General features: G+C 46.1%; 5 protein-coding genes and 1 pseudogene across 13 annotated transcripts in view; 2 read left to right on the top strand and 4 right to left on the bottom strand.

The window, feature by feature from the left end:
• Positions 1-671: 671 nt before the first annotated feature.
• Positions 672-33,390, bottom strand: SBNO1 (strawberry notch homolog 1). 7 transcript variants are annotated; one of them, XM_066609706.1, is made up of 33 exons: positions 32,610-33,390; positions 26,537-26,664; positions 24,934-25,038; positions 24,086-24,392; positions 22,746-22,790; positions 22,324-22,424; positions 20,268-20,364; positions 19,540-19,700; positions 19,280-19,413; positions 19,087-19,177; positions 18,458-18,619; positions 17,541-17,676; positions 17,222-17,327; positions 15,586-15,739; positions 14,305-14,487; positions 14,047-14,144; positions 13,430-13,581; positions 12,236-12,433; positions 11,605-11,772; positions 11,346-11,515; positions 10,418-10,549; positions 9,051-9,186; positions 8,681-8,793; positions 8,507-8,578; positions 8,194-8,293; positions 7,511-7,585; positions 6,113-6,259; positions 5,539-5,633; positions 5,359-5,451; positions 4,895-5,032; positions 4,401-4,477; positions 2,821-3,014; positions 672-2,181 (listed from the first exon to the last, which is right to left on the bottom strand). In XM_066609706.1, the coding sequence occupies exons 2-33, from the start codon at positions 26,660-26,662 to the stop codon at positions 2,039-2,041; spliced, it is 4,209 nt and encodes a 1,402-aa protein (XP_066465803.1). In that variant the 5' UTR covers positions 26,663-26,664; positions 32,610-33,390; the 3' UTR covers positions 672-2,038. The 7 variants fall into 7 exon arrangements, with proteins under 7 accessions (XP_066465803.1, XP_066465802.1, XP_066465807.1 ...); XM_066609705.1 differs by having other exon boundaries at positions 24,086-24,395; XM_066609710.1 differs by lacking the exon at positions 24,934-25,038.
• On the bottom strand, positions 3,384-3,506 carry LOC136634637 (5S ribosomal RNA; annotated as a pseudogene).
• A 3,245-nt stretch (positions 33,391-36,635) lies between the features above and the next one.
• Positions 36,636-51,075, top strand: KMT5A (lysine methyltransferase 5A). Of its 2 annotated transcripts, XM_066609726.1 has the most exons (8): positions 36,636-36,699; positions 39,131-39,213; positions 42,745-42,901; positions 43,745-43,958; positions 44,699-44,786; positions 46,119-46,178; positions 46,350-46,540; positions 48,639-51,075. In XM_066609726.1, exons 1-8 carry the CDS (start codon positions 36,690-36,692, stop codon positions 48,847-48,849), a joined length of 1,014 nt encoding a protein of 337 aa, XP_066465823.1. In that variant the 5' UTR covers positions 36,636-36,689; the 3' UTR covers positions 48,850-51,075. The 2 variants fall into 2 exon arrangements, with proteins under 2 accessions (XP_066465823.1, XP_066465822.1); XM_066609725.1 differs by lacking the exon at positions 36,636-36,699 and having other exon boundaries at positions 39,073-39,213; positions 43,749-43,958.
• A 1,488-nt stretch (positions 51,076-52,563) lies between these two features.
• RILPL2 (Rab interacting lysosomal protein like 2) lies at positions 52,564-56,930 on the bottom strand. Its single transcript, XM_066610000.1, has 4 exons — positions 56,414-56,930; positions 54,137-54,288; positions 53,204-53,317; positions 52,564-52,845 (listed from the first exon to the last, which is right to left on the bottom strand). Exons 1-4 carry the CDS (start codon positions 56,756-56,758, stop codon positions 52,821-52,823), a joined length of 636 nt encoding a protein of 211 aa, XP_066466097.1. The 5' UTR covers positions 56,759-56,930; the 3' UTR covers positions 52,564-52,820.
• Positions 56,931-59,034: 2,104 nt separating this feature from the next.
• On the top strand, positions 59,035-61,705 carry SNRNP35 (small nuclear ribonucleoprotein U11/U12 subunit 35). The gene is made up of 2 exons (XM_066609925.1): positions 59,035-59,078; positions 60,783-61,705. Exon 2 carries the CDS (start codon positions 60,807-60,809, stop codon positions 61,596-61,598), a length of 792 nt encoding a protein of 263 aa, XP_066466022.1. The 5' UTR covers positions 59,035-59,078; positions 60,783-60,806; the 3' UTR covers positions 61,599-61,705.
• A 2,362-nt stretch (positions 61,706-64,067) lies between these two features.
• Positions 64,068-69,110, bottom strand: part of RILPL1 (Rab interacting lysosomal protein like 1) — a 17,442-nt gene continuing 12,399 nt past the window's right edge. Inside the window, exons 7-8 of one of the 2 annotated variants that reach the window (XM_066609825.1) lie at positions 66,620-66,707; positions 64,858-64,948 (exon numbers count right to left, since the gene is read on the bottom strand). In XM_066609825.1, coding sequence (XP_066465922.1) covers positions 64,943-64,948; positions 66,620-66,707 — 94 coding nt within the window. In that variant the 3' untranslated portion in view covers positions 64,858-64,942. Of the gene's footprint in view, positions 64,949-66,619; positions 66,708-69,110 lie in introns of both variants that reach the window. The other variant, XM_066609824.1, reaches the window with a different exon arrangement.

Here is a 69,110-nt window from a genome sequence, read left to right on the forward strand (position 1 = left end):
TTGGGCTGTGGAAAACCAGGATTTTGGAAGGCACCAAGCACCAAGGTGCGCTTTCTGCCCAAGACTGCATATACACAACAGGGACCAAATGTGTACACCTGTGGGCCAGGCAGAAAGTGGGTTAAAAGGGCAATTTTCACTCAAAATAAGGTTTAGGGGAATTAAGAATGCAAGCCTCATTGCTCTGGGCTTTGACTTGATCTGGGCATGCCTGGTGTCTGAAAGGAAGTAACCTTCTGATTTTAGAAGTAGGCTGCCTCAGAATGCCAGGTGCAAGGGAGGACACCAGGATGCAGGTTTCTTGTGGTCTTGTGTAATCCCTGGGGCATCTGGTGGGCCACTGTGAGATACAGGAAGCTGGACTAGATGAGCCTTTGGTCTGATCCACCGGGGCTCTAAGTAAGTCTAGAGCTGCAACTCAGACCCTTCAGAGGACAGAGTAATTCTGCTCTGTTCCTGAGCAGCAGAATGATTCAAATGCACCCAATACAGAGTTACAGCACATCCTAGCTGAGGATGCCTGGAAGGAAGCCAGATCACTGACTCTCACAGAGATGCAGGACAGATCTGTGAGTACTTTACCATTTAAAAAGGCATGTGTGATTCTAAACAGTTCCAAGCACAAAAAACACACTTTCTACAACTGCACGATGAACACAGAACTCCCTTGCTTGTTAGAACAATAGGGTTTTTTTTTTTTTATTTGACACCTACAAGATTTTGAAACCTTGCAGTTCTGTGGACAGGTTTATACAATCTCAAATTTTCAACAGTGCAACCTGTGCAAGCAGGAAGAAATGACAAACATTGTCCTTGACTTTCTTATAAACATCTACTATTATAGGCAAAACAAAACTTACCCATATTATAGATAAGTGACTATTCACATTTTGTACATTTACAATTTTTAACAGCTCCAGGATAAACTCTACAATAAACAGTTTTCAAGTTACGGGGCAACAGGAAAAAAAATAGAGAAACGAACAGCACATCCCGCAGAACCCTTGCGTGCCATCCCCCCCCGGCCCCAAATTTACAGCTCAAGGTACTCAGTAACAAAAACACAGTTGAAAATAAAACAAATGCGAAATGGAAATCAATTTGCACTTAAGTTTCCAGAAACCTCGTTGAATGAGGAAAACATTTTAAAGGGAAGGGGAGAAAAAAAACCAGAAAGAAATCAAGGCTTTTTAAAAGCCATCCTTGCAGCACACATTAGGAACACCATTAATACACTTTAAAAAAAAAAAACTTTAAAAAAATTAAGATGCCTTTGCCACATGCACAAAGAACATGTTGCGGATTCAATACACGTAACCTTGGGGAGAAAAGCCAGAAAATGCAAAGAGCTGGGCGGACACTTTAAAAAAAAATGCAGTCTTCAGTGCTGCACTGAGATTGTGTGTCTCTTTCTCTCTAAGCTGACTCTGTGTGACTTCTCGCGCTCATGCCCGATCCAAAGACATGCACGGCGGAAAACAGAACGGGGAACAAACGTCTTCAAATGAGTGGCTTGTGAACTTTCGAGATTTTCATGCTGCTTTATTTTTAAATAAATGTACTTTTTTTTTTTAGTAAGCCGAGACCTCTGTCCCCACCAATATTATATATATTTTCTCTATATATGAACTCAAAATACATGCATCTGAGGACCTCTTCCGCAGCAGTGGCACCAATGGACTGCATTAAAACCCTGAGCACTGGATGACAAGGTGAAACGGACAACTTGGCTGGAGGGAATTTTCAAGCCTTTTCCCAAAAAAAAAAAAGTCATGGTTTGTAGCTTAAGTTGGACAAAGTAGTAAAAAACAGGAAGCACTACAGAGAGCGGGGTGGGGTGGAAATAAAAAAAGAACATGGACCACCATAAAGCAATGGCTGGCTTTCAGTCTGACCACCTTCAGGTGCCTCTCCACTTGCACACGAGAGAGCAAACTGGAACTGAAAGTTGTTTCTTTGGAATCTGTCCCTGATATTTAAAAAAAGCAACAATCTGTTTTTACAGCCAAATACCAAAGACATTCTCTCTGTCTCTCTCTCAAGCATTGTTGAAGTTGGTGATGCTCTGCGGATGGTGCTGCTGCCATAACTGTTGCTGCTGCACTGCCAGCTGCTGCGACTGGTCCGATGTCGACAGGAGGTTGACCAGGGGAGACACGCAGTTGGCGGGAATGATAAGACCTGCAATGGCGGAGAAGGACCTGGTCTCATTTCCATGCTTCAACTACCCACCCACCCGATCTGGGAGTGGTGAATCTGTGCGGTTGGTGGTGGCTTCTGGTAGCTCAGGCCCAGAACTCTGCACATGCTCACGGCTGGCAGGGCTGGGGAGACTGGCCGCTGCCAGGCTCAAGGTAAACTGCTCTTCCCATTGTTTGAGATGAGCTTCCTGTGGCTCTGAGGTAGCACACTGTCCTCCACCTGCTGGTCTTTAACAGAAGCAAAGCAGGCACTGTTTCTTTGCTTCGCCTCTAGCATAGTGAAAGGCTCCAGAACTGCTTTAGGTGTGTTAAGACTCAACGTGCACCCATTTCTGACAAGCTTCCCCTGTGAGAGGCAGGCCCCTTCTGGACTCACAAGTTATTCTGCAGACGCTTCTAAGGCTCCCTTATGCGTACGTAAGTACGATATTCAAAATGTACAACCCTGAAAGGAAAACCAGACTGGCAAGGCGGAGCTGGGGAAAGGAGAGCCTGCTATTCAAGGAAGACTAAAGCTCTCTTAAGTACACCAACTGGCCAAACCATTTGCAGCCCTCTGACCAGAGACTCGCCAGCTCTTCACAGAGACCAAAAGCCAATGAGACAAGATCAGACTCACCTACAATACGCTGCCCGTCCTCCGTCCTTAGCCGAACAATTTGCATTTTGACGTTCGTGCCGCTCACAGAGGCTAGAACTCCCTCCACCTTTGTCCAGACGCTCAGCACAGACCCGCACAGGACGTAGTATGTCCGACAGCGTAGACCCACTTCACAAACCAGCCCCAGGCCTGCCTTCTTGCAGTTGCCTCTCCTGGAAGAAGAGTCCAAATGTTTAACATAGAGCTTCTCATGCTGTTAATATAAATATCACCATTTACCTGCAGTTTGACTATTTTCCCATGCAAGTTATCACTGGTGACCAGGGACTCCACTGCTCTCCAGCAGCCTTAATTTGATTTGAGAGTCTTGTCATCAGTCCCCAAAGCCCAGCCGCTTACAACTGGGAAAGCAGCTCCTTTGAAGAATGGAGCGGCAACTGGTTTTCCTACCTACAGCACAAATGTTAAAATATACTGCGGACAATGACTTTATTCTTCACTGTTACTGAATGAGTGGACAAGAACTATTTACATTGTTCAAGGTTGGTTGGCAACCTTCAGTCTCGAAAGACTATGGTAGAAGCCTACAGCACCCGGTATTCCCAGGCAGTCTCCCATCCAAGTACTAACCAGGCCTGACTCTGCTTAGCTTCCGAGATCAGACGAGATCGGGAGATAGTGTTCAGTGTAGGGAGATGGCTGGCAGCATTCAGTCTGGAAAGACTATGGTAGAAGCCTACAGCACCCGGCATTCCCAGGCAGTCTCCCATCCAAGTACTAACCAGGCCTGACCCTGCTTAGCTTCCGAGATCGGGAGATAGTGTTCCGTATAGGGAGATGGCTGGCAACCTTCAGCCTCGAAAGACTATGGTAGAAGCCTACAGCACCCGGTATTCCCAGGTGGTCTCCCATCTAAGTACTAACCAGGCCTGACCCTGCTTAGCTTCCGAGATCAGATGAGATCAGGTTCAAGGTATCTTACGTTCTTTAGGATGCAAGGTGTCAAAAATATTGCTCAGAAAGGGTTTTATGACCACCACGTGTAAGCCTGCCTCAGGACTAGCAGGGCCCAATATAGGACCCAAGGCTCCGTGTGGGGCCCCCGACTCACTGGACAGCTGCGGTGAGCCAGACATTTGTAATGCTGTGTGCAAAGCGTGGCACCTGGAAGTAGTTGGCGGTGGTATAATGTCACCACTAAAAACTACTGGGAGGCCCATTTCAGGCCCCAAACAGTCCCAGCAGAAGGCGAGCAAGCCCACGTTCCGCTGCCCTCCTAGGCTGCCAGATGCTGAACACAGCTCTGCCTATAGTGAGAGAACAGAGACGTGCTCCAAAGCATCTTTCTTGTTCATAGCCATGACCTTCGCAGGCACTTTAGGTGAAGCAACTGCACTTGAACTAGTTCCAAGTGAAATTTCTCAAACCCCAAGAAACTCACACCCGTGTCTCGATTTTTTGACACAGCAAAGCTGCCAGGACCTCTCTCTCTCTCTCTCTGCCGTTTTTGTTTTGATAGCACAGCTCTGACAGAGGGCCTCAGAAAGACTGCGTGATGCTGTGGACCGCTACAGCCTTTGCACAAAATCCACACTCACCAGTAAGCATGGGTGCATGTCTCTGCGGATGACGTGTACTGCTCTAGCCAGTGAGCCAAAGCATCATCGGAAGGTACCTAGAAACAAGTAAGAGTACTCAAGTTCATGATCGTCCAAACAAGACACCTTGTTATTCTGAAAGCAAAAGTTGCCATAATTTATGCAGCCTCGCTCGCTAGGCTCATCTAATTTGACATTGGCACAGCCCTATGCACGTTCAAAGTTCCACATGGGAGTTCAGGGACACTCCCAAGTGAACAGAAGAAGCTAGCTGTGCATCCTTCATGAACAGCTAGCCACAAAGCAATAAATGGAAGCTTGCCATAAGCCACTGTCTAACTTGCTGCTAGATGCAATGGAATACATACATATCAAGTATATCCTGAGGGGAAAATACCCAAGATGCAGATTTAATGTAACACTGCAATGCCTCCTCTATACCATACCCACATAAAGGTAACACTGATTAAAAAGAAACAAACTCCTCAAGCAACCTTTTTATACTTTTTCTTGATTTCTGCATATGTTTCCAACTTGAGTTGTTTCCCAGTATTTGGTCTGTATACTAGAAAAAGCTTCTTCTTGGGATTCACTTCCTTCACCAAGATGGCAGTTTTCTTATTGTTTCGGATCTGAAGAAAAAGAAAAAAAGAAAGAAAATGCTGTGTGTGGCATTTAGAGGCTGTCAAGGCTGAGATGTGATACGCGATACAGATATAGGCAAACGCCAGGGCAGAATCCATGAGATTAAGTTGTAAAAGCAGGCAGCAAAAGGCTTCAAGGAGGTGCTCATTTTGTGTGGCCCTCTTTGGCTAAAGTCACCATCTGTTTTCCAAGTTACAAAATGAAAGACATTTTCTGAGTTTGTGGTGTGAAGATAACACAAGTAGGCCAGTGATGTTAGCATGCATTTGAGTAACAATACACAATACAGCTTGTAGAGAATACACATCCCCACCTGAAGTGATAAATAAAAGCCATCCTCTGGTCCACTCTGCTCAACCCAAATCTTCGATGCCTCTTCCCAAGACATCCCCCTCTCTACGCTTATCTGGAACATACGTCAAAAGAAGAGACAGGATTTAGCTAGAAGTTTTGGAACTCCTATTAAAACAGCTGAGAAAATGGATAGACTTACTGTGTACAATTCTACATGTCCCGAGGTAGAATATCCTGGTGTCAGAAATTTTTTAGCATCTGCCTTCCTCACTTTCTCATCTCCTGAACCCAGATCTTAAAAGAAAACACAACAAAAGTCACAAGATGAGAAATCAGACATAAATCAACACAATACAACACATTCTCTCAGGGCTTTCCAAAGAAAGTAGGACACCTGGGTGACTAAAAAAAGCAGCATGAATTAAACCTGTCCTTTCATTGCCTCCAGGCTATCATATGAAACGCGCACACAGTTATCACCAGAGGCAAGGCCTGGGGTGCTGCCAGCTTCTGCAAGCAGAAGAGGCCCGCACAGGAGACAGGGGCTGGAGGTGGGGTGGCAAGAGAGAGAAATGGCAGCCGCTCTGAAAGATGGTGGTGGGAAGTGTACAGCATGGCTCTGGGAGCAACTTCTGACTAAGTCAAGGCCTTTTCTCGTTCTTGAGTGGATCAACTGCAGGGTGTAGTGATGGCATTAGAGCTGTTTGAGGTAGAATCAGAACCTGGACTCCGAAGACGGCTCAACATCACACATGGCTGAACTCCTGATTTACCTAAAATGCCCATGTCATATCTCCCGTTCTTTTTGGCATTCTGTACGACTGCAGTCAGCGTGTCTGAGAAATATTGGAATAAAGCATTCTGCTGATGGACTTCCATCCCCAGAATCCTGTTTAGGAATTTCCCTATGTTGTTGTAATCTAAGAGAAAGAAGAAGACACAATTTAAACCAGAACTTGGAAAAAAAAGTCAGTTTTTCTTTTTAATTTTATATGCTGAATTTTTGTGAAAGGATATCCATCAAGAGTAGCATCCTGACCACATACAGCTGCCTGTATGACCCTGCAAGCTTTTTCCTATTTGTGCAATCTTTTGTTCACAGCAGTGACAAAGCACCACCCTGATAAAGGCCTATGCAGACCCTATTAAAAGCCAATCCTATCAGGCCTATACCCAGAGATAAATAGCCTACCCATTGACAGCACACACACACACACCCCCGCAGTGCATGGGAGGACAACTAAACAATAAAGCATGCTTCTAGTCCTTAGGGTGCAAAACCTGCTTCCAATTAAGGACAGTGTCAGACCTCCTGAAATATCAGAAGCCAGAAGAATGGCAGAACAGGATTTTAAGCAGGTGAGGGCACCACTTCTATATAGCTTCTTTGCAGCCCCCATGAACAACAAACCCAGAATTATGGAAAAGTGTAAAAAGTGATACAATTGGGCAAATTGGCTTGACTGGCACAGCAGATACAAACTACGTAACTGAGCTGTCCTTGATGCACACATTTTCAGTCCTTGTAGCACAGAGTAGGTGCAAGTTCTGCCTATATGTGCTAGTCAATCATTCCTTCATGAGATTTTTCCATAGCCCTTTGCATATTTACTTATCTAGCCACAAAGGGAGGGCAGGTAAGTGAATAGGTCCTGCACAGACCCCAACCATCTATCTTTAAAAACAGCATCCTGTAATAAAATGTGCCATATTTCTGCTTCAGCTGCACAGGCAATTCTAAACTAAGACACCTTTAATTATGTGTGCCTCTTGAGTGGCACATCCCAGGCATTAGCTTGAGATGGTGCAGGCTATTCTTCAACTCAAAGTTTGTTTCAAAATTGGACTAGGACAAAGAGGGTGTGCTTGCACACAGATGCTTCCAGCCAGAGCACAACGGATGTAGTTGCTGCTTTTCCCCCTCAGCTTCTTTTGTATTAGAGCAGATGGAGGCCAGGGACACGTGCTTGCTGTCTCAGGAATATCTTCCCTCAATGATCTGATAGCATACCACAGAACCCCTCCCCATCACCAACACCCCACCTTTGTTTTGATCTACTTAGACATGGAGCTTTGAACAGTTCTCTGTTAATCTTAAAGCTCTTTCAAGAGTTTTAAACTCAACAACGTTCAAAAATTCCTATTTTAAACCAAACGCTAAAGATCAATACCTTTATCCAGCGTTAGAATCCCTGACCGGTCTTCCACGTTTATTAGGCCCACACCAATTAATCCTTGTCGAACATCTACGAGGAGGAGAAGGTGGTTAGAGAGGCTGTTGTGTATTACAGCCTTGCAATTTTACATCAAGATAATTTACATACCAGCAGCAGATTTATAACACTTAGTCCAAGACTTACTAACAGCTTGTAGGACAATTATGTACACAGCATCTTAACTTTGGGGGGGGGCATAAAATGTGTACAACTCATGAAGCCCATGCTCCAGAGTCACCATGTGTGTTAAAACTGTATAACACATAAATAAAATGTGCTTCATGAGAACTCTAAAATATGGCAGCAGAAAGTTTACATTGTCTGCCACCTCAAACCTTCACTTGTAGAGAGGACAACAAATCTTAAAAATGAAAGGCTACTCAAAAGACCTGTGAAATAGAGTCTTAAACTTCCTAGCAGCCACAGGAAGGGAGTCACACAGGCCTCCCATAGCTAGAATGAAACCAGTGGAAAGGACTTAGACCCCCCCCCAAAGCATTTACACCCACATAACACAGCCCCAGCATGAACTATCACACAGACGGTCAAGCCACCTGATTGAAACAGTTTCAGGTCATTCTACAGAACATCCCCCTTCCAAAGCAGGAACCAAATCTTTAAAAAATGAATTCAAATACCTTTAAAGAACTCTCCCGGATAGTCAGCTGGTGGAGACACTAATGCAGAGTCCAAGTTCACGATGGACTTCATTACTATCTCCAATGCATTTCGGCCATACTGTTTGAAGGGTGGAGGAAAAAAGCTACTATTACCAATGTACAATCATTCCAATACTTGCGGGACTCCCCGTGCACTGCCTTGAAACCTAGAAATACTAGACTCCCAAAGTTCCACACAGTGTGTGAACAGGTGGTAAGGTTTTTGTTTTCTTTTAACTGAGCCAGCACCAGGTGACTGAGTTGCACCGCCCCAGTCTTCAGGACTACTTACCTTATTGTCAAAGTTAAACCTGCTCAGATCTCTCGTTTCCGTTGCTCTTCTGTCACCATGAGTGAGCGCTCCCTATTAAAAAAACAATGGCTTTATAACCAGGAAAAACAAGGACTCTACTTTTTTTTTTTTTTTTTAAACACACCCAAGCATATGGGGAAACAATCCTCTTACCAAACTTTCCAGCCGTTTGGCAACGATAGATGCAAATCTTTGTTCTCCTGCCAGTTCGGAAATCAGGAAGACGTACTCTGGTGCAGTAACTTGATTGGACCTGTGAGTTCGACCTGCACATTAGGTGGAAAATGGGTGGTGTTAATGTACCAGTGGCAACTCACACAACCCTTTGATGGGAAAAACAAATATCTTGGGAGACTTGTTCATAATCTAGCGTGGATCATAGATCTAGACTCAAGGCTTTCTGGGGTAATGGTAGGAACCCTCAGAAAATCAATCAAGTCATGCTGCAGATACAATTACCCCAACATCCAACCCTGAACAAGCAGGATAATGTCCAAGTGAAACCAAAGGCCAAATCACTCACCAAACTGCTGAATTGCCCTGTCTGCGCTCCATGGCAACTCCAGAGTCATGTGTACTCTCCGCCTCTGGTTTTTGGCTCTACGGTCTGCTTGCAATGAAATGCCAGAACTGGCTGCTTCCGAGATGATGGCAATGTTCTTTTAAAGGTGGAAGGGGAAAACAGAGAGAGAGAGAGCAAGGTTACATCTCAACATTTTGCTCTTAGTCTGATGTGGTTGTGGTCAAAGTGCTTCAGACACGCATGCAAAAACTTCTAAAGTAAAAGCTCCGTTTCCACAGCTGCGACGCCAGCTTTTTACTGTACTGGACCAGTAAGCTCATCTTTGAAATAAAGCATCGCTGTGGATGTCCATGGCCTGTGTTGCAAACTTAGGGGGGTTTGGGGTGCTCAGAGTTCTTGGTTCTCGAACCCTAAAGCCCTCAAGGCCCCCCCATTCAGTAGTACTGCCACCACCCTGTATGTGCCAGTGCCTCTGTCCAAGGACATTAAGACCCTCTAGGCTTAATTCTATCCCTTGCAGGCACTGAGCTCTTTCTCCAATTAAAGCTCCAGTCCTCAAGTTACTAGACCTCAGTGAGCACTTGGTAGCTTGCTGAACGGCTAGGCAGGATTCTGAACCTTTGTCCCCAACAGACAATGAAACAACTTGGTAAAAGAGACTTTAGTTTATTAAGTACATAAGGTTACATACGGCAGCAAATGCTAGAGGCATAAACGTCTAGGAAACATATCAGCAATAAAATAACAAAGCTAGCTGGCTATCTCTCACCTGGGTCAGCTTCTCTTGTAGATCTTTTAGCTCCAGGCTGCCTGTGAGGCCAGATGCCCATGGTGGACAATTGGAGCTCACAAGCGTGCAGGATGCTGCACCCAAAAACTCTGCCCAAGAAGAGCTGGACACACCCCTTGGGGCACTCATTATTATACTTCTTATGCTAATAGTGCTGAGGTGACTTCATACTTATTTAGACTGTCCAATCAGAAACTTCTGAGGACAGAATCTTCTTAAAAGTTGGCCTGGTTGCTAGCCCCTCATAGTGCTTTACCCCTCCCAATTGGAGATCCATAGCTGCATTCCATTCCGCTTGATCAGGCACCCCTCAGTCTACTGAGGTGTTAAACATTCCAAGGGGTTGTAATTCTTGTTGTCTGTCCTTTCTGGCCAGCAGAGGAGAGACAACAATCTTTTTGTTTGTTTACTCACGTTCTTGCAGCTAGGAACTGCTAGCCACTTCTCCGTTACTGACTTAGTTTGGTTCAGGCTTCACATGCTAACCTAGGCCTAACAAGTACATGTTCATGACAGCCTGCAATAGACTTTACATGAACCTTCACCCGGAAAGACCCAGAGCAAAGCAAGTGGATACCTTGTCTCCATCCATGAATCTCTGCTTCTCCGTAATGTTGAGGATTTCAACAGGCACATCAAGCTCAGATCTTGACTCGTAGGAGATGCTGCCATCGTCATTGCTTACGACTCTCCCTTTGCGGCCTGTCATCTTTGGAACAGTATATTTTACAATGCAGTGGAACTGGGCACCCACAAAACCCCCTGTGCTCTCCAACAGCTGCCTGACAACCTTATCTGATAAGACCCACTGCCCATCAGAGGAATGCTTTGCCCAGTCACCAAACTTCACCATTAGCAACTGGAAAGCAACTCTGTAGACCAATGCTGTTCATTGTTTCACCCCCAAGAAGGGACAAAGTGGGAAGGGGAAGAAGGAAGAGTGCAGCTGTGATTCCCAAGCGGGGCACACAAAGAACATGGCCATGCACAAAAAGGGCTGGGTTGTGAGGCAAAAGGACACCTCCAGCATGTAAAAAGAGCTGTCCCTGAGAACGCATCCCTCTTCCAGAAGAAGCAAGACTCCCATTGTGGTGATACAGCAACAAGTGAACGGCTATGTATATGGCCTGATCCAGTGGGGCTGTTCTTATGATAGCCATTCCTTTTGGAATATCCCAGAACCCTCTTCTAAACGCTTCGTTTTCATTAGAAAAAGGACATCCATGCTGGCTACACTGCAGCCAACTGCTTACTAGTTTGTGAACTTGCTCCCACCTTCCCAGTGTTCTGGCCAATGACTGCAAAGACACCAGCGTAACAGAAAAGCACTAGGCTCTTGTTTTGAAACTGTGTAAAACGTAAATAAATACAATTAAATACACTTAAATATATTTAGCTGCCCTGTAAGTTCTGGCCATCTGGTCTTTTTAATCCCTTACAGCAAAAATGGAAGGCTAGAGGCCTGGCCCATTCCCCACCAGCAGGGTAAGACCCCCAGCACTCACCTCTGCCACATTCTCAGGCCCACCCAGTTCATCAATAAGCTCATCCAGTGTGTTGGGGGGAAGATCTTCCGACAGTTTTTCCAGTTTATCAAGTAGTTCCTTTTTCATCTGCTGGGCTCTTTCAACAGCATCCTGACTTGTCACGTAGCTGTTATTGGCATTACTGTTAGCTGGGGGTTACAAAAAAGTGGGTGTCAGCATGATTTCCATTGCTGAAGAGCTCTCTAAACCTCATTCAAACCTTCATCACTCTACGTACTGGATGCATTAGTAGCAGAAGAGGTAACTGCCGTGGAAGAGAGAGAGCTGGGCCGCTTGGATCCAAGCCCAGATGCTAGTAAGGCACTCTGAATGGAATCGGGATCTATGCTTTTCTTCTTTTTCTTCTCCTTGTTTTTCTTGTGGTCTTTCCTAATGAGCCAGGGGTCTGAAGATAAATGAGAAACAGCGGAAAGCTGAAACTGGCTTTCCAAGAAGAGTGAAGTCATGCACACCTTAACCGTTCGGTCATATAGCTCCACTGGGCACTGAACAGCTTAAGGCAGTGGGTCCCAAACTGTGCATCATGGTGCCTAAGGGCACCGTAGAATGCCCTCAGTTGCCCCTCCTACTGGCTTTCCCAGATGCCACCATCTTGGGTGGGTGCTGCCAAGTTGGGTGTTGCAAGATCTCACTAGATTCAAGACGGTGGCACCTGGTTACGCAAGGAAGAGGCAGCTGTGCTGGGACACTGGTATGTTTGAGAATTACTAGCTTAAGAGAAAGCTTTGTTCCCAGAGCAATTTGTGAGCTGCCACTGCAGCAAACGGTTCCAGTAAGCACAAAGTATGACAAGCCATTTCAGAGGAATCTTTCAACTTATTCCGAATGTACAGTCATTATTCGCTCACCATCTTCGTCATCCTCGCTAGACTCATCCCTAAATGGATTGAAGTCATCGTCATCCCCAGAGCTCAAGAACCGGGAGCTCTCGTTATCGCTCTCTTCGTTGTCTGAGACCTCCGACTCGCTGTAGCTTTCATCAGAACTGCTCCCCGCTAAACCACCTGTTTTACGTGCCTTCTTGGCTTCTCTGGTTATTTCTTCACCTTTTTCATATGAAAAGGAAATGAGACAGTGGTTGGTAGAAACTTATTGTTTAAGCAGACAGTATAAAGCTGGTAACCCTACTACAGTTCAGCTGTATTTCTTACTTTAATAAGACCACAGTTACAATTTGGATATTCCCAAAGTGCAAGGTCCTGTGCTAGGACTGCCAAAAGAAACATAATGGCACTGACTCTCAATTACTTCCATCTGAAGATACAAGCAGGAGGTCGGGGAGAGTTGGGCAGGCAGGGTGGTTTTAGAGGCCCAAGTGGCACTTGTGTAGGAGCAGAGTCAGTATACCCATTGAAGCAACCAGGTTTGCAGTGAGGTAGTGCAAGATTTAGAGCACAATTCTAACCAACTTTCCAGCACTGAGGTAAGGGCAAAGCAGCTCCAAGGTAAGGGAACAAACATTCCCTTTCCTTGAGGAGGCTTCTGTGACTGCCCCAACCGCAGGATGCAGCACACACCCCATTCGCACAGCTGTGTTGGAAAATGGGTTAGGGTTTGGGTGTCACTCTGAAAACAGCTGCAATTCCATGAAGACTACCTTAGAGAGCCACTCTGCCAGTTATTTCTGTTCAGCACCAATACGAACAGCTTGACATATCACAGAAATAAGCAAGACCCCGTACTCCTTAACCCACTCCTAAAAGGAACACGGGCCTTGCAACTGTTGCTTTACACATCTCAAGCTTTATACAGCGGAGACAGTGACAAGATAAGGGCTTGTATCAGGCTCAGAGTTCCACAGCTAGTGCAGAATAGTTGCCACCTCTTAGTGCTTACAAAGGGCAGAAGTTACACCCCACAACATACGTCCTGAGTGCCTACCCCGTACCAAGCTCTCCCCACTCCAAAAAATAAGTCAGTCTACCTTGCACACCTGTGAGCACAATTTAACTGAATCCTCCAGCTTTCTTAAGCATTGCTTTCACAGAGCAGTGCCGATGTTCAGAACAGCTTCACAATCTTAGAAGCTGCTCGGGGCTTACCTTTGCGCTTCTTGACTTTGTCCTCCTTGCAAGGACTGTCCCTGGGTGAGTTGTGATTACTTTGAGCAGACAAATCTATTCCTAGTAAGCTGAAGAGCTTCTTCCTGTCAGGAGCTGGGAAGTGCTTCTCGATGAGAGACTGAAATACCCCCCTGCAACATCAAAAAAACAACATACAAGTGTTTACTCAGCTATTTGTGTTGTCCATGCAGCTGTCTACAAGATTTTTCTCTCCGCCTACTTAAACACTGCTGTTCATGCAGTATACCTTCTTGAAACAGGTCTGAATCATTTTAGGCAGCATTTGACAGTCACGAACAATCATCATGTCTGGATTGCGGCACCAACCATTTGCTTCCAGAATGTTAACTTTTCAATTAAGCTAACAAAGGTCCCTTCAAAACAGATCTGCCCGATACAGAACTACAGAGTTAAATGACTTCCCTTCCGTTCAGTCCAGAGTGCCACACCGTATCAACCCCTTAGAATAAAAGGGAGATTGTTCTGGAGGGCTATTTGGAGAACCCACTTTGAATTTTGTTGCCCGCTGCTTTGATGTTTTAAGTCCTTTAGAAATATTCCTCACCAAGGTTTGTGTAAACGAAAAAAAGTCTTACTTGGCAGTGGACACAAAGTCATTCAGCTCACCGCCACCCTCCTCCAAGGCTTCCAAGGTTCTTGCTTCCCCTGTGGACTGCAGCCCAATAACGACACACTGGAGTGAGAAATGGAGGCACAGAGTTGAGGTTTGCATTAATTCTCTCCCCAAACACATGCAGCATGAGCATTTTGCATGCTTTTGCCCGCTCCAACTCTTGCATTTGAGACAATGCCAAGAACAAAGCCACGGCTTGCAAGTCTACACCCACTCTCACCTTGCCATTCTTTATCTCTTCTCGTGCCAGCTGCACCACCCGCCTCACTTTGGATGCTATGCAGAGATACTTGAAAAACCTCTGGTGGGCTGACCAAAACTGGCCCCACATGGACTTCTTCATTCGCTGTTCAGCATCGATGAGGTCAGCAGCTAGCTGGAATTTCTCTCTGGCACTTACCCACTGAAAAACAGAACAGGGCACTTCCCCATCACTTTTCAGAGCCGCATTAAGGTCGATGAACCGTGTACCGTGGCGTTACCTGCATGACTAGACTTGCTGGCCATGCAAATTAAGTCTCAGGGTTGCTTTCTGAACTAAAAGCTTATTCAAGAATCTACCCAGCATCAAACACTGAAGGGGAAGATCCATAAAGATGGGCAAGCAGACTTGCTGATCTTCTCACTGGAGAAGCCCAGCGTTCCAGATAAATCACTAGACTAAGAATCATCCCCATAATTCTGTTTGAGTCAATTTATGGAGCTGCTGTCAAGAACCAGTGAGGTTCTAGTGGCTAGCGCTAGACTGGTAATGGAAGACCCAGGCTCAAATTCCTTCCCAGCCATGAAGCTCTACTGGGTGACCTTGCTGGGACAGTCACACCTACTCAGCCTAACCAACCTCACAGGTCACTGAGAAGATAAAAGGAGCACGGAGGAGCCAGGTGCACCTACTGAGCTCCTTGGAGAAAAAATGAGATATACATGCGGTAAGTCGTAATTATTTAATAAGATTTTTTTTATTGGTACCCCAATTAAAAACTATTTTGAGCAGCATTCCCCCTTCTCTCCCACATAGCAGGGAATGGCATCTGCAACAGGACACAAAACATGAAAAACGGTTTCTTGCTTCAAAAGAATTCTCTTTACTCATTGCCATATATAACTGAATAAGGCTGCTTGCAATGGGTAACCATCCTAATAATTTAAGCATTTAGGGCACAATCCTAAGCAGGTCTACTTAGAAGTAGGTCCTATTTTGTTCAGTGGGGCTTACTCTCAGGAAAGTGTGGTTGGGACTGCAGCCTCAGTGCCAGAAGAGCTAAGTCACACAGGATATGCTTTTATGTTACAAGTGTTGTCTTTTAGCCTTCTGTCCAAATTTAATGATCACTATCTAAGATCTGGGGTAGATCTGTACCCCCAAAAAATTATGGACTACAAAGCTTGAGTCTGAGTTCAACAGCACCATGCAAGTTACCAATAGGACACTTTTCTTTTTAAAGACTCCACCCATGCAATGCCTAGCATGCCACAAGAAACATTTAAAGTGCACACTCACCATTTTCACAGATTTATTATACATTTTAACATAGTGATGAGAAAGCTGAACTTCATCAATCTTGAAGGTCACACCTGAAAAGCTCAGCTGCCGTGCAATATACATTCCTCGTAGCTTCATATCCATAGCAACTATTTCCATGGCACCCACACCTCTGAAGACAAAGGAAGAGGACAAACGAAGGCAAATTTTTAACATAAGTGGTTCTTGGGCATGTTATGAAAAGCCAGTGGTGCACACAAAGCTGGCGATTACTCAGTGAAACAAGTACCTTCAAGGGCAATAGCAGCAGGGCAACACAGGTCAAGTCTAAAGCACTACATTTTAAGGACATCGCAGGTACAGGGTAGGCTTTCTACGTTTTACAGAGACAGGATATTGAATGACATGGAGTTGGATAGGCACATATTTTTGCAATGAGGCACAACAGAAGGATTTGGCTCATGTTCAGTAGTTAAATGACCACCATCTGGGGGCCAAATCTGGCCCCTTCCAAAGCATGACTACTTAAAATGCAGTGGTTTCCAAACTGGAGGTTGTGACTCACCAGCCAGGGACACACTGGTCTATGTCTCTTTAAGGAATGGGGAGGGGGGAACGTAACAATGCAATCCCCAGGATCACACTGCTTCCAGGGAGGTGAGGGGGGTTTTCACTTACCTCCAACCAGCACTGGAGTCCTGGGAGGTTCAGGGAGTCTGGGGAGCTCTCTGCTTGGCTCCTCAAGCCTCTGTTAAGTTTGAAAAAAATTTTTCAGACTTACAGAGGCTCAGGGAGCCCTGTGGAGCCCCGGACCTCCCAGGACTCCAGTGCTGGTTGGACGTAAGTGAAAACCCCCCTCCCCAGCAGCGGTACTATCCTGGGGATCACACTGCTGCAATCCCCCCACCCCAGCAAATACTTATGTGGTTCCGACTCCCTAAGGAGGATTTGGGAACCACTGACTTAGTGTCATCTTAGTGGAAAAGGGATTGCAAAGCTTGCCTTGCTTACAACATCAAGAGCTTCACCGTTCAGTGCATATGGCTTGTCTGCACCCTGTGGTTTGGACTGGTTAGGGGTACGTACCCCGAATGGGCAGACTGATTGGCTCTGCAACTGAGGAGTGTGACAAGATGGCTTTCTGGTTCCATTTGACTATGGTCTCAGCATTACAGCAACTATAAAGTCTCAAGTGATACAGCATTGTGCCCCAAACACATGTTTTTGCAAGTGACACTGGGACTCTGACTCAAGAGAAACTTCCACAGTTGGTTTTAGGAAACTGTGTCCAATTCGACTGAAATCTTCATAACAAAGATTTTAGAGTCAAGAACACAGATTACCCATAGCACTGATCAAAAAAGAAAACCAAACTGCACTGTACCAAAATGCTTGTTTTTCCCATTCTTCCACCAAGGAGTTCAGAAGGTGTACGCACACCGGTTACCTGTTATCGAGTCAAGCACTTGTCTACCAAAGCTCAGTGCCATCTACTCAAAAATTGGGGCAGCAACTGCCCTGCCCTTTTACCCATGATCATTTTAAGTGGGCCGAGAACAGAACGTTTTGTAAAGAAAGCAGGTGCTTTACTGCTGCACTAAGGCCTCTCCCCTTATTATGCAACCATAGCATATGTGCAAGTTCAAACACTCACCTTCTTTCGACAGCCTGAATAAAGTCACTGAACTCCCTAAATGGAGTTCCTTCACCCCAGATCCCAAGGCGGTTCATATAGGCCATATTTCGTGGCTCAGATGCACCTGAAAGAGAGCACAGCGATGCATTCATAAGATATGCCATCTTCTACATAAGAAACATAAGAACAGCCCCACTGGATCAGGCCATAGGCCCATCTAGTCCAGCTTCCTGTATCTCACAGCAGCCCACCAAATGCCCCAAGTTTCTCACCAAGTTGTCTCCAAAGCCACTGTCAGAAGTAAAGACATTTAGTACTGCTGTTGAGCTGCACATACCTGTGGCACTAGCATAAACAACTCTGGCCTTGGGGAGTTTATTCTGCAGCTCCAGAACAGCCAAACCCGTCTTTGTTGGTTTTGAAGACCCAACAGGACAGAGATTCTTCGCCTTGTGACACTCATCAAATACTATCTGCATAGAATGTTAAGGAAAGCAGCTACATCCCTTTTCCTTGCTCCTAGGCAGATTTCCCAAAAAGCCAAGAGGTAGCAAGATCTTTTACCCAATTAAAAAGAAATCTTAGCTGACTGACCAGAACTCATACCATCAACTACACCCACATGCAAGTCAAGTCAATGCCTCTAAAGGGAACAGCCCTATGTTTTAAGGCAATGCACGAAAGGGACTAGAAAGAATGCCACAGAAGTTACAAAGTATGCCAAGTCAACCCCTTTGCCCACCTAGTCCAGTACTGTCAACGCTGATTGGCAGCATTCCCATAGGCTTTCAGACAGAGAAGGCCTTCCCCAGTCCTACCTGGCGATGATGTCAGGGACTAAGCTTGAATGCAGAGCAGGTGCTCTACCACAGAGCTGTGCTGCTCACTGTCCACAGTTCTTGAGAGTATGCTCACTGATTAACTGGGCACACCTTTTCATTCGATCAGATTCACAATCATTCTAACCAATTAAAATGTTGCCGCTCTAAAGGTCAGCATACCCCCTTATGGCTACCCAGGTCCTATGATAAAGAGGTCTTATCTAAGCATCAAAGCATTCCTACCTTCAGGCACATCACTACTTTTTTTTTTTTTTAACAAGTACCTGTTCCAAACATTTGACCACCCAAGAACTTAAAGGCAGCAAGACACAAATACTTGGGCTGCACAGCAAACCGAAGCTTGCCACCCCTACGACATACAGTCTTTAGGGACTGGTGGTTATTGCCCCAAACTGCAGCAATGAAAAGATACAACTCCATCGAAGTCGTCTCCGCACCAGTGAAGAAGCTGCTTCAGCCGGGTTTTGTATTTACCGCCAGACTGACTTTCCCCAATAAGAGAAGAGTAGGTTGCAAATATAACTCCTTTCTTCACGCTACCGTTATGTTTGGAAGAAATTTTCCCATATTTGAACTAAAATAAAGAACAAGATTAAATCAGAATAAAAGTTGCACCAATCACAGGATGTCCATTACAGAGTTTCTGCTTAAACACTTCTTGTAATTCCTAAATTCCATCCCCACTGAACCTGGGTAGAGCTGCACCAGAATTTACACATATCTGTAGTAATACTTAGTAGTAGTAGTGGAAGGCTTAATCTTAGCTTTCCCAGTTAAATTTTCCTGTAGGTGCCTTTTGTGCTTGATTTTGACCTCATTTTATCATTGTTTGTATCTTTGATGTATTTTTGGATTTACATGTTTTATCTTATTGTGATGGCTATTAGCTAATACAATAAACAATCTTTGACTTTGAGTTAAGTTTTCCAGATTTTTGCAGCTCACCAGGATAAACTTTTGTCTTAATTTCCCCATGCTGCTGTGAAAGCAGCTCCTGCTAAGAGAGGGTACCCAACTGTACAGAGTAAAAAATTTCCACACCTTGTTTAAGGAATGAACCAAAATGTTTTTTGCGCCAATATCTCTCAGATCTCTTTCGGCATCGTACTTCAGGTCATTTGAAACGCTAAACCTAGAAGACAGCAGACACAGCAAAACCATGAAGACCGCAAAAAGCAACACAAAGATTTTGCTTGTAAGATTTTACAATCATGTCAGAGTCTCCCTTACTTACCACACTGCCCTTTTTCTACCCAAGAGGTAGTTTTCATAGATTATTCCAGCAATGGTCCTTCCTTTACCTACACCTGCGCCGTCGCCTATCAAGAAGCCAGCTCTATCTCCATTAGGTAGGAATGTTTCATGTTGCTAAAAGAAAACGTGTTACAAAAAGAGCCTTCAGATTCTGGCACCCTCCAATCCTGCTCCTTTTGTGGCCCAACCGGTATTTGGTTCTACTTCAGGGCTTTGAGAAGATACTGAACTTCAACATACCTGGGCTGCGTAAGTGATAGCTTCAAGCTGCAGCGCTGACAGCCAGCCATTATCAATACTCTCTTCAGGGATTGAGGACTTGTACCAAACTTCAGGAGGGGTAACACTGGAGAGGGAGCTGGTCTCTACCACAGGATCAGGATGGCGCAGACCGATTTTTACTGTTGGGGAGAAGAGGCGAGTGGCTTAGTCTGATAAATACTCCAAAAAAGCTCACGTAACAATTTCTTTTGGAGACAAGTAGGTAAAATAAAGCCAAAGGCAGCTCCAAATTTGAGAGTGCTGGAGCTAGTCAGAAAAGAAAGCTTTCCCTCTCTTCAACATAACTCCTGATTTACTGACAGTTATTGTTCATGAGAATTACAAAAAAATAGGATAGACCTTGCCATAATGCATGGGAAAAATCACAAATGAAAAAGGAGTTCCAGTACTAAAGAATTTGCTTTATAAAAGCAACCATTCAAGCACTGAAAATTAAATCAGTCTAGAAAAGTGTTCTTCAACCTGTGGGCCAGGACCCCAGTGGGGTTGCAACAACCTCTCAAAGCCTGTACAAGAGAGGGCATGGATCCAAACCAAGTTCTTGCACAGCCTCTTTTTGCTGTCTTGCCCCGCAACCCCTAAGGCCGCGTCTGCTGCTACTTCACAGGTTTGTAGTGCAAGTCCCAAGAGATGGGGAAAATGGAGCAGGTGGGAGTTGTAGAACGGGATTTTAAAATTGTACCTACGTTTTATAGGCATATACTCTGCATAAGTCTCTGCGTGCCCCATTTCTTCTTCATCTTCTTCTTCGGGTTCCTCCTCCTCTTTCGCTACTGGCACTTTCTGCAGCAAAGATCAGCATTTATAACAAACGCTTACAACCACTCAAACAAAATAGGGAGGACTACAAAGATTTACATTACACTCCGTTTTACAAGTGTTTTCATACAAGGAGTCCCAGTTACAGGAATATTTTCTTTAAACTTAAACCTTACACGGTTGAAACTTTTCCTCGAGACACTTCCTTCAATGGGTCCCCTGACTGAATGTACTCCTCTTGCTGTAAAAGGAGCAACTTACTCAAGAGGTGGCCTTGCACAATATAATTAAACCTCAACCACTTTTTACCCATTAAAAAAAATGATTTTTAAAACCAGAGTGACAACCACCACAAATGAACTCCAGGTACACACTGCATCTAAAGAATGGAGAACCTCTGGAAGCTGTCCTTTCCACCACATTGATGGAAACTGGGCAGATGAACTCCACTGAAAGCATCTTCCATGTTGCCTCAGTTCCTCAGTATTCAAGAATCAAAGTAATGTCACTGATCAAAAACCAAGTCTTAAACCCTCAGCAATGAGATTAGAAAATTAATTTAAAGCTGCTTAATACTTGTTAAACATGGCTAATTGAGAACACAGCATGAATCTTAGCAGCAGGTTCCGAATACAGATGGGGGTGTTCCAAAGTTTAGATGCTCCCCCCCCCCAAAAAAGAGGCCCTGTCTCCAGAAACCAGCAGTCTCACTTGTGAAGGGGTTGGCACCTGGAGCAAGACCTCAATATATACCATAGAACTAATTTTTGCCAAGTAATCAATCTCCAACTTCGCCTCCTTCCCAGGCTACAATTCAGTGCACCATTACTGAAGAATAACACCCATGGAAAGCAGTGGGTCTACTTCTGAGTAAAAATGGTTGCAAATATCTCATCTCTATGCTGTAAATTGAATTGCACACTCTCAGTTATGTGTTATGGGTTGTATGTTGAGCTTCTGGCTTAACACACCAGACATCTTAAAGGTGACTTTGTTTCATGGTTCTCCTCATGTCCACCTTAAAGGTGGATTTGATTCATGGATCTCCTGCAGTGGTTCCCAACCTTTTTCACTTGCATATCCCTTGGCAATAATAAATTATACCCTTCATATTAGCAAAATGTTTGTAATACAAGCCCTCATCTCTTCTCTATGAAAACCCAGACTTCACGTATTCATCACAGTGTTTTCTCTTTTTATCTGTTTGAGGAATAGAAGACTCTGCCTTTGGACTCTTTTGCACAAGTGTGCTGAGAAATTCTGGGTGACTGATCACTTTCCATATTATGTTTCAGCTTTTTTACTGTGCTGGTTTTCAATCACTAGTTCATAGATGAATTGATGACCAAAAACTAGCTATTGGTGGGGCTTTCACAGCCAACCAGCTACCTCCCTTTCTGGTCCTTGCAAGGCATTCTGGAGCACGGCCTGCCTTTTTCTGCCATTCTTTTTCAAGTACCCCTAAAGGTCCTGTTGAGTGTCCCTGGGAGTAAGTGAATACCTGGTTGGGAACCACTGTTTTACTGGTATGTAGTTTACAATGCACTTACTCTGATAGTGTTTATGAAAAGGTGGTGAAGACCAGAATTTAAAAAAGAATAAAAATGTATCTTATGATCTTTTACTATGTTTTTAATGAATTAGAGACTAAAATTCTTAGGTAACAATTAGTGGTAGGTTATTTTTCAGGATCTGGCCACGGGTAGACAAAACTACAGTCAGACACCCCCCTAAGTTTAACCCCCGACTTATCCGAATGTCATAGAAAATTCCATGATTGCTGGCTCAAAACCTGCCCTCAACTTATCTGTGGGGTTGACTTATAGGCGAGTGTCTGCGGTAATCTTAACATGCAGGAAGATTCACAGTGGAGTAAGCAGTCCTACAGAAATACTGTTTTAGTAGGAGCTGAGATCTGGGGGAAGTAGCATTCCTCTACAGTACAGTATGAACAAACTAGATGGCTTAACAAGTTGCACCTACCAACGTAGGAGAAAAGCTTCTCATTTTTAGGTCATTAATCCATATTCTTGCTACTTCTTTAGTAGATGTCTCCTTTTTCACAGCACCATTGCTTAAATCAGCTGCAAGGAGAAGAGTGTCAAGTTAATAAAGTTCTCTAAGGAAAGACTTTTGGTGTATAGTCAAGTGTTCCTTGTTTTTACAAAGTAGGTGAGGACTGAAGCTTTATATTCAACAGTACACTACAAGTCGATAATTTTTCCTCCAATCCTAAACACACACAGTTGAAAAGTTCTGCATAACACTGTTTTCTGGTTGTTATATACAACTGCTACTTCAGAAGTCACCAGTCACCAGGGTTACATGTAGGTCACCTTAAAACTCACCACACGTGGGTTAGAGACAAGACATATTCCCAGTTTAGGCAGTGAACCGTCTCTTACCTGGTTGCGTGGCATTTACCACCTTTGGAGACATTACAATTATTTCTGTAAGAAAGTCAACATTTGGCATCTCAATAGTTTTTTTAATCTTCAGGAAAACACAAAGTTTACAGTCTTTCTTCTGGTTAACATGACAATGGGAGTCAATGCTAAATATTGTCCCAGCACATTAATATGCCAGGTTTGACCTATCTGCAACCCTAGACCTCACATCAAAGCAGTGATGTGCTTTAAGAAAAAGTTTGCCCAATGTCACCAAAACTGAAGGCCCAAAACAGTATTGTGACATTAGTAACCCTGCCTGAGCTGTCTCCTGTATGCATCTCTTAAACAGTTTGTCACAAGTTTTACCATTGTATTGTAAAATCCTATATCTGGCAAACTACCATACTAGGCTGAAATGCCTTATGCAGCACAGCTCTTTGCTAACTGGACAAAGAGGCACCTTTAAAAGTGCTGCTTCTCTTGTATTTAGCAGGGTGAGAGCAACTATCCCTCTATATCCCAGCATGGCATCTTTTTCCAGTGGCTCTTGCTGGCAAGTCTTCTGCATCTCTTTTGATAGGGAACTCTTTGGAGACAAGGAACCATTTATTCTGCTCCAGAAACAGCTCTGTGAACAACTTTTTGTTGAACAGTGGTATATAAATATTCATAATAAAGTAAAACAGTGTGTGTTAATTCTGGTTTAACCATGAATACAGTCATTCTTTGCTAGGACACTTGAGAAAAGCCACTCATTTCATCCCACCTTAAATAAATTTTTATCTTTATCCAATTTGGTAATGCATTGATTCATACGTTCCCTGCTTTATCTCCCTCTCAGGCAGTCAAAGCAGTTAGATTTTACAGAAATCTTGCCTGTAATAGTACTGTCAACTGTTACAATAATTCATTAGGTTAACTTGTGGAAAAACATTACTGTGAAACAGTGAAACTCAATTATGTAACTAGTACAAGTTCCAAATTTGTTAATTACCTTTTTAATTGTTCAATTACACTCGTTGCCCAATCCTGAACAGGTCTGCTTAGAAGTCAGTCAATGGGGCTTATTTCCAGGTCAGTGTAGATAGGGCTTCAGCTTTAATATCTGACTGGTCAGCTTGAACACACTTTTTTAACCTACCAAAATGCCCAACCCTAAAATGATAGAAAGCATGTACGTTCCAAACAAAAGGTTGTATCCTAAGACTTCGGATCCTAAGGACACTTTCCTGGGAGTAAGCCCCATTGAAGAATATGGGACTCAGTTATGAGTGACTACACTTAAGAGCACAATCCTATGCTTGTCTATTCAGAATTAAGCCTCACTATAATTGATTTAAGTGGGAGACACTTACTTGCAGCTGTTGCGACTGGCTGAGCAATGTTCGGGGGCGGCTTTAGCTTCATTAGCTCATTAAGACTATTGTTTTTGAGCAGATCTTTCAGCTGGATCTGGTCCTTGGAGGTCGTGGTAGTCAAGGCATTCCGGACTGCTGGTGCAGCAACTGAAGGCCGGGTAGTGGTGCTGGTCTGAATGATTTTTGCTACGGTGATAGTCTGCCTGGTTGTGGTGACAGGGGTCGTCTTTGTCATTACTATGGTTGTCCCCAAAGTTGGAAGCTGGTTTATCTGATTCAGCACAAAAGTTGTCGTTGACGGTGGCTGCTGTGGAAAAACAGGAAGGCAGTTCTTGTAGATGAACATTACAGCATTTTTCATACACAATGTCAAGCTGGCAATGTGCAGTTGTCTCTTAAAACATAGCTGGCCATGACTAAGGGATTTAGTCCCACTGATTAAATGGGACTTAGTCATGACTGACTAAATTTTAGAGACAACCCACAGTGTTTTGGTAGCCCAATAAAGGTAGTTAATTGGGCTTATTTTAGAGTAGGAAAGTGGTTACAAATTTGGATACACAAGTAGACAGTCTATCCAAAGTAGATACGGCCTCAGCCACAGCATACAAAAAGAACAACATGCTATGCAAGAATGAACATTGACCTCTGCACTGCCACTGAGTCACTTGCCCAGGAAGAGAAAATTCTTTCCGTGCAGCGCACCAGGCTGCCCAAACCACCCTGACACACAAGTACATGCAGGCAAGATCTGAGTTTGCCTTTAGGTATTGCTTTTCTTTAAAAAAAAAAATCAAGTTCCCTGCAGGGGCAGAAGCCTAATTCAAGTAGTTTGCTTTGCTTACCCTGATGTTCAATACGGTTGGAGAAGATGCAGTCTGTGGTTCTGTTTTAACAGCAACTGCTGCTTCAGTCTCCAAGCCAAGTTCTAATGCACTAAGAGGCACTGACTAAAAAGAAAAAGTGACGATCCAGTTACACCAAGAATATAAACTGCGGGGAAAATTCTCAGGTAATACAACAGTCACCTCTCCAGCTCCTCAAAATCCCTCCTCAAAACCCATCTTTCCTAACAAACCTTTGGAACAATGCCTTAAGTTACATTGGAGCATTAGGACTGTGTATGTCTAAACGAAAATAAATCCATATTCTTCTCCTTTCAATCCTATCCTAACCTCTATCCTTTGTACCAAGGTCTAGATTGTGGCCCAAGGGGCTTACAGAGTCATAGTTTGTACAGCACTATGCCCAAAGACAGTGCTAGATTAAAAACCAACAGTCTTGCTTCACCTTTTATGCATTCTATCAAAGACAATGTATGCAAGCAACACATTTTTGTACAAATGAAAAACTGACAGAGAGCTAACTGATCACATCCCAAGCCTAGTTGATAACATACATGTATTTTATGTAGAGACTGCTGGACTGTAGGGTGCTACTGTTAGTTGACATACATGACAGATCACCAAGGCACCAACTGGGTGTTAAGAAATTCTTGAATTTTGGAACTGGCAACAGGAGTACAGGCAAACATGCAAAACTTTCTAAGAGAAAGTTGCCTAAAGGAGAAAGGGGGGGACATGATTGAGACACACAAAATTATGCGCGGGAAGGATAAAGCGGATAGAGAGATGCTCTTTACACTCTCACATAACACCAGAACCAGGGGACATCCACTAAAATTGAATGTTGGGAGAGTTAGGACAGACAAAAGAAAATATTTCTTCACTCAGCGTGTGGTTGGTCTGTGGAACTCCTTGCCACAGGATGTGGTGACGGCATCTGACCTGGATGCCTTTAAAAGGGGATTGGACAAGTTTCTGGAGGAAAAATCCATTACGGGTTACAAGCCATGATGTGTATGAACAACCTCCTGATTTTAGAAATGGGCTATGTCAGCTGCAGGGCAGAGCACCAGGATGCAGGTCTCTTGTTATCAGGTGTGCTCCCTGGGGCATTTGGTGGGGCCGCTGTGAGATACAGGAAGCTGGACTAGATGGGCCTATGGCCTGATCCTGTGGGGTTGTTCTTATGCCCAGGGGACTACACTTTAGACTGCATTGAAGTATCTTGCTTTAAACTGGTAATCAGCACTCAGCTTAAAAAGATAATTTCCTAAAGACTGACAATCCACCTCTAGCCTCAACTCAGCTGTATCTTATTATCTTGGAACTGGGACAAGCAGGACAGGACACAAGTCCCACAACCAAATCATAACCTGTCCCTATTTTACAGTAGCCCCGCAACAGGGATCAAATGTGTGTACACCTGTGGGCTGAACAGAAATGGCTTCTAATGTAAATTCACAACAAGCAGCTGCTGAAACACTCAACTTTTTTAACTGATCACCAAGTTGCAGCAACATTTCTTAAGGAAAAAAGAAGAAAGCAACCCAGAGTCATTTTTTTTAAGCTCACTAATTTGTCATAACAGTGATAACTTTTCAACCTGCTGAACCGCTGGGGTTGGTGTTGCAAGACCCATATCCGGAGAATCAATATCAAAGAGGTCGTTTGGACTGATTCCACTCTCACTCAACGCAGCAAGCAACAGGTCTTGTCCTGGTTCCGCCATCTCTGAAACAGAACAAATTACAATCACATGAGTTAAGTGAAACCACTGCATACAGTGAAAACTTTACAAGTCTGAATTCTCCTGGCTACGCCTTTCTGCAAGAGGAATCACAAGGAGTTTGGGCACCTATAAGATCCCCTTGATGGCTGTTACCGCAGATAACAGAATATTACACATAGAGTAACTACAGTATTAAGTAGGCTTGACGGAAGCCTCTTCTCCAGGTCATCATATGAAAAGCTGTAGTTCCAGTTAGATCAAAACTGTTAGCCCAACTTGCCCTTCTATTGGCATGCCCACCCTTCAGAAACACTATTACTTCCTAAAAACTTCCTGCAAACAAGAGTGTTTAAGATCAGGTGATCCAGAGTTCTAGAGATATAGGTCTTTGTTACGTGTAGGTAAGTTTAAAACGGCAGCATTAAGAGGAAGAGAGATTCTGAAGGCAGCCCACGATTATGAGCAAGGAACATCTTGTTCCCCCCCATTACCAGCAACCTTTTTGATATGCAAATTACAAATCCAAAAGAATGACTAGCAACACCCATGTACAAACAACTAAGCCCCCTGCACCTTATAGTGATTTTGCTGACAGCCTTCTGAACATACAGAAGTGAAGATCTGACTGCACTGTAGACCAGTGGTCTTCAAATTTCTTTGCGCCTTTTCCCCAACACATGAATAAATATAAGACTGGGGATGCACCATTGATCCCATCCCGTAACATCCTCCCAGCACTATTCCTGTAACCAAATATTCTTATTAGAGAGAGAGCAGAAAAAGTTACCCTGAAGCCTGGCACTAGTGGCCTAAGTGTATGGTGAATTTTAGCACAATTGCCAAGAACCTGAGCAGTACTGGGATATATTATCCTGGTACCTGAAGGGATACATTAGATGCCTCTCCCTTTCCCTGGTTGTTCTCTAGTCCAGGGGTCTTCACCCTTTTTTATTCCTGTAAGTTGCTGCAACCCCACTGAGGTCGCAACCCAATGGCTGAAGAATGCTGCTGTAGACTAAAGGGCCCACCTGCTCTTGTTCAAGAGTGCCACAAACCCATGTTGCTTCAACCACTTGGAGCACCCATGGATCAGACTACTCCATTTCACACACACACACACATAGGCCACCATACTAGCTCTAGTAACAACCTCCATATTTCACTTCTGCTTATGAAAGGTGCCAAGCATAACCTTGATGGCAGTCAATGTCAGCCAGACCCAAGAAGTCCTGACAGATATAGGCAATTGCTATAGGCTAAACACAGTCAATGCTATAGCTAAATGATGCCAAGACAGTTTCTCTTTCATTAGCTGCAACAACTGTTTGCATTTGATTAGCCCCTTTGCTGCTAACTAGTAGCAGCCACCTAGTTGTAAAATGGAACTCCCAAGACAGGTGGTTCCTGGCATCTTTTCTGTCCTCTAGTTTCCAGCGTGCACCTCACCCAACTTGAGGGCCCAGGAATTTGGCCAACATCCTACAATTCCCTTTTGAAGATATATATCTCCCAAGTGCAGACTCTTGTTAACTTAGTGTGGGTAGAAGTCGACAAGACCTCAGCTGTACCATGGTATTATTTGTACAATCTTAGACGGTAGAATACCAAAGCATTTTACAATAGTTATGCTGGGGAATAAGTAACATCACAGGCTTAGAAGCCTAGTATTGAAATCATTAGTATAGCCTTGAATCAGTGATGTTGGCATAAATTAAAAAATGAGCAGCTTTCTTCACTAAAAACAGGCCCCAATGATGGAACACAAAAAGAAAGTGTACATGTGATTCACCACTAGTTCCTTCCTCTCAGAGCCACACAAGTATATTAACCTCCAGCACATACATTTACATGTACTTAGCATTTATCAAAGATTAATTTGATCAAGAGGTACACAGTACTTTTAAGCATGATACATTCTCTTTCATTGGTATACCAATGACATATGGATAGAGCATAGTCAATATTAAAACACTGTTATACCTAGAGAATGGCCATGAGGATCATGCTGGTCGTATTTAATAGGATTTAAACTTAATTCAGCTGCTGTTTAAAAGCACCACTTACCTCTTTCAAGCACAGTGCTTTTGTCTTCAAGATAAAAACACTATACCATGAAATTCTTATGAAAGAGATTCAAGTTTTAGAAAAAAAATATGGAAATGGAAGGCGTTGCCTGCAGAACACCCATCCATAACTCCCTTAGCAACCTCTGTATAGAAAGAGCACTAATTAAGTTTACAGAATTACAGACTGAGTCCTTCACAAAATCATGAACTTATAAATCCTTGAATGCTTCACTAAAGCACCCAGGAGCATAGTACGTAAGTTCCCTGAAGGGTCATAAGATCTTGGCTTTCCACATAAACACGTGTGCAGGACATAAACTTCCGGGTTGGGCAGAACTGACTGTGCAATTATCTCAGCTGCTGTGTGTGATCTTGACTTGTAAACTATTTAAAAACTCCCCTTATGAGCAGCATGTAAGAAGCATTTGAACTGAAAGCACTAAGCAATGCCTCTGCTGTGGCCCAAATGCTTTCAATTATACCCAGAGGAGAGCCAAGTCCACTTGCCAATGAGATAAGGTGAAAAAGCTAGAAACATTAGAGAGCGAAATAATTTCTGCTTAGTCAGCCAGGAGGAACAAACTGCTGCTATTTAATATCCAAGTCGTCCCCAACATTCAAGGCGGCTGATTATCTTCAGAATTCATCCACCTCAAACAATAATATAGCTCACGGCAACCTGCAACAAAGGACACTAACAACTAAAGCTTGCCATGTCCTCCACAAGCAGAAGGACCTGGCATAATTGCCAGCTCTGAGGAAGCTCACTGTGAAGCACGCTACTGCCACTGGCAAACTGCAGTGAAGTTTTCTCTGATCTTTCACGACTGATACACCCTTCGTGCAGCACTCTCCACTTCAGCTTGCAAATTCAAAGCGTTGTGGCTCTGCACCAAAGCTAGCTGCTAGGTACGTCTGGGGAAAGAGCCTATCCCCCAATGAAGCAGACACACAGGACACTATTGCTCTCTCACCGCTTATAATCTCCACCACTGTTGAAAGTTAGATTTAAGCTCTCTTAAGAGAAGCTTTTCACACTGTCATTTGTACACTGAAACACAGAATACACTGCTCAGTTACACATTTGGTCTCTGGACTTTTCCTCTTGCATGCTTGATTTTAGATGTTTAATTCAGGTAAAGCAAAAACAATACCCTACAGAGTGGAGATGGAAAAAGCCCCCCCCCCCACCAAACAGTAAACATAGTATTCTAGCATAAAGCACGGACAGTGTATGGGTGGGAAACCCCTGTTAGAATAGGAATCTGGAAGAAGAAAAGCCCCTTGAGGGCAGAAACACACCCACTCCACAGGGCCAAGCATTTAGAAGGAGGCGGAGCAAGGAGAAAATAAAAGTATCCTTCCTTCCCACTAATTTTTCAGCAGCAAACAAGCATAACGGACATACCTTCCAGAAAGCAAAAAAAGCAACAAAAACAGATTATAAGGATGGGAAGAAGGCTTTTCATACAGCACAATCTATATACATGGCACTTTATTTATTATTAATCACATTTTTAGACCGCCCTTCCTCCAAAGAGCTCAGGGCCGTGTACATGGCTGCTCCCCTCCTTTTTTCCTCACAACAACCCTACCAAGGTTTCCACACAACAACTTTACAAAGAAGGCTGATGAGTTTCTGCCCCAAACAGCTTACAACCTATAAAAGTCAATCTAAGAGAGAGGAAAGGAAGACAGAAAGCTAGGGGAACAAACAACTTCACTTATATGTACTTTGGCATGGTTACAATGACAGACAGGGACTAGGCAGTTAGATGTATGAGCAGAAGCACTTCTTTATATCTTTTTCTCACTGTGTGGCCCAAAGGCAGCCTTCCCCCTGACACACTGCAAAAACAATACCTGTACCATGGGTCCAATAATACCTAGCCTCAGTCTAGGGTGGGGGCATGGGACAGAGACAGCTGACACAATTAATAAGTCAAGTACTCTGTGTGCTGATATTAAAGCAAGAAGATTCTGAAATCCTGAAATGCAGTGGGGGGGGGGGCCTAGAGAGGAGACTAAAGAGAAAAATGACACCAAATTTATTATGCTTCCACCCCCACTACTTAATTTCTATGAAAAATTCAAGGGGACCTACAACGGTCAAACCAAATACGAGAGTTTACAATGATTTCTATATCACCACTGAGGCAAAGGTTAGCCTCGGTGATATGGGGGGAAGAGGAAGACGTAATCGGATGCAGTAGTGAAGTTAAAATGTCTGTGTGTGTGCTATTGTTAAGGCAAGAGGTATCCCCATGTATTGGGGGGGAAGAGGAAGACACCAGGTACAACAGAGAACTCAAACTGCCTGTACAGGTTGAGCGTCCCTTATCTAAACTGCCTGGGATAGGAAGGTGTTTGGATTTCCGGATTTTGGAATATGTCCGGATTTTGGAATAACTGCATAAATATGCAATGCTTCCTCTTTTCACTCTTACCCAAACAGGTGCCTGCTGACCTCTGACATTTTCCAACATCTGTACTGGTGGAGAGCAGAGAACAGGACTAGCAAACTGTACCTGCGCTGTATGTGGGAATGAGCCCAAGACCTTCTAGTGCTCACAGTACAGAAAATTTTAACAGTGTCTGGATTTTGGAATAGTCCAGATTTTGGATTTCTGGATAACCTACCTGTATATTATTAGTAAGACATGTGGTGTCTTGATGAGCATTGGGGGGGGGGGGGATGAAGGCACCAAATCTGTAACAGAGAACATAAGCCCTCTGTATTCTGTTATTAAGGTGAGTAGCATTCTAATGCATATCTGGCATCTTCTTTCACATACCCCACATTTAACAGAGAAATAATCTATAATTTGCCAGTAATGGGATGGGGAACAACAACAACAACACTGTATGCAAGGGAGAACTTCAGCCTTCAGTACATCACTTTCAGTGTGTGCTGGGGAGTGTGAGTTTGTGGGGGGGGGAATGGGAAAGACACCACACTGTCATAGATTAAAACAGCTATTTTCAACCGCTGTCCGATGTGCTTCCTGAGGCATGTGGTGGGCCGCTGTGGGATACAGAAAGCTGTAGTAGATGGGCCTACGGCCTGACCTAGCAGGGCTCTTCTTACTGTGTGCCATGAATGGTCTGCAGCTGTGCTGCAGGAACTTGCAGGGAGAGCCATTGGGGGGCGTGAGGCCCTGGACGGCAGTGTGTTGTGACTTGCCAACTGCCCCAAAAATGCTGTGCCTTCACAGTGGAAAAGGTTGAAAACCACTGGATTAAAACCGGAATCGCCTTCTCAGGTGCTGTTTGTCTCTGGGAAGGCTGGTGGCACCTCTGTGTGTGAGAGACACTGTCACTGTGAAGGCTGGAGGTGTGTGCATGTGTGCGAGAGAGAGCATGAGCACTGTGAAGGCTGGAGGCGTGTGTTTGTGAGAGAGACTGTATCACTGTGAAGGCTGGAAGTACCCCTGTGTGTGTGTCTGTGCACACGAGACATTGTCACTGTGAAGGCTGGAGGAGAGTGTGTGTGTGTGTGTGTGTGTGTGTGTGAGAGAGACACTGTCACTGTGAAGCCCATGTGAGTGTGAGACAGAGAGACACGCACAACACGTGTGAATGGGGACTGAGGGGGGAGAGAACCCTCTGCCAGGCTGTGACCCCCAAGCCGACGCCTGAGGGAGGGCGTGAGGAGCCCGTGGGGCGCGGTGGAGGCAGCCTCGCCCCTCGCACGCGCCAGGCTGCCGCCCCACCACACTTACCTGGGGGAGCCGCAGGGGACTCCACGGGGCTCCCCCTGAGGAGACCTTCCCGCTGGAGCGGCCCCGCAGGTCTCCACGGGCTTCCTTCCGAGGAGCCCCGCCTGGGACCGGCTGCAAGGCTCCTGCCCGCCCCGCTTCCCTGGGAGGAGCCCCACTCACTTGCTGCTGGGTTTCGCTCGCGCCGGCGCTCCGGCCGCCTCCTCGCTCGCCGCTCCGGGAGCCGCTTTCTAGCTCGTCGCCGCCGCCATCTTTGCCGCCCTCCCCGCTTGCGGGGGGACGCCACAGAGAGGGAAGGCGCAGAGCGGACGCGTCAGCGGCGCCCCGACACGTGACCGCGCCCGCTCGCGCCGCCCTGGCGACACACGACGACGCCTCCTCCCGGCAGCGGCACCACGTGACCATGAGGTCGCCACTCCTGGAGGTGCTTTCCCCGCTCTCCTCGCGCTCCTGGGAGCTAGTGCGCATGCGCGCTCTCCACTCGCCTCGCCTACCTTCTCGTTCTCTCTCCCCAATGGCTACTTCGCACCACGTGACCGTGAAGCGGCCCTTTCTGCGGTGATTTCCCCTTCTCGCACTACTGGAATCTAGTGCGCATACGCGTTCTCCGCTCGCCCCCCCTCTCGCCATAGGCTGCTTTGCGCCACGTGACCATGAAGTAGCCTCTTCTGCTCTTCCCCTTCTCCTCACGCCGCTGGAACCTACTGCGCATGCGCGTTGTCCGCTCGCCTTTCCCTCACCATAGGCTGCTTCGTCACGTGACGCCGCCTTCGCTTTACCTCAGAGGACTCCGAAAAGGAGGGAGGAGGGGCGCGTTTCTACACCGCCCGGCTCTGAAGCCCCGCCGCGGCAGCCCGCGCTGCCCTCTCGTCACCCGCTTCATGGTCGCCGCCTCAAACTCGGGCGGCGACGTAGGCCCGGTTTTTTTTCCTTCCCCGTTGGGAGGGGCAAAAAGCAGGAAGGTCGAGGAGGCGACCGTTGGAGTCACGTGACCTGGCTGTCCAAGATGGCGTCGCTCTGCGTCTTTAACACAATTCTCGCGAGATTTGGGATCCTTCCGCGATATTTGGACAGGACTCCGCGCGTGCGCAGTTGCGATTTTGTGGTCACGTTGGACGCTCATTGACCAAAGAAGCTGGTGTCAGCCCTTGCTTCCTCTGCCGATTGTCAATGGGCCATTGAGCATGCGCAGTAACAACACCTGAAGCCTCCTGCCCTTGTCTGTTGCCAGCTTCCTCTTGTCAATGGAAAGGTGTTCAAAGAAACCAATTATTTTAATTGTCACTTTTAATTGCTTTTATTTTTTAATTAATTTACTATTTATTACTAATTTGTTCATTCATTTAACTTTTAATTTATATTTTAATTCCTTTTCATTTTTAAGTAGTTCATTGTGATTACATTTAATTATTTAATTTTTAATTAATTCTGAGTCCTCTGAATTTTAAATTTATTTAATGAATTTTTTATCAATTTATTAATTTTTTATACTTAATTTATTCATTTAACTTTAAATTTGTATTTTAATTGCTTTTCAGTTTTAAGTAATTCATTTTAATTAAATGTAATTCATTGGTTTTTAATTAATTAATTCCAAGTCCTTTGAATTTTAAATTTATTTAATGCATTTATTATTAATCTAGTGCAGTGGTTGTCAGACTTTTAGCAGTGGGACCCACTTTTTAGAATGAGAATCTGTGAGGACCCACCAGAAGTGATGTCATGACTGGAAATGACATCATCAACAGGAAAATTTTTAGCAATCCTAGGCTGCAGTCCTACTTACTATCATTGTTAAAAGTATAGTAGCCTGTTAAAAGTACAAATCTGTAACATTTCCCCAAATGCAGTCACATCCCATGATAGCATCAAGTCTAATATATTAAAAATAAAATATTTCAATATTGAAATATTGAAATGTCTCTGTGACTTCCTCTTTGCCGACGATGCAGCTGTCACTACCCACTCTGCCAAAGATCTCCAGCAGCTCATGGATCGTTTTAGCAAGGCCTGCCAACATTTTGGACTGACAATCAGCCTGAAGAAAACGCAGGTCATGGTTCAGGATGTGGACTCACCTCCCTGCATTACAATCTCTGCGCATGAACTGGAGGTTGTCCATGACTTTGTGTACCTTGGCTCAACTATCTCTGACACTCTTTCTCTCAATACCGAGCTAAACAAACGCATCGGTAAAGCAGCTACCACGTTTTACAGACTCACAAAGAGAGTCTGGTCCAACAAGAAGCTGACGGAACATACCAAGATCCAGGTCTACAGAGCTTGCATCCTGAGTACACTTCTGTACTCCAGCGAGTCATGGACTCTTCACTCACAACAGGAGAGGAAACTGAACGCTTTCCACATGCGCTGCCTCCGACGCATCCTCCGCATCACCTGGCAGGACAAAGTTCCAAACAACACAGTCCTGGAATGTGCTGGACTCCCCAGCATGTATGCACTGCTGAAACAGAGACGCCTGCGTTGGCTCGGTCATGTTGTGAGAATGGATGATGGCCGGATCCCAAAGGATCTCCTCTATGGAGAACTCGTGCAAGGAAAGCGCCCTACAGGTAGACCACAGCTGCAATACAAGGACATCTGCAAGAGGGATCTGAAGGCCTTAGGAGTGGACCTCAACAAGTGGGAAACCCTGGCCTCTGAGCGGCCCGCTTGGAGGCAGGCTGTGCAGCATGGCCTTTCCCATTTTGAAGAGACACTTGGCCAACAGGCAAAGAGGCAAAGAAAGAAGGCCCATAGCCAGGGAGACAGACCAGGGACAGACTGCGCTTGCTCCCAGTGTGGAAGGGATTGTCACTCCCGAATCGGCCTTTTCAGCCACACTAGACGCTGTTCCAGATCCACCATTCAGTGCACGATACCATAGTCTTTCGAGACTGAAGGTTGCCGACAGGCAATCATGCATAGGATTGGGCTGGAGCAGATCCTCTTGAGTCTAGCACTTTTATACCCAGTGGAGAAGGTGGTGGAGACAAGAGGGGTTCGTGGACTCTGGTGCAGGTACAAACAGATCAGTCACCATGAGGGGGGTAGATCAGCTGGCAACTGCCCCATGCACTGGGCACCCATCTCCTCAAAGGAATCTCAAGGTTTCTGCTCCACAACAGAAGAATAAAAGAATATCAGGAAAGAACACCAGGCCCCTTTCTTCGGCTAACTTCAATCCAGCTGTTTTTGCTGTTACCTATTTTTGTTTTAAAAAGGGGGCGACCAAATCATCAGCAAGCCTCACGTCACTGCTGGCCACCAGGCTCCCCATGTATATAGAAATTACTAGCTAGTAAAACTAGTAGTAGCTAGTAATTAGGAGCTAGTACTACTAATACTACTTAATTAGGAGCTAGTACTACTAATACTAGTAGGTAGTAATTAGGAGCAGAAATGAAGCTACCCATCATCACATCACTATGAATCCAGTTCTTGTCTTGGAAGAAACCACATTCCTAATACTGTACATATGTTTTCCATTTCTTAAGACAGAATGTTCCATTTTTCCTTTGGCCAAAGCTAAAATGTCACCTTTCTTTCTTTCTTTCTTTCTTTCTTTCTATTTATTTATATTGATAATATTTATTGACATTATTTATTTATCTATTACTCATTAATCTTTATTTATCTATTAATATTAATTAATGATATTCATATTATCTGTTTTTCTATTATTGATCTTCTGCAATGACATTCTGTAACTTCCTAGAAGAAAAAAAACACAGATACAGGGTACAATCCTATGCATGCTTACCTGGGAACAAGTCCCACTGAATTCAATGAGACTTACTTCTGAGTAGACATGCATAGGATTGGGCTGGCAGTTTCTTTGCCCCATGGTACAGAAACCAGGGTGAAACTCCCTTTCCAATACACGTGGCCCAGACTATCACAGAGGCGGAAGAGCCTGCAAAGCCTCTCCTTCAATCACAGGCCCAGGCGACTCGCCATTGACCAATCAGATTCTTCCGAACGTTCATTTGAAACACTCCTTCTCTGGGAAATAAGCACCGAACATCCAGTCCAAACAGGGTGAGGTAGGGCTATAGTTAATATGGACCAATCAGAGTCAGGAATTGCCTGTGTGGCAGCCAAGAGGACCAATCAAAACACAAAACAGGCACAGTTACTGCTTTTTGGAAGCAGTTAGTTACATTGTGAAAGGTGGGTTGTCAAAAAGTAAAAGGGGGGCTCCTTTTACTTGCTGCTTCGCCAGGAGTTGTGTCCAGGATCATGGCCAAAGGTAATTGTTTTTAGAGCTTATTGGCTTTGGGAATATAGAAAGGGGGGGGTTGCTTGTATAGGTTTGATGAGCAGAAGGAGGACCCTAAATGGATAAGAGGGGGCAGGAGAGTGTGCACTTTATGCAGATGAGAGATTGAGGGGGGGGAGTTGGAAAGGGGGAGAGTCTGTGGAACTCCTTGCAACAGGATGTGGTGATGGCATCTGGCCCAGGTGCCTTTAAAAGGGGATTGGACACATTTATAGAGGAAAAGTCCATCCCAGGTTCCAAGCTATGATGGATATGTGCAACCACCTGATTTTGGAAGTAGGCTGCCTCAGAAGGCCAGGATGCAGGTCCCTTGTCTTGTGTTCTCATTGAGTTGTCTGGTTGGACCACTGTGAGATACAGGACGCTGGACTAGATGGGCCTTTGACCTGATCCAGTGGTGCTCTTCTGATGTTCTTCTGATATGTGATTCACCTGTCCTTTGGTGGTGAAACTGGGAGAGAGTAGGGGAATTGGCTTTGGAAGGTTTCAGGAAGCTACGGGATGGGGCTGGGCTTATCTGTGTCAAAGGCTGGGTGACCAGATGTCATGACTGCAAAAGAGGAAAGGCACCCCAAAATGTAAGACAAGAAAAAATAAAAGCTAAAAACACTTGTGTGTATTTTTTTTAACATAATATCACTTATTATTAAATTTAAAACTATAATTTATTAATTATAAGAAGGCACTGCTCTCCCTGCAGGGGCCTCTCACAGGGAAACTCACATTTAACTTAACTTTGCTCACATTTAACTCACATTTAACTTAAACTCACATTTAAGTTCTTTTCCGGACATGAGGCTAAAAAAGAGGACATATCCTGGAAAAAGATGGCATCTGGTCACCCAGGTCAAAGGTGGATGTAAAATAGGGGGAGTAGTGGGTGAATGCTTTGACAAGTGACTAGTTTTAGGGGCAGGAGATGGGCCTACCTTAGTGGACTCACTGATTTCAGTGGGGCTTACTCTGGTAAATGTGCATGAGATTGCAGCCTAAGATCTCAATGGAGGTGCATCTGAAGGTGTGGATGTTGCCCATGGTGGAGGAGCCCTCAATAATGTACATAATTTCTCATCTGTGTGCATTTTATATCTGAAAAAGGGGGCTACCAATGTATTGACACAAGGGAGATGAAAGTGGGAGAGCGGGATGGAGGTGGAGTAAACAGGGAAAGCCTATGCAAATCTCTAAGGCTGCAATCCTGTGCACACTTTCCTGGGAGGAAGCCGAACTGAATACAATGGGATTTACTTCTCAGCAGACATGAATAGGATTGTGTTGTAAGTTTCACTGCTGAGACTGCCCTCCTAGATACATTTATGTGGGAGTAGGTCTCATGGAACTTAGTGGGACTTACATCCAAAGGGTTGGGCTGTTATAGTAGGAATAAGAGGACTAAGGCTGTAAACCTATCCATACTTATCTGCCTGGGAGTAAGTCCCATTGACTATAAAGGGGCTTACACCTGAGTAGACATGCATAGAATTGGGCTGAAAGATGTAGGGCCAAAGACATCATGGAAATAGTGAGTTTTTTTAGGAAGAGGTTTGAATGAAGCCAGCCTCAGAGCTGACTTTTCTGATCTGGAAGGCTCACCCCCCCTCCCCTTTGTTGCCCCCAATCCCCCCCCATGGTAGGCATGTAGGTGGTGGTGGTGGTGGGGAAGGTACACTCTGCACCTGGTCAGGGTCCCATTCACTGAGATTTCCTTATGGTCCAGGATGGAGAGATCCTTAGAGCCCAATCCTAGACACATGCCAGCTCAGAAGTAAGTCCCATGATGGTGGTCAATGGGGCTTACTCCCAGGTAAGTCTGGATAGAACTGCAGTTTTAAGAGCCCAGTCCTAGGCATGCCTACTCAGAAATAAGTCCCACTGTAGTCAGTGAATCTTACTCCCAGGTCAGTGTGGCCAGGATGGCAGCTTTAAGAGCCCGGTCCTAAGCAGGGCTACTCAGAGGTAAGTCCCATGAGAGTCAGTGAGGCTTACTCTCAAGCAAGTGTGGCGAGGATGGCAGCTTTGAGAGCCCAGCCCTAGGCAGGTCTACTCAGAAGTAAGTGCCATGCTGAGCGTCCCTGAGACTGGTTCCCAGGGGAGTGTGGCTGGGTTGGCAGCGGGGGCAGCGGGGAAGGGGGCTCGGGTCTTGCTTCCAGCCTCCCCCCCCTCCCGATCTGCAGGGGAAGGGGGCAGGGGAAGGGGGCACGGCAGCTCCGCCCAGCAGCCGGGCAGGGCAGGGCCAGGGGGCCGGGCTGCGGGAGCTCTCCAGGGCGCCTGCAGCCCTTCGACATGGCGGTGGCTGGTGGGGGGGCGCCGGGGGCGGCTGGTGCGCCTGCTGCCGCCCTGGCAGGGGAATGAATGGGGCCGGGGGGGGGGGGCTGGCTCTGAGCGCTGCGCTCCCCCGCAGGCGGCAGGAGGAAGATGTCCCGAGCCACCCAGGAGGGCGCAGGAGGCGCGCAGGAGAGCAACGGCCGGCCCAGGATGAACGGGGTAAGCCGGTTCGCGGGTGGGGGGGCCTGCCCTGCCCCGATCCGCCCCGCCCGCTGCCCCCCGGGGGCGATCCCCGCAGCCCCTCTCCGTGCGCCCTGGCGCGCCCTCTCCAAACGCACCTCTCCAAACGCGCCCCGGGCGCAGCGCAAGGACCAGCGGCGCCCCTCTGCGCGCAGCCCTGCCCGGGGGAGGGGGCGATGGGGTGGGAGGAACCTCTCCCCACCCCCTCCGTCTCCAGATCCCTCAGCCCTCCCCCCAGCTCCTGTCCGGTGGGGGCAACACATCCAGACCAGTCCCACCCCATCCTTTTGGGAGAACCTCTCCAAAAGGGGCTGCTCTCCAAAATTGGGGGGGAAAGAGGGGTTGGTGTTTTTTGGGGGGAAGTGGGTTTTTTAGAAACCTAGAGCAGTGTTTGTCAAACTGTGGGTCAGGGCTCACTAGGTGGGCCACAAGCCAGTTTCAGCTGGGTCCCCATTCATATTGCACATCCAGTCCAGTCCCACCCCCATCGTTTTGGGGAGAACCTCTCCAAAAGGCCAGCATTGGGGGGGGAAGGGGGGTTGGTGTTTTTGGGGGGAGGAGGAGTGGGTTTTTAGAAACTTAAAGCAGTGTTTCTCAAACTGTGGGTCTTCGGACCCACACAGTGGGCCGCGAGCCAATTTCAGGTGGGTCCCCATTCATTTCAATGTGCATTTTCTTTTTAAATCTATTAGACTTGATGCTGCCGTGGTATGTGACTGCATTTGGGGAAAGGTGACAAATCTGTGCTTTTAACAGGCTACTATCAGTTTGTGCCACGTACTGTATATGCTTTTCACAATGATAGTCAATGGAGCTTACTCCTGGGTAAACAACTGCTTGGGACCATTAGGATTAACAGCACAATCCCATATGTGGCTACTCAGGAGTTAGTCTCATTGAGTTCCATAGGTCTTACTTCCATGTTCCATGGGTCTTGTTTCTCATTGAGTTCCATGGGTCTTGCTGTTCTTAATTGTTTTGTTTTTTTAAAAGATTTTAATCCTGCTTTTCCATGGCTCAAAGCCGTGAGCGATGTAATAAAAACAACAGTAACGACAAAAGGGTCACCTAGGGAATCGTCCCCCTCAAAGTCTAAACGAAATGAATGTGTTAAATAGAAGTGTTTATGCAGTGTTTCTCAAACTGTGGGTCAGGATCCACAGTGTGGGTCATGAATCAATTTCAAGTGGGTCCCCGTTCATTCCAACGTGTATTTTATTTTTAGTATCTTAGACTCTATGCCACCATGGTATGTGACTGCATTTGGGGAAATGTGACAGAGCTATGCTTTTAACCATGATAGCCAATGGGGCTTACTCCCGGCTAAGTGTGGATTCAATTGCAGCCTTTGGGAAGTTTGGGAAATATTTTAAAACAGATCAGCAGCTGTTTGGAAGGTTAGGAGAATTCTTCTTTATTTAAAATATTTTTAAAGAACTTCTACTTATTTAAACTTTTAATTGGCTGACTTAATTTGATTCGACTTTGTTGTATGGGTGTGTTAAAAATTTTCCTGTTTGGTGATGTCACTTCCAGCCAGGACATCACTTCCAGGTGAATGACATCACTCCCAGAGGTGCCGACAGATTGTCATTCTAAAAAGTTTGTCCCGGTGCTTAAAAGTTGGAGAAGCACTGATCTAGGTTTTTATTGTGCCAGAATATTAGTGCCAAAATAAATATTTATTTTACTTTAAAAATATTTCCACTCTGTTCCTTGATTCTGCAGTTTTGCAAGCCATCTAAAACGTGATCATAACGCAGAGCTGACCTCCTTGGAATCAGCGGGTTGTGTGGCAACTGTTTTTGCATAAGCCATTGTGACTTGTTTTACCCTTTGCTATTTTTTCCCTTTCCCCTCCACTGGGTCTCTCTGCCTTGTCTTTTCAGTCCTTCTTCAGTCCTTGTGGGCCAGCAGCCTTGAGATGTTATCGGTGGATTTGGGCTGGAATCCAGTGGCTCTGAGGGTGTGGTGTCTTGATTGATGTTTCTAAGTAGTTTTAAGTCTTTGTGTAGGAAACCGCCTGGTACTGAGTGCTCCGTCTAGGTCAGTATTGTGGCAGCATCTCTCTGGGTTCCAGGCTGGGCTCTTTCCCAGCATTTGTTGGAGACGCTGCCAGGGATTGAACCTGGAATCTTCTGCATACAAAGCTTGTCATCTGCCCTTTATTGCTCACCCAGTGAGCTGGTTCTTCTTCAGAGCCCAACCACTTTTAACCTACATGTTAAAAGTACGGACAACCTACATGTTGCTACATGTTGTACGGAGTGCTTTTATCTTTGGTCCTCCATGTCCATTTTACAGATGGGAAGCTGAGCACAAAAAGGATTGATCTGACCAAGGCTGTTATCTATTAATTAAAATGACTCTCCTGCCCTTCCACCCTGAGGGTAGCTTAGAACAGGGCCTTCTCTGTCGTGGCACCACATCTATGGAAAGAGCTCCCAGAAGATCTCTGGACAGTTCCCTGTTTATATTGTTTCCTTTATTTTAAACAATTTTATATTGTTTATATAAACAATTGTTTATATAAATTGTTTATATTGTAAATGAATATCAATTTCATTTATGAGTTAACCCCATCAATTTCATTCATTATTAACCCCTGCTAATTGGGTAAGAGGCACTTTTTCAAGTGGGTGCTCCTTTTTTTAGCAGGGGGAGAGTAACTGGCCCACCTCACCCCAGCACTGTCTGTTCTAGTGGCTGTCTGCTGGTATTCCTTGGCATCTGTTTAGATTGTGAGCCCTTTTGGGACAGGGAGCCATTTAGTTATTTGATTTTTCTCTGTAAACCGCTTTGTGAACTTTCAGTTGAAAAGCGGTATATAAATACTGTTAATAATAATAAATACTGTTAATAACTGGTCCGTCTCACCCCAGCAGTGTCTGTTCTAGTGGCTGTCTGCTGGTATTCTTTTGCATCTTTTTAGATTGTGAGCCCTTTTGGGAGCCATTTAGTTATTTGATTTTTCTCTGTAAACCGCTTTGTGAACTTTTAGTTGAAAAGCGGTATATAAATACTGTTAATAATAATAATTTAGCCTTTGAGGGGGGATTATTCCCTAGATTACCCTTTCATCGTTATTGTTAAGGTTTCTTTGACCATATTAACAACCCACTTGTATGGTATAGCTGTTACTTTAAGTACCTGCTCTGCTGTGTTTTTATGTAGGTGTTTTTAGTTACTTTAAATTATGTTTTTATTATAAACTTGATGATATAAGCAATCATACACTGCTTTGAGCCACGGAAAAGCAGGATAAAAGTCTTTTAAATAAGTAAAGCAATTAAGAACAGCAACCAAGGATAACAATTTAAAACATACACAGTTTGTTATAAAATAATATGGAAAGTAAAAAACCATTTCTAGGCCACAGTGGAACATATGGGGGGGGGGGCTCCAGAGAGATTTCTGGAGGGTTCCATAGGCTGGCCATCATCATAGCAAAGGCTTTCTCTTGCGTACCTGGGAATAGCAACCCTCTGTCTCTTGTCTCTCTTGCTTTAGGAGAACATATTTACTTGTCAATCCAAAATCTTTACCTACATGAGTCCCAACAAATCTCCGGCGGTTCGGCCTCCGCTTCAAGAGGAGAACTCCGCCACACATCACGAGACAAAGTGCCCGGGCAAACCGGCGAACGAAAATTACAGAAAGGCAGAGGGTAAGAAACAGCATTCTGTGGCTTCATGTTCCCCTTTGCCTGGCCTTCAATAAAGAGTTGAAGCGCAATTACCTGCTTATGGGTAAGCACACACACGTTGCTCAGTTTTGCTGTCCATGGGGCACATTATGTTGTCAGCTTTGGGGGGGGAGACTTCCTGCTTGAGAGTTCGTTGGGGGTTGCGTTCATCAGATCGGGACCATTCTGGTGGCGTGGCGTTCCTCTCGGCCTGCTCTTCAGTGTGGACCGAGGCACGGTTGCCTACTCATGAGTAAATGCACACATGCTGCTCCCTTTTGGTCTCCGCAGTCTCAGTACATTTTCCGTGTCAGTTTCACGACCCACCAAAAATCGGGTCGTGACCCATAGTTGGAGGCCCTCGGTGGCTGTTCCCCCAAACTGGCTATTTGTGCAAACCCCCATAGGGTGAAAGGGGCAAGCTCACAGCTGCGTATGTGACTTCCAACAGGAAGAACTGCACTGGAGGGAAGCATGAAACCCCCCCACCCCAATCCAGGGGTCCCTTTGGCTGTTAAAGAGACTTGGGCAAATAGAAATAATTGTATATATAATCAAAAACATAAGGATTGGTGGTTGGTAAACAACTCCAGGGAGGGCATTCCAGAGCCACAGCCCCACAGAAGAGAAGGCTCAGCCCCCTATCACCTCCCACCTAACCTCTGTAGATGGGGCTGCCCGAAGAAGGGCTTCCCAGATGCTCTTAAGGAACAGGTGGGTGTATGGGAGCCAGTTTACCTGGAACAGAGGGCTGCCTGAGATCTGTTATGCTGGCCTGTATTGATTTTTTTCCCCTCAAACCCTCCCCCCCCCAATTATTTGCAGACAGAATAAATATTAGCAGTGCCACAGAGGGTGCTGTGAAATCGGAGGACCAGAATGACAAAGAGGGCAGGGATGAATCTCCAGAATCCTCCTCTAACCAAAAACCGGAAGCCCCAGAAACCGGGAAACTCCTCTCTCCAGTGTCCGCTAAGGCAGCAACCACCAAGCAAGCTCCGAAGAAGGGAACCAAAACAAAATCTGGCCCCAAGAGAAAGTGAGTGCGTACGTTCCCCGGTGGACTGGTTTTTCAGCTGTAGTTGATGGGATAATTGGGAGCATCGATTAGTTAACAGCCAAAAATGGTCCCGTGAAACCAGGCTTCGGGACCGCAATCCAAGCACATGGGGCTGTAGTGTGGGGGTTCTGAATACACCTGTCTTGGGGCTGGGATGCTGTAAAGCCTTTCTATACACTGATTTTTTTTTTTAACCCACTCTACATTGATGGCCACCGCAGATAAGAAGGACCCTGCCATTCCCTGGAGAAGGTGGGGGAACATCCTTTTACAATCCCCATTCTAAAAAGTGCTTTTCTAGGGAGTAGAATTGCTATTTTGCAGCTCACTCCAAGAAATGTGACCCCCTTCCCTCGCCGTGGTTCGCTTAACAATGGAATGAGGAAATGGTTAACCCATTTCTCCGCAGCCCACAGGTGTACACATTTTACCCCTGTTGCATATATGCAACTTTGGGCAGAAATAGTTAATCACCAACCATGTGGCAGGGCGAAGGGAGGGGGGGTCACTTTGAGTGGGCTGCAAAATAGCAGTTCTGATTGACTGCCTGACTGACTGGTGTGTAATTTTGTTTCGATGGCTTTAATTTAACATGTTTTTTTGGTCTCTTCGGGGAGTCCCAGAACCAAACCCCAGTGGATGCCGCGTTCCCACCTGGACTTTGTTTTTCAAATGGAAGCCCCCTTAATTGTTCCCACGACTTTCTCTGTCTCTCTCAGAGCCCAAGTGAAAACACAGCCAAACCGGAAGGTTACAGACTATTTCCCAGTTAGAAGAAGCTCCCGGAAGAGCAAAAAAGAATTGCAGGTACCCTCTCTCGTGTAGCATCTCTTAAGGACCCCTCTCTCCCCTTTCCCATACACCCAACTTTGGGGCAAATGTTCTATCAAGGAGCTGTGAAAGCCCCACTGCAGTGGGGTATGACCAACCTGTTGTAGAAAACTAGGTGCAGTCGCTTAGCGGTGTATGTGAAAAATGTAACCACAATATGGTTTATTTATATTCCTGGACTCTTGAAGGAAGTGTGAGCAGTGCTGTGGAATGCTTTTTTTTTTTTTTTAAGAAGTAGAGACAATGTTTAATGCTTCATACGCTTCTTTTGCTTAGTGCTGCATTCTTAACCTGGGAGTGAGAGTCATGGCACACCCCTTTAGATAAACACAGTGAAGTGCTAACCATTTGAGCGCATTCATTTAACTGCAGCACTCCCCAATGGCAACATTAATACATAAGAACAGCCCCACAGGATCAGGCCAAAGGCCCATCTAGCCCACCTTCCTGTATCTCACAGTGGCCCACCAAATGCCCCAGGGAGCACACCATACAACAAGAGACCTGCAAGGCTTCCTGGGAATTGTAGTTAAGAACATAAGAACAGCCCCACTGGATCAGGCCATAGGCCCATCTAGTCCAGCTTCCTGTATCTCACAGCGGCCCACCAAATGCCCCAGGGAGCACCCCAGATAACAAGAGACCTGCAAGGCATTCTGGGAATTGTAGTTAAGAACATAAGAACAGCCCCACTGGATCAGGCCACAGGCCCATCTAGTCCAGCTTCCTGTATCTCACAGCAGCCCACCAAATGCCCCAGGGAGCACACCAGACAACAAGAGACCTGCAAGGCTTCCTGGGAATTGTAGTTAAGAACATAAGAACAGCCCCACTGGATCAGGCCATAGGCCCATCTAGCCCACCTTCCTGTATCTCACAGTGGCCCACCAAATGCCCCAGGGAGCACACCAGATAACAAGAGACCTGCAAGGCCTCCTGGGAATTGTAGTTAAGAACATAAGTACAGCCCTGCTGGATCAGGCCATAGGCCCATCTAGCCCACCTTCCTGTATCTCACAGTGGCCCACCAGCTGCCTCGGGGAGCCCACAAGTTTGCTGCATCCGGTTGCCACTCTCTTGCCTCCAGCATTCAGGGATGGGCTACTTTTAAAACCAGGAGATTGTGTATACCCATCGTGGCTTGTGACCTGCGGTGGACTTTTCCTCCATCAATCTGTCCACTCCCTTTTGAAAGGCATCTAGGCCAGGTGCCATCACCACATCCGGTGGCAAGGAGTTCCGCAGACTAGTGACAAACCGGATAAAGAAATGTTTTCTGTATTGGTGTATTGTCTGGTCTCTCTGCAGATTGAGGAAAAGAAGAGGCTAGACGGGTTGATAGAGAACGGCAAAGAAGAAGGCATGAAGGTATCGGGCGGGGAAGGGGCTGTGTTCACCAGTGTGTGTGTTCTGGTCCACCTGCCATCTTCCATCCCAAGGAGCTGCTCATGCAGTGTGTATGAAATAATCTGATTTCTTAAGGAAGCTTTCTTTGCTGCCCAGTCGAAACGTAGGTCTTTCCCCTCCTTTTCCTTGCAGATCGACTTCATTGACGGCAAAGGGCGCGGGGTCATTGCGACCAAGCATTTTAGCCGGGGCGAGTTTGTCGTCGAGTACCACGGGGATCTCATTGAAATCACAGATGCCAAGAAACGAGAAGCTCTGTACGCCCAAGACCCGTCTACCGGCTGCTATATGTATTACTTCCAGTACTTGAGCAAAACATATTGGTGAGTGTCCTTTTCTGTGCCTTTCTGCAGAATTGGTTTTTAGCGGGATGAGACAAGGGCCCTGTTTCCGCACTGCCAGGGGTGGGGCCTGTGGCCAAGCATTTCCTTTGCAAGCATAATCTCCCAGAGTTCATCCATGGAAGTACCCCCAGGTAGCGCTGGGAAAGACCTGGAGGTAGCACCTAGCACCAATCGCTAATGGCTAGAGGTGTTCTTTTCCCCTGGGGGCTGGGGATAAGAATAGGCCCTCAGTTTGGCTGTACTTGTCGTAAGAGGCGACTGAACAGCCACCGGGTAAATGGGACTCCTTAGCCTGGGAAGGCAGTTCATCTGAGAGAAGGAAAACTCTGATCCCAAACCTCCACTGCCTCGTGGCTACATCCAGTTATGGAAAAGGCTTCGGGAGTCAACCTCGAGGCAAAATGCGGAGCCGGAGTCCCTGAGGCAGTTCATGGCTGAACACAGTCACGTTCTGGCAACTCCTGTGACGCCGCTGGAACCAACCGTATTGGCCTCTGCCTTTCCATTGGATCATTTCAGCGACGTGGAGAGGGGGGATTTGCTGCATGGGTAACAGCCTATCCTCCATACCCACTTTACCCAGGCTTCACGCACTGGAGAGGACACTCTGTTCCAGAACCACCATTCAGAGCGTGACACCATAGTCTTCCGAGACTGAAGGATGCCAACAATAAGAGGTGTTCTTAAATGTGTTTAGTTTTTATACAGATTTGGGTTTTTCCCCCCCTCCAAGGAGGAAAAGTGCAAAAAGTGGTGTTATGTGTTTTTTATTTCAAGGGTGCATTTTTATAAATTATAATCACTTAAAAAGCATACTAGGCAGGTGGTATAGAGTCGGTAGATGCAGCCACATTTATTACCCATCCACCCCTCCAGTCTGGCCCGACTAGCCTACAGTGGCCCTATATGTAGAGGTGTTTGTTGTGCATTGTTTGTTCGGTTTTTTACAAAAATGAAAACTGAAGAAAAGGGTGTAATGTGTTTTTATTTTGTTGTCATCGAAAAATCACACCTCTGCTAATGGCCACCCGCACCTTGCCAATGCGTCTAATTGCCTTGAAAAACCACCTAGGCCAGGGAAGTCAAACTTGCTTCATACAGAGGGCCAAAGTTAGCATTCATGCTGCCTATGGAGGACTAGCCGTGACATCGTTAAGCAGTGAGTGACATCATGATGTCAGGTGATGGCCAGAGATAAGCACTTGGTTCTCGCCTTGAAACTCATTAGCTGCACACGGCAGAAGAGAATATGTGCAAATCTTGTTCATGTTTACAAGATATGAGAGAGCCCAATTATAAAGCTGGGAGAGCCTAATTATAATGGGAGCTGGATAAATAGCTCCCGAGGGCCACATTCAACCTGTAGGGCTTATGTTTGACAACCCTGATCTAGGCCAGGGGTGCCCAAACCCCGGCCCTGGGGCCACTTGCGGTCCTCGAGGCCTCTCAATGTGGCCCTCAGGGAGCCCCCAGTCTCCAATGAGCCTGTGGCCCTCTGGAGATTTGTTGGAGCCCACACTGGCCCGATGCAACTGCTCTCAGCGTGAGGGCGCCTGTTTGACCTCTCGCGTGAGCTGTGGGATGAGGGCTCCCTCCACTGCTTGATGTTTCACGTCTGTGATGCAGCAGAGGCAGCAAAGGAAAGGCCGGCCTTGCTTTGTGCAAGGCCTTTTATCGGCCTTGAGCTATTGCAAGACCGTCATTCATTCATATAAGTTCATCTTTAATATATTCATTTATGTAAACCTATGTAAATTTATTCAAATTTTAAATGTAAATTAATTCTTTTTCCCCCCCCGGCCCCCGACACTATGGCAGAGAGATGATGTGGCCCTCCTGCCAAAAACTTTGGTCACCCCTGATCTAGGCAATGCAGAACACATTCTGGTAGGGAGAAAGTCCCCTGCAGCTACTCAACCTCTGGCTGATGATTGAGGCCAGGCTGCCAAAATGTCAGAGGGGGAGGGCGACGACCAACGGGGTGTCGCCCTCCCCCTCCAGGATCCTTAGTCTTTTTTCCCACCCTGCCACGGAGAAACCCTACATTGTATCTCTCCCCTCTTCCCCCCACACGCAGCGTTGACGCTACGAAAGAGACGAACCGCCTGGGCCGTCTGGTCAACCACAGCAAATGCGGGAACTGTCAGACGAAGCTCCACGACGTCAACGGCATCCCTCACCTCATCCTGGTCGCCTCCCGCGACATCAAAGCTGGCGAAGAACTGCTTTACGATTACGGAGACCGGAGCAAAGCCTCTCTGGAGGCCCATCCGTGGTTGAAGCACTAGCTGGCCAGATCTCCGGAGTCAACTTTGGGTTTCCTTTTTTAAAAAAGACACAGCGGCTTGGTTTACGGCCCTCGTGGTGGATCTGCCTCCGGCATCTGCTCTGGAACGATGATTTAAAACTCTGTTGCGGGTCTTCCCCCCCACAGGCAGCCTTGAAGCAGGCTTCCTGATGGTGGGTGTCCGATAGTTGGCCCCTCTGGGTTGTCTTTGACCCTTGTTGTTCCCTCTCCCCTTTTGCATTAAGATGGATGAATTTGATCAGTGCTTCCTGACTTTGGGACTGATAGAGATTTTTTTAGGGGAAATGCCATTTTTAAGCTTTGTGTGTTTTTTGGAGGGGGAGGGGGTCACATTTTGCTCCGACAAGGAAAGAAAAATATTATTCTCTGTCTGAAATACAGGGAACATTGACCGATGAATTTTGTGACCATCTTGGAGAAAAAAAATCCATAGTCCCTATTTTTAAGGTATAATACCTGTCTACGGGAGAGGGGAATATCTCTGCAAGTAATATACAAGTACAGAGGGAGCAGACTTGTATCTTGATCCTTGCAGTGCTAGTTCTCTACTTCTGGGGAGTGTTTCCCATGGAGAAGGATTTTTTAAAATGGTTGCACCGGCAGCCTGAGGTGCTACACTTAACTCTTTGGGCTCTGGATCCTGTCTCCTTGTTCTGCTCCAGGTCTAGACCAAACTCTTGCATCCTTCGAGGACGCAAGGAGAGGTTCAGACTCGGCGCCGTCTAACCGGTATTATCCAATTTGCACAGTCTTTGTGACGGTGGCAGGTTGTCCTTTTTCTGCAACTCCCAGCAATGCCCAGCTTGGATGATGCCAGGCTTGCAGTAGGGCAAAGGGGGCATTTGCTTGGATAGGGATGGGGGAATTTGTGGGCACTGTGGATGCCCAACTGCCTTTGCTACCTGGGATTTGGCTCCCTTTAACAGCCCTGCCGTCATCCCTCCCCCATGGCATGGCTGGTAGGTTTGATCACTCTGTCCTTCCAGGCTTGTGAAGATTGACTCCTCCAAATTATAGGAGGAGAAATGTTGGTGGTAGAGGTGGCGGGGAGCTACCTCATGAAAAGTGTTTGATACAGCTGCAACTCATGGTCATCTGAGGCTGGACTGAGACAAGTCAAGCTTCATTGATATAACCCGTCTAGCAGGGCACCCTCAAGTCCCCAAGTCCACCAGCGTTCCTGGAAGGCACTATCCAGCCAGTGTAATTTTTTTTTTTTTAAAAAGAGATGAACTTGCTTCAGGCATCGTTGAGTGTTTTGACGAACGGCGTTGGATCCACCTAGAAATGTGAACCTGTAACATTAGCTAAGCTGTTGAAGAACTGTGCTTTTCACCCCCCCCCCTCTCTCTTTAAAAGAGGGGAAAAATAAATCGCTTGGAGAAAATGAAGCTCTGTCTCCCCAGTGGCTGACTTCCAAAGGGGGAAGATTGGTCTGGATATATTTTTTTTCTCCAAAGTGTCTTACGACAAAACTGTTCCCAGCCAATGGATTTCCTTGAAATGTTAAGCAGTTTGGTTGCAAACCGATTGTTATTTATTGAGCCTGATTGCTGGACTGTTTCCAAAACGAGGACTCTCTCTCTCTCTCCTGTGTGTGCATGCAGTTTTAATCAGGACAAACACGATGAATTGCGCACTTCCTTGGGTAAAAAGAGTGTGTCCCTGAAGCACTCCTGGATCTTCACATCAGCCACTGATGGAATCTGGCCCATTCTGAAGGAGGCCGTCTTGGCACTGGCTTGGGACCCACTTGGGTGGGGGGTGGGGGGAGTGAAATCTGTGATAATGGGTAATCTCCATATCCTTTCTCTTCTAATAAGGATGAGCTCTGGGCCAATGGGCTATCTAACCCACCACCACTAGGATACAAATCAGAGGGCTATATGCGATAACTGTGGTCCAGTCTCGCGCTGCTTTTTGGGTGCTCTTCTCCCCCCCCCCCAGAAGCTGCTTCTCTTCCCCTCCCCTTTAAAAAATTTTTTTTCCAAACTTGTGCAACTTCAACTCCATTGGTTTTGGGGACAGGTGTGAGCTTTTTGTGTGCGCGTGTTCATGGAAACTCTGTGACATCCTGCTTGTCGGTTTGGGCTGTGGTTGGGAGGGCGGAAGGCTGCGGGGCCTGGCTTGGTATTGTATTTTTTTAAAAGGAAAGGAAAAAAAAAACTTGAAGAAAAATGTTTCTCTGTATAAGAAAATAAATAAAACGAGGTATTTATTAGCAATGAATTGGTTGTCGTTGCTGCCTTGGTGATGCGGTAGGTGGGGGGACACAGCAGAATGTCCCGTCAAAGGAGGTTGGTTTGGCCCCAAGGCTGCTTGTTTTGGAGGGGTCTGTAGCGCAGGGAGGCAGGGAGAACACCTACTCCCTGCATGCAGGAGGCCCCAGGTTCTATTCCTGACACAGTGGTGTCACAAGGGGGGTTGCAGCGGGTGCGGATCACATCAGGCATCACGCTTTGGGGGTGTCTAATCTTAGAGATGCTCTTTACACTCTCACATAACACCAGAACCAGGGAACATCCACCCAAATTGAGTGTTGGGAGAGTTAGGACAGACAAAAGGAAGTATTTCTTTACTCAGCGTGTGGTTGGTCTGTGGAACTCTTTGCCACAGGATGTGGTGATGGCATATAGCCTGGACGCCTTTAAAAGGGGATTGGACAAGTTTCTGGAGGAAAAATCCATTACAGGTTACAAGCCATGATGTGTATGCGCAACCTCCTGATTTTAGAATCGGGCTATGTCAGAAGGCCAGATGCAAGGGAGGGCACCAGGATGAGGTCTCTTGTTGTCTGGTGTGTTCCCTGGGGCATTTGGTGGGCCGCTGTGAGATACAGGAAGCTGGACTAGATGGGCCTATGGCCTGATCCAGTGGGGCTGTTCTTATGTTCTTAACTACAATTCCCAGAATGCCTTGCAGGTCTCTTGTTATCTGGTGTGCTCCCTGGGGCATTTGGTGGGCCGCTGTGAGATACAGGAAGCTGGACTAGATGGGCCTATGGCCTGATCCAGTGGGGCTGTTCTTATGTTCTTAACTACAATTCCCAAGAGGCCTTGCAGGTCTCTTGTTATCTGGTGTGCTCCCTGGGGCATTTGGCGGGCCGCTGTGAGATACAGGAAGCTGGACTAGATGGGCCTATGGCCTGATCCAGTGGGGCTGTTCTTATGTTCTTAACTACAATTCCCAGAATGCCTTGCAGGTCTCTTGTTATCTGGTGTGCTCCCTGGGGCATTTGGTGGGCCGCTGTGAGATACAGGAAGCTGGACTAGATGGGCCTATGGCCTGATCCAGTGGGGCTGTTCTTATGGTGTCGCCACAATTTGGCCCGCTCCAGGCCCAACTGCCTTGCGCTCTTGGCAATTATCATGTTTTGGCCACTCACTGGCGCAAACATGAAGCGATTGGACCCAGAGTGGGCCAGAGATCGCCAACAGAGGTGGTCCAGAGACAGGTTTTTTTTACATTAAAAGCAATGTCAAAGTGTGGAAGGTCGGGTCTGCTCTTCCAGGTTAGCACTCCACTGCGCGGCACCCACCCCAGGGACAGCGAAAGGTTGTGCAAAGCCGAGGCCTCTTTTCATACAGTCAGAAAAGGCTTGTGCAAGTCTGGGGAAATTGCTTGTTTCTTCCCCCCCCCCTTCCACTTGGAAGATCAGCCCCTTTACTAAGTACAAAGTAAACAGCAGAAACTATTGATTTTAAAAAGGATACTCAGAAGGTGTATGAATTTATTCTGACCATCAGAATTTCCAGTTAGAGGTTGTGAACGCTTGTGAGAAAAAGGACAGTGCTCAACGGGCACTTGGAAGAAGAAAGGGCTAACTTGGCAGAGAAACTCCCAACACTTTCTATAACCACAGTACCAACGGACTTCAACGAGAACATCATGGTGTTCCATTTTTTGCCTCTTATCCAGCCGGAGTCTTTGAAATGTCACCAGGAGGAATCCTCAGCGCGGTTTTTTAAAAGCGAACCTGCAAACAGAAGGAGCTCAGCTGTTGGCTGGACAATAAGCAGCTACCTTGCAAACTGCAGGAGCCAAGCTCTTTGCAGGGCAGTTAGCAGCTATCTGATTTTTTGAATAGCCTCAGGCCTGGAGGCAATTAGTTATCTGATCACCCATGTTTTAAGCGGAGGCTCTGGGGGACCCACCAGAAACCAGGTTGCGACCCACCAAGTGGGTCCTGACCCACAGTTTGAGAAACACTGTGCTGAGGTCACATGCTTGATTTGTTTTCAGTTCTTCAAATGCATCGTTTAAAAAAAAAAACTGTGGACGGCCCCGTTTTTCGCTTTCCGCTGCACCTAGGAAAAGAAGGCTGCGATACTCACAGGCGCCTGATAGTGGTTTTCTCCTCCCTTCCTGTCCGTGACCCAGAGGCGCTACCTACGCTCAGTTCCTTTTGCATGGACTCAACCAGATCCGGCTTCTGTGAAATCAAACCACTGTGGAAAGAGAGAGAACATTTATCCTTTCTTTTTTTTTTTCTCAAATGTCAAAGCAACCTGCAAAATCCAATTAGTGCATGTCCCCTCTGCTTTGTACTGCTGTACCCATGAGAACATGCTCAGTCTCTCAGTAATCCTAACAAACAAACCTGTACAATAGATCAGGGTTCTTCAACTTTGGGTTCGTGACCCAGCAGAGTTACGAAGACTCAGTTGTGGGGTTGCGGCAGCTTCTGGGAATGAGGAAGGCTGAAGACTTCTGGACTAGAGCACCACTATGTAAAGGGAGAGGCATCTAGTGGACCCCTTCAAGTACCAGGAGATGGTGTGCCAATCCAGCTCAGGTTTTTAGCAATTGAGCTAAAACAAGTTTTCACTAGTGCTAGGCTTCGTGGTCACTTTTTCTGTTCCCTCTCATAGGAATATTTAGTTACAGTGAAAAGTGCTGGGAGGATATTACAGGGGCAGAGAGCAGATAAGGTCATGGGAAGGGGGGCAGGATCGAGCTGGGTCCCCTGTCTCATATTTTATTTATTGGGCTCGTGGCATGAAAAACATTGAAGATCAGTGTCGTTACGCCCATACTGCAGATGGAGAAGACTGAGGCTGAGAGACAGTGGTTTGCCAAAGGCCAACACCAAGTGAGTTAAGAGCAGAGACCAGATTCAAACCGAGGGGAATCCTGATTGGCAGCTCGGTCTCTCAGCCGCTCCTGCCAGCTAACGGATAGGAGCACTGCACAGCTCATTCTGAAAGCCAGCATGCTGCAGGAGGCTGACTCAGCAATGCTAGGAGAGGCTGACTCTGGCCACCTACCTCTTGTAGCACTGCAGCTCCTCCTGAGCGACCAGCAGCTGGGCCTTCAGCTGGTTGCGTTCCTGCAGCACCTCCCGCAGCTCCTGCAGCGTGAAGCGGGGCCGGTTGGCATCTGTGAGATCTATGATCATCTTGTTGGGACCGAGGTTTACCTAAAAGGTCAGAGGAGACAGTCAGAGAACAAACCAACCTTTCCCGTGAAACAGAGGTATAAATCAGGGGTGTCCAAAGTTTTTGGCAGGAGGGCCACATCAGCTCTCTGACACTGTGTTGGGGGCCAGGGAGAAAAAGAATTAATTTACATTTAAAATTTGAATAAATTTACATAAGTTTACATAAATGAATATATTAAAGATGAACTTATATGAATGAATGAAGGTCTAGCAATAGCTCAATGCCTATAAAAGGCCTTGCACAAAGCAAGGCTGGCCTTTCCTTTGCTGCCGCTGCTGCATCACAGATGTGAAAAAGCAAGCAGTGGAGGGAGCTCTCATCCCACAGCTCACATGAGAGGTCAAACAGTCACCCTCATGCTGAGAGAAGTTGCGTTGGGCCAGTGTGGGCTTCAACAAATCTCCAGAGGGCCAGAGGCTCATTGGAGACTGGGGGCTCTCTGAGGGCCGCATTGAGAGGCCTCGAGGGCTGCAAGTGGGCCCCGGGCCGGGGTTTGGGCACCCCTGGTATAAATCATGATGGTATTACTCAAAAACACCAAGATCTTCACAATTTTGGCCAGTATTGGTGTCATACACACCCCTAAGGGTGTCACCCAGTGTGGTCCGCACCCCCACACCCTAGAGACGCCATGCCTTTTCCATCCCACCATAGTGGGGGGGGGAGTGATTTTCAACAGGAAAACAGGACCCAAGAAAGGGTTAAGAAACCTATCTTTCCTCCCCACCCCACATTTTACAATGGCCTTCCATTTCCAGCTGTGACCTCCGCAGCTAAATTGTGCAATAAGCCAACATAGTTCAAGACAGAAGCACCGAACAACATGCACCAGTGTTTCACATTTCAAGGACAGAGACGGGGAAACGCCACAAAAGCTCAGTTTGGTGTCTGCGGAAGGCAGCTGGATCATTTCCATTTCTTTGTGCAACTTATGGAACTCACCGCCACAAGACGGTGGGATGGCCACAAGCTAAGGTGGTTTTTAAAACAGGATTCATCAGCGACAGCACAGCACGATACGTACATTGAACCTCTAGGTAGCATAAATGTAAACCCCAGATGCGGGGGTGGAGGGGAGTGGTAGAGGAGGGTGCTGCCTTTGTTTGTCGCAGCTTGCGCACATCCAAGAGGTGGATCCCGTTGGCTGCTGCGCACAAGAGTGCTGGAGTAGACAGACACTGGGCAGTGTGTTGTTGCCACTCAGTTCTAGGACTTTTGAATGAACATCTCTGAGCAGAGCCGGCTCATTTGTGAGGCCAACTGAGGTAGTCATCTCAGGGCACAATCCTAACCAGGTCTCCTTAGAAATAAGTCCTATTTTATTCAATGGGGCTTACTCTCAGGAAAGTGTGGTTAGGATTGCAGCAGCTTAGCAGGGGCTGTCCACCCACTCATCTCTACTCTCCTTACATGGACTGGAAGAGGGGGGTAGAGTGGAAGGGTGGAGGAGAGGACAGCGGGGAGTTAGAGGGTCTCCCTAACCCAGCACCTTTGCACTTCCTCTTCTTGGGGGGGCTGGGGTGCCATCAAGAGGCCTTGGGCTGGCCCTGCCTTTGAGGACAGTGATGATGCACCTTCCTTTTCCAGTGAGTAATGCAAACCAGCCCAGCACATGACCGGTATGATGACAGTTGAAGGCTTCCTGGCCAGGTCTGGCCTAAGGAGCTGCAGGACCCCATTGGAAACATTCTTGGCCCCAGGTTCACAGCCAAGGTCCGTACAATCTTAGATGCATCAATACAACTTATCTATGGCAGAACGGGAAGCCATCAATATGTGCGCTTAAAAAGTGCCGGTGAGTTAAGGAACCCAATGAACCGAAGCACATTTTCACATCAAATTGCAGGCACGTAAGCCCACGATAACCAAAATGTGCCGCTTGCCTTTGACTCAACAGGAAGTATGCACTTGCTTGAGTGACTGTGACATGATTTTGTGAAAAAATATATATACGTATATATTGATTTTGACCCCTTAGGCGCAGAGCCCAACTGGCTTAAAGACGGCCCTGCTTCCTGATCCAGTGGGAGCCGTCCCAGGCTGGTAGATCCCCAGTCCTTGCCCCTTTCCAAGCCAACCGAGCCCCTAGTTGTGTGGCCCTACCTCTTCGGCGCGCCCACCGGCCCCCTGTTTCCGCAGCTCCTCCAGCTCCCTTTTCAGGCTGTCCCTCTCCATCTTCAGGGCCTCCACAGCCAGGTTGCTCTCATTCACTAGTGCCTCCAGCATCTCCAGCACGCTGACTATCTTGAACTGCAGCCGGGTGACCCCGGAGGACACCTCCATGGGGGGCTGGCTGCTGATCTGGTGCAGCTCCCTTCCCAGGATGTAAGAGATGTCATAGACGTCCTCAGCAGTCAGCTGGAAGGGATCCTTTCCAAAGACACTGTCTGGCTTGCAGCTGCCTTCCTCCTCTTCCTCTTCCTCCTCCTGGGTCTGTTCAGCTTGCATGCCAGGCGATGAGCTTCCGAAGTCTTGAAAGATCCAACTGAAAAGGAAGGCAGAGAATCAAGAGGAAGGTTTCCTGGGCCAGATTCCTTTCCAGGCTGTTGCAAAATACACTCAGAGCAGTTTACAACTCCCAGTAACTTCCTTCCCCCTTCGAAAGTTTCACCAGTGAGCAAATCCCTCCAATCTGCCTTTAGGGGAAGCTCAGGCAGACCCAATCAAAGGCTAGAGGGAGAGGTGGAGCTAGGCGGAAAGTAACCATGGAGCTGTAGTAGGGGAAGGCTGCAACCCAGGAGTAACTGTCTGGGGCAGTAGTGACAGCTACTTTTCATTTTTTGAATGAGTTACAACTCCCTGATGGAAAGTAACTGAAACTACTTTGGCAGGTCCTGAATGATTGCAGTTTAAAGGCTGACAATATAACACAAAAATAGTTTATGCTGAGTTTTTGTAATGGTTCTTATACAATTCAGAGGAGCTGATCCCCACTGTAAGCTTAGCTTTTTTGTATCATCCAAATTATCTTAAATATCCAAATTATCTTAAATTATCTTAAATTATTAGATAATTATTATTATCTTACATATTGTATTATCATCGAGCCCTGCGATTTTCAACCTTTTTCATCCCATGACACATTGACAAGGCACCAAAATTGACAAGGCACACCATACCGCTGGGGGGGGCTCACATCCCCCAAGGGCCCTACTAATAGATGACCCTCCCCCAAGTACCCGTGGCACACTTGAGGGCCATTCACGCACACCAATACGCCATGGGACACTGGTTGAAAATCGCTGATCTGTCCCGTTGCTTTGTAATACACTCCCTGTTATATAACTGCATATAGGATAAACTGTGGCTGAACGATGGGTGCTGTGTTAGAAGCATTTCTGAAATCCTCGCACCAAAATTAATAAAGAAACACTGAAATATTCAGATAAACATAAAATGGTTCCAATTTTGTTACACGTGGTAATAATTGCTTTCACCCACTAGGAAAAACTTGACTGGCACAGGTGATTTGAAGACAATAAAATTCTACAGTCCAAATTATATATATATATATATATATATAGAGAGAGAGAGAGAGAGAGAGAGAGAGAGAGAGAGAGAGAATTTGAACTATATGCATTATTTATTTATATACCACTTTTCAACAAAGTGGTTTACAGAGAAAATCAACAAACTAAAGGCTCCCTGTTCCAAAAGGGCTACCAATCTAATATATGTATTAGAATCAATATATATTAACAATTGGTTGGTATAGATTATATATTAACAATCTATCAATTTTTGTTCGATTATATACTAACAATCTATCAATCTATATTGATAGATCTATATTGAAACAATCTTTATTAACAATCTTTTATTCTTATATATATATATATATATATATATATATATAAATAGATAGATAGATAGATAGATCTATATTGAAACAATATTGAAACAATCTCTATTAACAATCTTTTATTCTTATAAGAATTTATTTATTTTATAAGAATAAAAGATTGTTAATAGAGATTGTTTCAATATTGTTTCAATATAGATCTATCTATCTATCTATCTATCTATCTATCTATCTATCTATCTATCTATCTATATATATATATATATATATATATATAAGAATAAAAGATTGTTAATAGAGATTGTTTCAATATAGATCTATCTATATATCTATATCTATATATATCTATATATCTATATATCTATATATCTATATAAAAGAATATATATATATATAAGAATAAAAGATTGTTAATATGGATTGTTTCAATATAGATGTGTGTGTGTGTGTGTGTGTGTGTGTGTGTGTGTGTGTGTATAGCAATATGTATCAATATGTATGTATATATATATGATAATTTTGAATGCCCAGCAGGGAGAATGCTGCTTTGAATGACCAGCAGGGAGAAAAAGCTGGGTAGAAATCTGCAAATAAATAAATAAATAAATAAATAGAGTGCACTTGGGGTGGGGGGGAGGTGTCTTAGAAAGCAGCTTTTGAAATCTGGTGACATACTCAGTCCCTGCCACCAGGGGGCGCCTGCTGAGCACCTAATAGGCAAAACGCATGTTCATTTCCAGGGTTGCAGATTCACAGCTGGGCTTGAATGGACCAGCTCTTGGCAATGGCTTTTATTTAAAAAGCATCCCTGTTAAAATCCCTTTTTTTCTAGAGATCCAAGGAATCTACTACTGCTGGAGAAGGATCACATTTTTTTCTTTTGGACTCTGGTGAATCATCTGCTGCAGATAAGAAACTACCTGCTGTGTGCTGTTGGGGCGGACTGGAGAGTTGTAGCAGCAGAGGGTGAGTGTGGGTGTCTTCTTTGCAAAGATTCTGGGGGGAGGCAGGGGGTGCTGGCTTCTGTGCAGGCCTCTCCAAGCTGCAGATGGGATGCTCCAAGGTTTTGCCTGGGAGGGTGGGGAGGTCTGGGAGCAATAAGCAACATTCCCTTGTGGGGTCTCTCAGGAGCTCTGTAGAGCCTCCAAGATCAGGAGCAGTCGATCTGCACGCCAGTTGCAGGGAGCCCCAGCACTTTTCCCTGCATGCTGGGCCTGTGAGTGTCCTGGAAGCATCTGGTAGACAGACTTCCTGCAAACTTTACAAATGTCCCACTTCGAAGGAAATTTGGTCCACTTGGACCTGACTGCTGGGGTGCCCCTGCTCCGCCAGTTCCAGAGCTCTTATGCCTTGCAAAATATGCAGGGGGTGGACAGATGGATGCTCTTTTCACTTTTGCACAGCACCAGAACCAGGGGACAGCCGCTAAAATGGAGTGTCCGAGAGCTAGAACAAGACAAAAGAAAATATTTCTTGACCCAGCATGTAATTAGTCTGTGGGATTCCTTGCCACAGGATGTGGGGGTGGCGTCTGGCCCAGATGCCTTCACGGGGGAGGGGAGTCATCACTGTTACAAGCCATGATGGGTATGTGCAACCTCCTGGGTTTAGAAGTACATAAGAACAGCGCCACTAGATCAAGCCATAGGCCCATCTAGTCCAGCTTCCTGTATCTCACAGCGGCCCACCAAATGCCCCAGGGAGCACACCAGATAACAAGAAGATCTGCAAGGCTTCCTGGGAATTGTAGTTAAGAACATAAGAACAGCCCCACTGGATCAGGCCAGAGGCCCATCTAGTCCAGCTTCCTGTATCTCACAGCGGCCCACCAGGGAGCACACCAGATCACAAGAGACCTCTGAATCCTACTGAACAAGTAGGCTGTCTCTGAATCCAGCTGCAAGAAAGTGGGAACAGGATACAGGCCTCTTGTTGTCCTGTGTGCTCCCTGGTGGGTCACTGCGAGATACAGGAAACTGGGCCCTTGGCTTGATCCAGCAGGGTTATTCCTATGTCATATGCAAAGGAGTCTTAGTTGGGTGAGGACTCGTACTGGGGGCACGTACTCTCCTGTGGAGCAGGTGTATTAAACATTGCTCACATTGCAAACCACCAGGTTTGCCCCTCTAATCGGCTGGCTTAGCGGTGCCAACGCTGGCAAGGCAGTGGCGTTCCAGGGTTGCCGATAAGGATTTTTCCTAGCCTTAGCTGAAGACTCCACCGGGGTTTGATTCTGCATGAAAAGCAGGCACTTGCTGTACTGAGTGCCAGGATCTCCCTTCGGTGTGTTCTGGACTACATGAACAGAGGCTGCGCATGAAAATACACCCAGGACCCCTTTGCAGCTGTGTGTTACTGGGGGAAGACTTTATATACTGATTCAAGCAGCTTCCTCCTGAGGAAGCCGACGCCATGGCTTCATCACCAGGAAGCAATGTCATTTTTGGATTCAGCAGCCCAAAATATCCTAAAGTCATTCAAAGAATCCTTGGCAACTAAAGGGTTTTTTTTTTTTTTTTGTAGGCCTGTATAATAAATGGGTAGAGGTGTTTGAAAATGGTGCCATTTTACTCAGAAGTAAGCCCATTGTGGTCAGTATGGTTTAGACTGTAATCCTATGGTATTCAACAAAAAACGAACACTTCTATAAATGGGTTTTTTGGGGGGGAGGGGGTGCTTTCTTTTCCCCAGACAATGAACGAGTGGGCACCCATCGCAAAAGATTATGATCCCCTCAAAGCAGGAAGCATTGACGGCACCGATGAGGAACCCCACGACCGCGCCGTCTGGAGGGCTATGGTGGCACGCTATGTGCCCAATCGGGGTGTTTCGGGAGACCCCCACCTCACGCTGTTTGTCGCAAGACTCAACTTGCAAACGACAGAGGACAAGTTAAAGGAAGTCTTTTCCCGCTATGGGGAGATCCGGAAGATGCGCCTGGTTCGAGATTTGGTCACGGGCTTCTCCAAGGGCTATGCATTCATCGAGTACAAAGAGGAGCGGGCACTGTTAAAAGCCCACAGAGATGCCAACAAGCTGGTCATCGACCAGCGAGAAGTATTTGTTGACTTTGAGCTGGAAAGGACTCTCAAGGGATGGATTCCGCGCCGGCTCGGCGGCGGCTTTGGGGGCAAAAAGGAGTCTGGGCAGCTGCGGTTCGGAGGCAGGGACAGGCCTTTCCGGAAGCCCATTTTGCCCGCTATGAAGAGTGACTTCTATGGAGACGGTCCAGCGGAGAAAAGAGAGCGGACGTGGTCAAGGGAGGGGGCAAGGGACTGGAAATCGAGGGATCGCGATCACGAGAGGAGCAGGGAGCCGAGGCGGTCGGAAAGGGAGCGGTTTCGGGGATGGGGGGAAAGCGAGAGGGACCGAGAGTGGCATTCGAGGGAGGAGCGGGGCAGAGGCAGAGAAGGGAGAGACAAGGAGCGGGAAGATTGGAGCAGAGACCGTTATTCAAAGAAGCAGAGGGATGAAGATAGGCATTGAGGAAACCGCCAATGCAGTTGACCAAAGACAAGAGGACTATGGGAAAGTGTGGCTCTCTCCAAATGTGTGATTCATTATTCAGTTTTGGGTTTCTAGTCTGTAAGAAAACGGAGATTGGGGGGGGGGAAGAAGACCAACTTTGGGCCAATTCACATGACTGTTTTGACATGGACCCCCAATGAGGCCATCTGGAGTTTCCATGTTCTGGTCCTAGCCTCTTGTCTTGCAAAGTTTGTTTTCCAAGTAAAGGTTTTGGTTCGCTGGAGCTCGGCCCACCGTTCAGATTTTTTAAGGACACGACCAGCTAGGCTCTCAACCCGTTGGCTACTTGCCCTGCGCAAGGAAACAGAGGTCTGGGTGAAAGAATTCCACGTGTTGTTGACATTGTTTAGGTAGACGTTTGGCTGTGGCTCTCCAATAACAGATATTGAAAACCTCTCGTTAAATCAGAAATAGTTTATTTAGAATATTAAAAAGATCTACAGTTGGCATTGCCCTCTAACGTCCTCCCACCCTCTACCAAACCTCGTTTATTGCCTTTTGACTTTACGACACCCTGAATCTTTAAAGACATGTTCATTTCCTTGCATATGCTACAGTTGCATCCTTTCTCTTGCCTATCCGTTGGGCTGTTCCAGTCAAAACTGTGGCCAGGAAATGCAGAAAGAGTTAGTAGTTGAATAGGAACGAATTTACTAGAGCATTGACCACCTAGAGGGAGACCAAAACCGTGTCCTGTTCTTGCTTTGTGCTGGGACCGAAAATTGGCCAAAACACACAATATTAGACATAATGCAACACCCTGCTAACAACTTCAATGTATGTATCATTACATACTTTTATGAACCCACAACGTGAGAGTTGGCAGGGGATTTAACTTCCTGAGATACTCAGCTACCAGTTTGGATAAAAAGCAAGATTCTAGTCCACAAGATTGGAGATAAACATGTTGGCAGTACTTCTGCTATTCTTGGAGGATTTAGAAAGCGAGGGCTATAATTCTTAGAGGGCAAGAAAGGAAGATATAAACCAACACTGACATTCATGGTGGAAGCTTTTGGGCATAAATAAGGAGCCAGCATAATAAAGTGATGGGGAAGGATTGTTGGTGATGACAGATCCCAAAGGCAAATGGAGATGCAGTGGCAGGGTTGCCAACTTCCATTTCTTGCTGGGCTCCTGTACCTTTAGCAGCTGCGGGAGGTGCAGCTTCACTGCATTGCAGCTGTATACTGGACATCATGCCCATTGCTGAGTCCTAAGCCTTCTTACTCAAAAACAAACTGCTTCAGAGGTTTGGTTGGATTAACTTCCTCATAGGGGTCAAGAGGGCTTTCTGACCAAATGGCAGGTCCCTTTGAGAAGCCCATAGGAATTGCTTCTGCATTAAACTTCAGTCTGTTGGTTGCTTTTTGGGAAGCCTGACCTGTTTTTCCCTTGTGAAGCTGAACATGGAGTCAAGCATGGATCCAGCTGTCCCAACGTTGAATGCCCACATCATCTCCTTAAGGGTCTCACACAGGGGCAGCTTTCTCAGCCCTTCCAGGTGAGATCCTTATAACTGCAGCTGCAGGTTCCCTTAGAGAGAGAACCTTCTGATGACCACCCTCCTTCCTCATTCCAAGAGTTCCCACCTTGAGCAGACATATGCAAATGGAAAAAAGAGATTGTGTTCTTTTCTCTCCCCGTCCCTCACACAGACAAATCTTTGCTTATCTCTGAAAATAAGGTTTGACTGCACAGTTGCAAGAAGCCAGGCTGCCCATTCAAACATGAGAACCTTGCAAATAATTCTTTTCCTCCAGCCAGGGTGAGGGAGAGTTAGGGCCCAATCCTATCCAACTTTCCAGCTCTGATGCAGCTATGCCAACAGGATTTGTGCCACGTCCTGCAGTAGGTGGGTAGCCCCAGGGACCTGCTCAAGGTAAGGGAACATTTGCTCCCTCACCTTGGGGCTGCATTGGCACTGGAAAGGTGGACAGGATTGGAACCTTAAAAGCACTGGCCACGGGCACTGCAATAGGATTTGTCAAGTTCAAATAAAGTCCCTGATAAAAATGGTATAATCTATTCGTAACAGAAGGGTATGCTCATATAATGCAACTTCACCTCTATTTAGTGCTACTTCTAAGGTCTCCACGGATATCAGCAACATTTACAACCCCCCTGCAAGGATCATGAATCCTGCTACTGCAAGACAGGAAGGAGAAGCCAAGGAAGTAGTGGCAGGCTTAACCCAATTCTGCCCAGCCCCCAGGTGTACACATTTGATCCCTGTTGCATCTATGCAACGTTGGGCAAAAATGGTTTAAGGCCACCATCTTCATTCATAACCCCCCCCAGACATGTTTCAGAAGTTAATAGATCTTTGAACCCTCGTGGAAAGCGACCTCCAAACTTTGCTTTAGAGCTTGCCCTGCGGCGACGCAGAGGGAAGAGATCAAGGCAGGGCCACAATAAGCAAAAGTGTTAGCGTGGATTGCAGATGTTTTAGTTTCCATTAATTTGTCAGAGGACACAGCAGCAAAAAAAGGCAAGCCCCCCCCCCTCGCTTTGTTACATCATTTGTGCTTTGAGGCAGCATGAACCACAAAACCCAAGATACACAATCCTGATCCTCTTGGAAGGTGCTCCCCATCCAATCTTCTGCAAAAGGAAGGAGCCACTTGAGTTATGGACTTGCGGATGGGGAAGAGGAGCCCGGCTGCCTTCAAGCAGGACGTCCAAGGACAGACACTGTGCCTCTAAAACAGTCATCAGCTGAAGAAGAGAGAAAAAAGGGAGGGAAGCCTCCCCCAATGCAAGAAGCGCTCTTTCCCCCCATCAAACTGGGCAAGGAGAATCTTCCATGATAACATCAGGGCCATTAATGTAACGCTTTAGTAATGGCAGATATTTTTTTAAGGAAACTTGTGAAGTTAAATAAGCCATCAAACTCCCCCCCCCTCCCCTTCCAAAAGGCGCCCAGGCTTCTTAATACTTCAAAGTGTCGCTACACCACAGTAGCCCACGCCCTTGTGACAGAGGCCCAGATCTTGCTGGTGGAGTGCAGTCACCCAAAGTAAAACGTCCAAGGAGTGCGTTGGTGGAAATTTGTCCAGAAACAGACCCTTGGGCCAATCGTGAGGTGATGGGGGGGAGAACCGCTGCATGGCCTTCATCTTTCATGTGCCGTTGCCACAACAGCCAGAACGCCAGGTTTCGGTCACAGGTGCTGCAAGGCTTCTAAGCCTTGTTCGGTGTACACACTGTCTTTGTTGGAGTCAGCCCATTCGCCAAAGGAATCCTGGAAGGGGACGTTTCTCTGGGAAGCTTGCATCCGTTTCTTGTCGCGGGAGAAGAAGCTAAACCTTCCAGATGGAACAAGACACAAGAATACACTGGTTAGGGCTTGAAGGAAGAGGGGAGGCAAGAACATTTGACCATGGCAAGCAATATGGTGAGATTTTAAAGGTGGCCAAACTCCATCCAGCTGGAGATGAGGGTGCCCAACTGCACTCTTGTACAGAGATAATTGGCACCCTATGAAAGCTCTTGGTGTCCTTCAACCTAAGAGGCCTTGACAGGAATTCCAACTTGGTCCACAGCTTATAGGTTTGTGAGGATGAATAGACAGGCCTTGAGGAACTGAGGCACACTGGGCTACTGAAGCTGGGTCCAATATTTGGAAAGGTGAAAGCCCAGTGGGTGTTGCTTGGAGAACACAACCGCCCCTCTGAGCAACAGCATGGCGCCCTGGATTTGGACCGGTGTTTGGGCAGTGGAGGGAATAACTCTTCGGAGCGCAAGGAGCCATGCTTGGATCCTACCTAGTCTGACTTACTTCCAAGTAACCATGCATAGGACTATGCTGTTAATTGCCACGTTTTTACACCGCCGTAGCAAAGCCCACCAACCGCAGGTGCCAACCACCTTCTCCAAGATGGCCACAGTTGAGACATCCTAACGGATTTAGAAGGCACGTAGCAGAGCGGAGGGCATCCCAGGCGCCTGGTTACCCAAGCTCCGAAAACGCGGGTGCCAACGCTAGACATCTTTTTCCAGCCCGCTCACACAGAGATAAGAGAACCGTCTCCCCGTTTCCTTAGCGCCCCTCACAGTGACATCATTTGTCTGTCACGCCTTTATTGCATCGTGGAGAGTTTTGCTTTTTGCAAGCGTCTTAGGGCACAAGCCTAACCAGGTCTACCCAGAAGTAAGTTCTATTGTGTTCAATGGGGCTTACTCCCAGGAAAGTGAGGTCAGGATTGCAGCCTAAGCAAAACAGCAACACTCAGGTAGCAGGCTGGAGGCAATGCTTGTTCACCATTTTTTGATTTGGTGCCACTTTGAATCTCATCACAACCAACCAAGGCTTTGCCTACATCTGAGTTTGTTAGTTACTTTTATGCAGTGTTGATCATTTCAACTGCAGCAAACCAAAGGGCATGATTTTTTTTTTTTTAATTGCCGCAATTTGTCAGTAGGCAGGATTAAACTAAATTAGTGATTAATACATTCAGACAGTAATCAGACAACAAAAGATTCTGGTTGGAGAGAGACTCCCCTCTGCCCCACCATTGGCTAAGCAACCCAGGATGTCATGGAATGAACTACCAAAGCTCTTAGAGATAAGAGTGTTGACTATGCATAACATGGAGACACCAAAAGGTCCATCTAGCTTGAATGACTTGTAGGTTGTCCTCAGAAGGCCAGAGCAGCAGTTGGGAAGACCAACTCTCAATAAGGGTTTGAACCAGCCAAATATCTTCCTTGCAGCCCTGTGGTTAAAGCTTCCAAGGAAAGAGATGACCAACTAAATGCAAGGACAAAAGTGCAATTGAACACAGAATTCCCCAGGAAGAGGCAGGTATATCATGCGGCAAGGAAGCATTCCAATTGGCCACCTTTCTATGTATAAAAAATGTTTGATCCCACACTCAGCCAATGAGAATGCAGCCAGCTGCAAGGGTTAAAACTGTGCAACAGCCACACATCATGCTCAAAGGGGGGGGGCGACAAAAATAAAAAAAAGTTCCTACAAGGGATACAAGTCTTCTGATTGGCTGCAATGTGGGATCATCGGCGATTAATCCGGCAGCTACCATGGGCATTATGGCTGTGAAGATCCTGGTTGGGAAAGTACAGACACAAAAGGCGTAAGATTCAAGTGAGAGAGATTCAAACACACACACACAAAACTGTACAAGACAAGAGACATCCGAGTTATCTCAGGAGTATTAGATACAGGTTACAAGGGTGGGAAGAGAGTCTGCAATGTTCACTGGTCCAAAGCATCTCCATTTCTCAAGCTGTGGGTCGGGATCAACTAGGTGGGTCGTGAGACAATTTCAGGTGGGTCCCCGTTCATTCCAAAGTGTATTTTACTTTTAACATATTAGACATTGCCACCACGGTATGCGACTCCATTTGGGGAAATGTGACAAATCTATACTTTGAACAGTGATTGTCAATGGGGCTTACTCCTGGGTAAGTGGGAATAGGACTACAGCCTTTGCGATGTTTGGGGAATTTTTCTTTGAACAGATCAGCAACTGCTTGGGAGAGTTCTTTCTCAAGCACATTTTTAAACTTATACATGTGGTATGTTTTTAATGTACTTAATTGATTGATTTTGTCATAGGGGGTGTTAAAAATTTCCCTGCTTGATGATGTCACTTCTGGCCATGACATCACTTCCAGGTTAATGAAGTGGGTCCCAACAGATTGTCATTCTAAAAAGTGGGTCCTGGCGCTAAGAAGTTTGAGAACCAATGCTTTGGACAAAAGATCACCCCTGCTAAATCAGACCAGGGTTCCATTTTATCCAGCATCCACCTATGCAGAGAGGTTGGAAGCCAAGGTGGTAGATTTCTGAATTGGTCAATTTCAGTCTGCAGCTGGGGAGTTGTATTTTAAAATGCTTCCCTCTACAAAACCTCACTGCATGTAGTAAAAGAGGTTTAGTGCAGACTTCTCCCTGTTTGCTGGTTCACTACATTTGTGTGTGTGTGTGTATGTGTTTGAAGGATTCCAAAATACAACTTTCCACCTGCAATCAGAAGTGGAGCTGGCCAGGCTTCTACCATCTGAGTTGTTGAGGTGGTAACCTATTCACCATGACAGCTAAACATTACCTCCATGTTCAGGAGCACTCTACCCCAGAGTCCCAGATGCTGGAGAGAGAAATGGGATAGCTTCGTCCAGCACTCCACTCCCTCAACTTGGAAACTCTCAAAAGGCACCCACCTGGCCCTGGGGAAGCCAGACTAAATGGAGCCAGAATTTCCTGCAAGGGCAATTTTTTTGTTTCTGTTCTAATGCTGTTTAACGAGGTGGTCCTATTGCTGTTAATTAAGGACACAGCTGAGATCACCAGGGAACGTTTCTGCTCGTGACCCAACACAGCGCGGAGAGGTTCCCGACAGAGCTGCTATTCTTGGGAGTCAAGAAACAAACACAGTGGCTATTATTATTCTGAGCGGGTGTTCTAGAATTACAGAGCTTGGCTGGCTGCTTTGCCATCAAGCCACACACACACACACACACACACACACACACACAGGCTTTTGTCTCTCTCCTTTTTAAGGCCGGCACTGATCATCACATCAGCCACAAACAACCCAACAAATGGGCGTTTTCTGTTCAGTGTACAAATTGGACAAAGCTACCCTTTTTGTTAAGTACATATGCTGCGCGCACACACACACACACAGGGCATTTTCAAATTTCTGTTGTGCTTTTTAGCTCTCTGTCCTCTTTGTGGCTGATGACAGACATACCAGCCACAGGAGGGGAGGACAAGAGGAAGATAACGTCGGCAGAATTTATAGCAGAAACACTGTAGGTGCTGAGCTGCTAGGACGCTGGACAGACTCTGAATCCCCAAAACAGAGAGGTTTTCACAACGTATTGAACCCAATTCTTTGTTGCCTTGAACTGGAACTGAATCTTTAAGCGTCAGGAGGGGGTGGTAACTTTTTTACTTTCTTGGCTTTTATGCTGTTCAATGAGTTGTCTTGGTCAAACCCTTTTTTTTTTTAAGAAGTTCAAAACAGCTTAAAAGTAATACTTTTTTTGCCTCGAGTTAAATCAGTTGTATTCATTTTATGTGTTGCAAGTGAAACAAAACACACAGGGAGTGTCTGATTTTACCTTGCACGACATGTTTCTAAACCACTTCAAAGCATCTGAACTGGTGATCAAACCAGTTTTTAAAGTTCGTGTCTGAACCAGAAAGTTCAAAACAGTGATGAACCTCAACCAGAGCTGAACCCCAATTTTTTTTGACTCCCAACTGGTTTGACTCCCTGCTTATTTCAGGTACTTTCCAAGACCACAACACCCATTTCCCCTCCTAACAGAATTCCAGCCTTTTGTGAGGGGTGGGGGACATTTCAAAAGGGCTTGCTAGAAATCTATGTGCAGCTTGCACTAGCTGGCTTTAATGCATCAGCATATTTAGCAACATTTTGGCATCCCTCTTACGAATAAAATATTCCAAAATGTAGGTAAATATGGATGGATAATGGC

This window comes from Tiliqua scincoides, chromosome 14 (assembly GCF_035046505.1).
Source record: "Tiliqua scincoides isolate rTilSci1 chromosome 14, rTilSci1.hap2, whole genome shotgun sequence".
NCBI classification, from domain to species: Eukaryota; Metazoa; Chordata; class Lepidosauria; order Squamata; family Scincidae; genus Tiliqua; species Tiliqua scincoides.

Excerpts from the sequence above, each read along its gene's own strand:
- SNRNP35 (XM_066609925.1), top strand. The coding sequence starts at position 60,807 with ATGAACGAGTGGGCACCCATCGCAAAAGATTATGATCCCCTCAAAGCA.
- RILPL2 (XM_066610000.1), bottom strand. The coding sequence starts at position 56,758 with ATGCAAGCTGAACAGACCCAGGAGGAGGAAGAGGAAGAGGAGGAAGGC. Across the intron at positions 54,289-56,413 it reads CCGGTGGGCGCGCCGAAGAG|GTAAACCTCGGTCCCAACAA; the intron begins GTAGGGCCACAC and ends CTGACCTTTTAG. Across the intron at positions 53,318-54,136 it reads GAGCTGCAGTGCTACAAGAG|TGGTTTGATTTCACAGAAGC; the intron begins GTAGGTGGCCAG and ends CTCTTTCCACAG.
- SBNO1 (XM_066609705.1), bottom strand. The coding sequence starts at position 26,662 with ATGGCGGAACCAGGACAAGACCTGTTGCTTGCTGCGTTGAGTGAGAGT. Across the intron at positions 14,488-15,585 it reads ATAATAAATCTGTGAAAATG|TGGGTAAGTGCCAGAGAGAA; the intron begins GTGAGTGTGCAC and ends TCTGTTTTTCAG. Across the intron at positions 4,478-4,894 it reads TCAAGAAAAAGTATAAAAAG|GTACCTTCCGATGATGCTTT; the intron begins GTTGCTTGAGGA and ends ACTTGTTTCTAG.
- KMT5A (XM_066609725.1), top strand. The coding sequence starts at position 39,078 with ATGAATGGGGCCGGGGGGGGGGGGCTGGCTCTGAGCGCTGCGCTCCCC. Across the intron at positions 43,959-44,698 it reads AAATCTGGCCCCAAGAGAAA|AGCCCAAGTGAAAACACAGC; the intron begins GTGAGTGCGTAC and ends TGTCTCTCTCAG. Across the intron at positions 44,787-46,118 it reads AGAGCAAAAAAGAATTGCAG|ATTGAGGAAAAGAAGAGGCT; the intron begins GTACCCTCTCTC and ends GTCTCTCTGCAG.